Genomic DNA, 60,948 nt, shown 5'->3' with positions numbered 1-60,948 from the left:
TATACATATTATAGTAGTAGTCATCAGTAGTCCCCCCCACCCCACCCCACCCCAATATTGTATTGAAATATTATTGTTTTTCGTATTTATTTATTGTTCTTTATTCTTTTTTATTGATGCCCTTCTATTTTTTACTGTCAAATTTCCCCATTGTGGGACTAATAAAGAAATATCTTATATTACAGCAGAGTGTGACATAGCTTTATTTAGTCAGTACCTATTCTCCTTTAAATCCAGAAGGTGGCGGAATGCACATTTAACTCCTCACCCAAATAAACCGAGAGAAGAAGAAGAAGAAGAACTCCACTAGGCTGTGAAATTCAAGGATAAGACAAACATGTATTGAACTCAAAAATGAATTAGGAACAACTCGGAGCTAATTTAGACATAAACAAACTTTAATAACTCTCAATTAAATCACACGTTCTCCATTTGATGTTATTTTAATGCGTGAGTTGCGTTAAAGTGCGTGGACCCTCGTTGCGGCTGTTGGCGTGACGTCACCGTCCTCTCCTTGTCTAACTGCTTCAGTTATTTTTTTAAATAAAGTCGGCGAAAAAATAGTCAGTGAAAAAAACAACTTAAAAAGGTAAATAATTCAATTTTAAAGACATAAGTTGTATATTTAGAAAAAGGGAAATATTGTATAAACCTATATATCTTAAACCTTTAACTACTTTGTTTAGGTCGTTTATTTAAGTGTTACGTGTACTTTTAGTTACTTTTAAGAGATGGTAAGCTAACAACAACAACAACAACAACAACAACAAATGAAGGCTTCATAACACAAGAGGAGAAAAAACACACAAATGAATTGGAGTTAAGAGGTAATATTACTACATATATATAATATAGCTGTTATGATGCGATGGACGAAGGGAGAAGATTACCCCCCCTCAGATGGAAGAGGTTTTGGAAGAGCCCCAACTTGTGTCCCTCCCTGGTCTGCTGGTAAACTTTCACACATTCACCATCATTTTCCTCACCAACAATAAACCCATCATGGTCAACTTGTTTGGCATGAATGAGGCAAAGTTTCAACCATCTAACATCCACTTTAACTTGTTGTTTCAGATACTTCAGCTGAGGTCTGGCACAGCACCCCAGTTAAAAAGGTAAGTTAGGGACTTTAACATCAGCTCTGCCAACTACACTAAAAATCACTGGGTTAACATTTTACCCAGTTTGTATGCAGTATATTTATAAACACTCCTTTATTCAAATCCCTAAGTATCCTTCCTATCTTTTTTAATTCGTTGTTTTGTTTTTCAATCTATTCACAACTTACTTCCAGCATGTTTTCCAAATTTATCTAACTTCAACTTCCAATCCAAAATTGATTTTCAATGTGCTTCTCTCTCTTATCCTTACTCTCTCTCCTCTCTACCTCAACCAGTCGAGGCAGATGTTCGCCCACTTTGAGCCTGGTTCTGCCTGAGGTTTCTTCCTGTTAAAAGGGAGTTTTTTCTTGCCACTGTCGCCAAGCGCTTGCTCATGTGGGAATGTTGGGTCTCTTTAAAATGAACTTAAAGAGTACGGTTTAGACCTGCTCTATGTGTAAAGTGCCTTGAGATGACTTTTGTTGTGATTTGGCGCTATATAAATAAAGATTGATTGATTGATACAAGGTCAGCCAATCATCTCCATCCGACCTTTACCAGGACAACTTACCATTTACCAGATCACATTAGAAATTCCACCAGTCTAAAATCATCTAAGATCAATTAAGTAATGCAACTGCATAACGGCTCTCATTATCATATTCTATGTGTTGATAAATTGTCACCTTTCTTACACACTTGTAACACTGTAGTTTTATTTGTTGCATATTTTTACTGTTTTTGTTTTTGTACAGCTTTTGTCTGTATTGCTTTATTCTTAAGTTTTTAGGTTGTATGTCTCACTATAGGAGAGCCACCTGACAAGCCCTGATGGGTTTTATTGGCTCCTGCACATTTCTCTTTTGTTAGTTATTGTTTTACTTTTTTAATCTCAACAAAATCTGCATGTATTATTTTTGTTGTATTATGTATTTTCTTTTCTTTTTTATGTGCAACTAAACCAAACTAAACATAGTCTGAATTCATGCCACATATCACAGCATGATGTGTATGTAATTCCTCTTTTAAGGAAAATGGAGGCTCCCCGCTTCTTCCGAGTCCAGCTTCTCTCCTAACCAGCTTTAAGATGGACAACTCAGCAAAGCAGTGGTCCAGAAATACCCCTCCCGTCCCCGCAGACCCTCCATGTCCTCCCATCTGTCGGGACAATGAGGTGAGATTAAGATTGGATTAGTGATGATTAGATTAACTTAATTATGGATTCCAGGATACACACTAAGTAATCCAAGGCACAGTCCAAACATGACTTACATTGTACATAATAATACGCAGAATTACCACACAGCAGCGTCCGGCAGTGCTCAGGATCTTTTTTTAAAGATTCATTGTGAGAGAAGACACGATTCAGCCCAGAAATATACACAATACTATACTTTACACTGCAGCATTAACTGTAGTACTCCTGTGAGCAATAGGAGCTTTATGTGCAAGACATAGACACCAGTGATTTGGCCTACAGCAACATACTGCTGCCATAGTGACTCAGTTTCTCATGTTTAATGAAGAAAACAACTTGTTATATTATGCAAGTTACTTCATGTGCTTCTCTGGGGTTCAAAAAGAGCTCATGAGGAAATTATTCATTATGATGTTATTGTTATTATTATTAGTCAAAACTACAACTGGACCACATGTTATGAATAATGACAGACAGGCAGAAACTGGGTGAAAAAGAGGAGCTTTTATCATAATATCCATGATGAGATGCAGTCACTACGTTTCTCTCACTGTTAATAAACTAAAAAAAAATGTAATCTAATCTTTATTGGCTCTGTGGATTAAATATAAATCTATGAAACCTTTAAGTATAAACTTGATGTTAATTCTTACATCTACTGTAAAATAATTCACATCATTTACTGAATTACTTTGCATTGACCAAGCAGTCAAAAATATCATTTAGAGCCTCTATGTTTCCAGTTAAGGGTGTAACTCATTATTTTTTTCATTATCAATTAGTCTGCTGATTACTTTCTCAAATAATTGATGCATTGTTTGGTTTGTAAAACATCAGAAAATCTCAGATCTTATCCTATCTTAGATTTTATTAGTTGATTATCAAGAAACACCAAAGAACAACAGCAAATATTCACATTGTTAGTGCTTTAACTGGAACGTTTTCGGGGATTTCAAAAATGACTTTCTTTTGATCAGCTAATTGATTAATTGACTAATACTTTCAGCTCTACTGCTGGACTCATCAATTGTCATCATTGTGGGTATATGTGATGTGTGTAGTTTTGTATTTTATGCTTTGTATTGTTTGTTTTTGTGCTGTTATATGTTTAATTGTGAACTGCTGAATGAACTGCAGATGCAAATTATCTATAAACTAACTCCACAGTACATCAAATAGTAATGTTTACGTTTAACACTGTATACAGCAAATACATAATATAGATAATAAATAAGGCTGTATCATGGATTCATTGTCATTTCATGTCCCTCTTTGTGCTTTTTTCTCACACAAAGTTTCCTGTGAGTGATGTGAGCGGCTCCACCGTCCAGAGGCAGCGGAGGGAGCTGCAGCTGCTGATGGCCGAGCTGAAGGACCGAGACCGAGAGCTGAACGTAATGGCCGCCTCTCATCACAAACACCTTCACGCCTGGGAGCAAGACCGCCAGAAGGTGCTCGCCGTGGAGCAGAGGTGTGCACGTTTACATGGTGAGGCGACAGAGGCCACAGGGAGATCCTTAGGGCTGCAGCTAACGATTCATTTTCATTATCGATTCATCTGATTACTATTTTCTTGATTGATTGATTGATTGATTGATTGATCTATTTGTCCATAAAATATCAAAAATAGTGAAAAAGTGATTATTTCTCAGAGACTTCATACCAAATGTCTTCTTTTATCCGACTAACAGTCCAAAACCTTTAATAAAACCAGCTGATTTTTGCCATTTTTTTGTTAGAAAATGACTAAAACAAATCATTCAATTATCCAAATAAATTCCAATTAATATTCTGTAGATCAATTAATTGATAATCAACCAATTATTGCAGCTGTAGTAACAGATATTGACTTCCTTGCTTTTGCATCAAAACAGCAATTTATGCTACTTAATAAATAGTAAATGAATGTTTATTTTACATATGATTGTCTGTATTAAGATTGCAGCCAATATAGATATATTGTACAATTATTCTCCTTATTGATTAATCTGTTGCTGATTAGTTTCTCGATGAATCATTTTGTTTATAAACTGCATCTTTATATTCCTGTTTTATATCCAAATAACAGTTTAAAAACACAAACATTTTCAATTTACTGTTATATGTGACAAAAAAAGCAGCAAAGCTGTGAACTGCTAATATTTGACATTTTTCTTGAGCAAAATCTGTTCATACATCAGCTCCACACTAACTCAGCCCCATCAGCTCATGTCAGTGATGTTTCTGCTGTTTGCACAGATGAGCTGCAGAAGCGTAACGAGGTGATCAGAGTCCTCACTAAACGAGCGTGTGTAGTGGAGACAAAGGAGAAGGAGGCGCAGGAGGAGCTCAGCTCAGCCCGACAGCAGCTCTGTGAGGTGGAGCAGAAACATCAAAACGCCAGCCAAAAATGTCAAGACTTTGAGGTAAAACTGGGACATGACATACACATTTATATTATTATATTATCTATAAAAAACAAACTTGTGGAAATACTGTATAACAGCAGTATCATTTATAGTACTGACACTTCAATTTCAACTGTTTTTCAACACAACACAGTTGATCCAAAGTAAATGATTGATTGATTAATTGATTGATTGATTGATTTGAAATGTCTTTTGGTGTCTTTCAGGACAAGAACCAGAGTCTGAACTCCACCGTCATGTCTCTGTCCTCTCAGGTCGGCTCTCTGCAGGTCAGAGAGGAAGAGCTGAGCTCCATGCTCAAACTCAAGGTACACCTGTACACCTGTTATTTATTATAACTTCCATAAATATATGATTGTCTTGTATCTTTGTGAGTAGCTGAGAGGATTAGCATTCAGTTACATCCACACTGAAGACAGCCATGCATAACATAAAATACATCTGTAACTATCCACAGGGGGGAAAAACTGAAATAATTACTAAAATACCCCAAAATTGTACTAACAAAAAAAAATGTATATATATAATAAATAATAATAAAAATACTCAATGTGCAGAAAAATTACCCTGCGATATCTAAAATATCTAAAACATATAAAAACACCAGTATACAACAGTTTTTATCTGTTTATGGTTTTGTGACATCTGGCTTAGATTTTTGGATTTAGACTCTTTATTTGCACACTTTTAAAACAACAGATAATATGAATAAAACAGATGTGCCAGGAGAGGCCAAGAAGCCAAATGACAGACCTAAAATAGACTTAAAGGTCAAAGACAGCTTAAAAAACATAAACTGCCACAGGCCCTCATGATCCAGTTTTATAACCGCATCTATGACTTCCTGGTTTGGGTCAACTAACAAGCTGAACCGGTCCAGACTCCAGCGAGTGATTAGGACGGCGGAGCTGGTGGTTATCTATAACAGCAGGGTCACTAGACGGGCAAATAAGATTTTAAAGGGACCCATTAAGACCAGCAGGACCAGACACACAAACAGTTTTTATCATAGAGCTGTGTCCCTTCTTAATCGCACTGAACATTTGAATGGATTGCCCTTATCTCATATACTGTAAGTTATTTTGCAGTAATTTGTCAGTATTTTTCTCACCACAGAAATGGACTTTGGCCATTTCTTCTCATACCAATGTTTCACTTTCTTTCAATTGGGACAACTCATACTTTAAGTGAAGTTGCACCTCCCCTTTCTAACAAGCCATCATATGTGTTTCTATGACAATCCATGGCAAAGCAGTTACAAACTAAATGAAAACATTCAGCATAGATATCATTTTTTTCATATCCGCCTATTTTAGGAGTGTGTTCCAAGGCCTCTATCTCCCACATACTTCATGATATTCACACCCTACTTTTTGTAGTAGGTACAGCAACATCCTGACTACATACATGTCAATTCTTAAAGCTCTCAGAGCTTGTGTTATTAATCTACATCAGTTTATGTGTGTTAACCCCCATACGGACAAGCTGTATTTTAGCTCTTTTTTAGTTTTGAGGTATATAACAATATCTATCAATTTCACCAATTTTGCAGGAAAATATTTTTGTCCAAGAACCCATATATGGGAGACCTTAGAGATGAGGAAAAACAATGTTGCATTTAGTTCTAAATTGTCAAAATTTTGGGGGCATTGTCACTAGCCTACTAACTGCACTATTATATTGCAACTGCACTTTTTTCTACTGTAGCAATATGTATTTATTGTATCTACTGTATGTCATCGTTGTATTTTTAACTTGTCTGGTCTTTTTCTGTCTTAGCCTTTTTACTTCTTCGTTATGGTATGCAACTACCAAAGCACTACATTTGACAGGAGAGGTCAAGAAGCCAAATGACAGACCTAAAATAGACCTAGGAAGAAAAAGAAAAACAAAGGGGAATTGATGATTCAGCAAAGTGCCAAAAAAACAAATAAATACATATGTGAAATAATTAATTAAACATGAATTAAATATGAGGACAGTTTCTTAATGATATTTACCTGTCTTGTGTTACATCTCTGACTGCTGGTTGGTTAATGAGATTATTTTTTCTCCCTCCAGGACAAAGACGTGACTGAAGCCTCCAGTCACGTATTCGACCTCACAGAGCGCCTTCGACAGGTGGAGACGTCGCTAACGGAGAGTCGCTCGCGGGAAAACAAGCTGCAGAGAGACTTGGAGGAAAATAAACGTCGTTACAGAGAAACGAAGCACGAGATCACAAACCTGAAAGGTGCACGAGAGAAACGAGAAGAGGACAAAGTGTTTAAGTCAAATAAATATTCTTAAAACTGTTTAACTGAATCAGGCTTAAGCTGCCCTGATGATTAGTTTAGCAATTATTTTGATAGTTGATTAATGATAAATTATTAATCGTCATTCCTCGAGTTAAAATAGTGATTAATGCCAAATATTCTCTTAGTCCAGCTTCTCATTTTCTTTATTAAGTGACAGACAATAGTAAAAAAGAAAAATCCCATTAGAATTTATGAGAACCAGAAGCAATGCCTTTAATTAAATGTCTTGTTGAGTCTCAGATAATCAGTTTATTATCACACATGACAAAGAAAAGCTGCAAAACTGAGAAATTCGAGGTAGAGGATGGAATTCTTGCCTGAAAAAGTTTGGAAACGATCAACCAATTAACAAAATATTTAATGATTACTAATTTACTCATGGAGTGAATAATTAGATCTCCAGCTGTCTGACTCTCGTGTTTCATGCTGTGTTGTTTGTAGAGGAGCTGCAGCAGCAGGTGACACAGAGCAGCACTCAGAGAGAAGAAATCATCCGACTCAAACAGGAGCTGCAGCTGCTGCGTAGAGACATCGTCCTGTCAGGTACGTTCACATTTATCCTGCAGCTGTCAGGACGTCGCAGATCTGTTAGGAAATATTATTATAGGATTTGATTTATTCATTTTGGTTATTTATCTGTCAAGAATTTTTATTAACTGCATGTTTGTTTTTATAATGTTATGGTTTATTTATTGCAGCTATTATATCAATCCTTATCCTTTCTTTTTATCTGTTTACTAATCTTCTCTTCATATTTTAAAGTATTTATAATTATTTTGTAACCTTTATGTTTCATGTAGTGTAACTCGAACAGGACACTCCTGTTTATACATAAATATATTTTTATATTTCATACTTTCCTTTTTAAATTAGTTATATTAGTAATGTGCACTGGAAAAGTCTGCATGTCACAATTTAGTGATGGCAAACGTAACATATATCATATTTCTCCAGATAAAAACAAGTTTAGGAGCTATTTATTAGTATACATAAATTACATAAACACCATAGAATACATAACATTACATAAAATTATTCTTAAAATACATAAAATATGTGAGGTATAGAAATACAAGTGCAAAACAGTTCAAAAAACAGCGTATTGATCATTTGCAAGTGTTTAAAATATTAATTGCACTTGGGATACAATTATGAGTTAATCTGTTGATTCTTTTTCCACTTTATTGATTATGTAGTCAATAAAATGTTATAAAATATTGTAAAATGCCCATTCAAATAGAGAAAAGATCATTTAAACAGAGAAAAGTAAAATATTCTCACGTACAGTATGAGAAGCTGGAAACAGAAAATGTGGCTTTATATTCTTGCTGAAAGAGTCAAATGATAACTTGAAGTCGTCCAGCACTAAACTATCATCATTTATAGGTGCAATAAAATAGTTTTCAGCGCTTTATATTTCTGCTCATCTGATTCAGAAGCAGCAAATTTGGAGATAAAGTCAGTTTTTCTTGAGGATTAAGGGTGCTCAGTGTATCTCTGCAGTCTACTTCTCTTTATTTTTAGTTTCAGCCTGACATCGTGTCGTTCCTGCTAAGATAAATGCAGCATTTGATCTTTTTTTTTGTGTCACCAGGGGAGGGAGACAGCTGGAGAGACGAGCTGCTGGAGCTGGCTCACTCCAAACAGGAGCGCACCATGTCCGAGCTCCGCTGCCTGCGACAGGTACAGAGTCTGATATAATATATATGTAAAACCTCACAGGGGGAAAGAAAACATTCATATCCAATAAAGATGTCCCCTTGTATGAATGAGCAGGTATAATAATTATAAACTATATATAACAGATCAGCTCTTCAGTCGTTCCACATTCCTGCTGCTCACACTGTTGTTGACGTCAGAGGTGATTTTCTGGTTTGGCTGCATGTTTTAGCAGCGTGTTCATGCTGTTTCTTCACCATGACTGTGAGGATCTGGGTCCAAAACTTAATTATAAAACCATAAGTGACAAGAAAATGTGTTTAAGTCACATTTTTTATTTAAATTTCAGTGATTTAAAGTGGTGGATAGTTTGTGTTTGTCCATCTGAAATGTAAATAACATTCAAGTCTCTTCTTAAAACATATTTGTACAGAGAGGCTTTTACCTTTCCTGCCCTCCAGTTACAGCCTGCAATCATTTATTTATTTTCGTCTTCATATACTGTGTGTGTGTGTGTGTGTGTGTGTGTGTGTGTGTGTGTGTGTGTGTGTGTGTGTGTGTGTGTGTGTGTGTGTGTTTTCCAGGTGTGTGAGAATCAGAGGAACGACCTGCAGCTCCTGCAGCTGAATCTGGAAAGTGCTCGAGAAACATTGAGAGAGAGGAACAGTCAGGGTTTAATCAGCAGGTAAAATACTGAGCCAGTTAAATATGTATAAAACAGTTTCTTACATTATTTTAGTCATATTTTGAGTCTGTAGATAAGTTTCTTTGTTGGGAATCACTGAACACTGCAGGGATAACAGCCAGATGTCAGAGGTTAAACTAAATGAAGCTGTAGATGCTCTGATAACAACACAGAAACACGACAAATACTCGTTCCCTCGGGCTGCACAGATGACCAGAGAAAATCACACAGTGTCTACACGATCAGCTCTCCCAGACGTTCACAGTCTTAATTAAAGTCAGCAGACGTGTTGTAACAGGAAGACAACAACCGCAGGAGTAATCAGGAAGCTGCAGGATCCAGAAATGAGATCATGTCAGTGCCAGTGTGTCTACATTTAAAGCTTCTCCATAAATCACCAGAAAACAGTCAGGAAACAGGAGATAGAAACTGACAGATTCAGCTGAGGTCAAGTTGTATTGTTTAATTAACACATATTCAAATTAGGAGAACATTAGGGTTAAAAAAGGCAACTTTTCACAGCAGGAAACAGTCAATAAACTGAATTCCTGATGTGTGATTCAGTCATTTTTGATGCAGTCACAATATATACTTACTTTTTACTGTGATATTGATAAAATATTCAGATGGGATTGTCTGAGAATAGCTGTTATTTATTCTTTGGAGATCTTTGTGGTGAAGGAACATGTCGCCCAGTGCAGCGGTGTGGCTAATTTACACATTTTTAATAGTTTTTATACAACAGCAGAGGTCTACAGCACAGAGGAATAAGATATATCAGGCTGCAGATACACACACAACACTTGTTAGTAGATCAGTTGATTGTTGGTTTGGCTCCAATCATGAGATTTGTTGACAATAAGACAGAAAAAAGGAATAATAATGATAAATAATAAGCTTTATTTATTGAGCACTTTTCTAAATCCGAGTTACAAAGTGCTTCACAAGGCAGCAAACATACACAAATCATAAAATAATTGTTGTTGTTTAAGGAGTAAAAACCATTTCAGTGTAAGAAAAAAAGCAAGAATAGACAAAGCATATTTAAAAAGGAGATAAAAAGTAATTAAAGGAGAATTAAAACTCAATTAAAATCAGGAAAGGCTCTCAGATTAAAGTGCTTTTAAGGAAGCGACTCTGAGCTTTGACTGCAGACAATCACAGCCTCCTTTAACATCTCCTCATCTCCTTTCCTTCACCCTGAATGACAAATAAAAGAAAGGGGAGAAGACGGCATCAATTATAAGTGTCATAAACTACCACAAAAAACAATATAGACTATATCTTAATGATGGCATGAATATTTATATACAATAAAAGACATTATTTCCAGATTATAAGGCATCTTTCATATTTCCCTTCACTCCTTTCACTGAAGAACAAAATATACAAGTGATTTGTTGTCCTTTGTTTGTGTCTCAGCCAGGATGAGTTGAGATGCGTCTGTGTGGATAATCGATCGCCTTCATCGATCAGAGCGAAGAACTCCAGCACAGTACCAGCAGATAGTTCTCCTCTACCAGCAGCCGTTCTGCAAAGCGCCGTAAACCTGGACCTGGACCTGTCGGCACACCTGAAGGAAGTAAGACAGAAACTCTGTTAATAAGAAGTGATTATTTTCTATGTACATCAAGATTAAGTAGGTAAAAGTGTTGGATTGGTCCATATTTTAAAGGAATAATTTGCTTTCTCCCCAAGAGTTCAGAGATGAGATAATTTCCACTCTCATGTATGTTTGTTTGTAACAGCCAGCAGCTGTTAAAATCAACCACCAGCACCTCTAAAGTTCACTAATTTGGTACAAAAACTAAAGTATAAAAACAACAAATTGTGACTTAATTGGGGTTATGTGTCCGGCCATTTCGCTGGTTTTCTTCTAATCTAACTTTAAGTATATCCCCCTCCCCAAAAAAGAAAGTGTAATTATCCCTTTAAACGACAGATTTCTTTCCTTCTCTTACAGACCGAGGATCGTCTGTCCAGCTGTTCTCTGCAGCAGCTGTTAGAGGAGTCCAGGCAGCTTTTCACCAACTCAGAGCACAACGCCCTGAGACTCCACAGCTCTGTGTACAACTGTGGGACCAACGATCACTTTCTCTGCTCCCATCGATGCCCGACTTCCCCCCACCAGCACCAACACCAACACCAGCACCTGAGCCCTCCAACACACAAGGTGGAGCATCGTTATACTGAAGCTGCCTTATTTTTCAGACCTTATTTTAATTGATAGTTTTTAACTTTACTATAATCTTTTCTGTTTTACTTTTATCCATTCATCTTTTTACTATCTTCTATTTACTTACCTGTTGTTGATGTTGTTGTTGTTTCTCCACACCGCTGTTAATAAGGATTCCTCCTTAATGGTCTTTTGAGGTAAAATAAAGAATAATATATATTAATAATGATAATAATAATCATGTTCAGCCTATGTTTTTGGGGCTTTTATTAGATGGGCAGTGAAAAGTCAGACAGACCCACTGCTACCACTATTATTATAAGTCATATTTTTATTATTATTATCATTATTAGTATTGTTGTTATTATCACTGTCTGTCAAGGCAGATAGTCATCCATCTAGAGCCTGGTTTTGTTCAAAGTTTCTTCCCGTTAAAGGGAAGTTTGTCCTTGTGCATCTCTCGTGTGGGAATGTTGGGTCTCTTTAAATTAAATTTAAAAGTACAGTCTAGACCTGCTTTATGTGAAAAGTGCACTGATATAACTTCTGTTTTGTTTTTTCTTGTTTGTTTTTTAAATTGAAGTCAGCAAAGACACAATACAAATAACCTTTTCAACATAGTTATCATTCCCTCTAGAAATTAAATTACATCAATGTGGTCTGCTCTAACTTCCATACAATCACATTGAGTCATCACAAGTTATTATATTATATCCTCACCCACCAAAGTATATACACACATTCACTTTATACATAAAACTCATAAAACCCTCAAATACGGAGAATCACAGTTACTCACATATGCTGACAAAAGCAGACACACACACAGACAGATACACACACAAAGACAGAGCTAAATAAGACGACAAACACAATAATTCCTTTGATTTTATACATTTCTTGTTGAAAATGTTTCTCTTGATATTACCTTTGTTGTGATTTGACTTGTAAAGCATGTACAGTAACCATTCAGCTCTCCATGTTGAGCCTTTTTTTAACCTCTTCTTCTTCTTCTGCTCTGTCTCTCTTTGTATTCATAGATGGGGTGTGGCATTTAGGGTGTAAAATGTGCAGTTCAACAGCTCCTTATTTTAGTTTGGGTGTGTTATTGTTGTTGTGTTTTTTCCCCCCTCCTAATAGACCGGTGAAACTCCACCCAACGCCTGCCTGAGACGCAGCTCTATCCTGCCGTGTGGACGACCCGACGCTGACTGAAGCACTGATTTTATTTTATTTTTGGTGGAAACTTCAATATTTTAAGTGCACTGTGCTAAATTTTACCTATTTTTGACTGGAGTCAGCTTCAAACACAAGTATTAATACATGAAATACACCTGGAAGCTGAAGGTTGAACTCAGGAAAATGATGAAGTGATAAAAATGCATAAAATGTCTTTAACTTTTTATTTTTATTTTTAATAACCTGGATGTCATTTTTTATCTGGTACTAATAGATTAACCTGTGTATTTTCTACATATATTCATATACATACAGTGTTATTTTTTTAAGTCCTGTTAAAGGGTTTTAAAGGCTGAATTGTGTGCAGTAGGTGAGATGTGAAACCAGTCCTACAGGGCTGTTGAGTGCTCCGTCCCTCTTATTGTCTTTCCAGTTTCACTGCCTTCAGATTCACCAGGTGACTCAGAAGAGAAGCAAATGTCTATAGCTGTTAATAGTTTAAACAATGTCTAACTTGTCTCACTGATTTTTTTGGTTGGATAAAATATTTATATTCAAAGTACACATTAGTGGTGTTTTATTGACAATCGCAGCTTTTAATGCGCATTTTTACGCAATCGGGAAGAATTTGGAGCGATTTTACGCACAAAAGAACGACTTTTTTAACTGTTTAGATCAGATTCATGTCAAAAGTCTGATGTGTTAATTGTGGAGAAAAGCGACTGTAAGGAGATATATTTTGGGGATGTGTCTGGCGCACCTTCAGTGGATTTAAGGAGCCGCAGGTGAGCAGTTGATACCTGGATCCGGACTGCTGTGGATTCATACACGTCTGAGTTTAGTGTGGAGAGAAAGGAGGCAACATGAGTAAAACGAAGAATAAAAGTGACAATAAGACGGAAAAAGCTTTGGCAGCGGAGAAGGAGCAGTTTGGTAAACAACAGGTGAGTGATTTATGTTTTATTAAGGCAGAAATGAACTGAGGTTATCGTGTTTACATCGATATATTGTCGTTTTTATAGTTTGTCAAATGCGTCAACGCTTGTTTTTTTGTGATCAGACATACACAAAGCGAATTTAATGTTTCTTTTGTTATTGTAAAAGCTGCAAGAAATATGCGAAGTTAATACCAACAAAACGTTCTCTGAATAAAAGGAAATATTGAAAATGTGCTTTCATTTTAAGTTGTCTTGAAGAAAAGCTTATATAATAATCCAACATTAGTCTTACTTAGTTTTTTATTATTATCTGGAAGTCGATCTATTTCCTTCTGATGGTGTCTTGTAGGAAGTTGAGTCCTGACTTTTTGTTGTTTTTCTCTCGCTTTTTTTCCTTCCAGCTCCACAGCATCAGTAAAACGTTGACCTCAGCTGAAACACCACCCAAAGAGAAATATGTGCGCAGTATCCTTTTTAAATATTGAACATTAGGTTGTCAAGGAAACTTTAAAAAAAATGGAGGAATTGCTTCTGAAAATGTGTTGAACTTGTTAATACACAAATCTGATATGCAAACATTGGTGGAAAGTAACTAAATAGGTTTACTTAAGTATAATGTTGAGGTATTTGTACTTTACTAGAGTATTTCCATTTGCAAAAAACCAAAGATTAGAGAAAAAGTCCCAAAAACTGAAAACAAATTTGTGTATCAGAACTTAGTTTTTTCTTCTTTCCTCTCCCATTAATCATCTCACCACCCCTCACATTTATCTGCTGACCCTTTGGAGGGGCCCCAGCCCTAGGTTGGGAACCACTGGACTAAACTAGCTAACTGTGTACAAAGTAGTGTAAACTAGCTCCACCTCCAGCAGCTACAACAGTAACATGCTGCTCTAACACTGATGCTTCACTATTAATAATCTAATGATGTCATATATAATAATATATCAGTCAGAGGGACCAAACCACTACTTTTACTGTAATACTGCATACTACATCACTCATAATACTGCAGTACTTTTACTGTAATACTGCATACTACATCACTCATAATACTGCAGTACTTTTACTGTAATACTGCATACTACATCGCTCATAATACTGCAGTACTTATACTGTAATACTGCATACTACATCGCTCATAATACTGCAGTACTTTTACTGTAATACTGCATACTACATCACTCATAATACTGCAGTACTTTTACTGTAATACTGCATACTACATCACTCATAATACTGCAGTACTTTTACTGTAATACTGCATACTACATCGCTCATAATACTGCAGTACTTATACTGTAATACTGCATACTACATCGCTCATAATACTGCAGTACTTTTACTGTAATACTGCATAATACATCACTCATAATACTGCAGTACTTTTACTGTAATACTGCATACTACATCGCTCATAATACTGCAGTACTTTTACTGTAATACTGCATACTACATCGCTCATAATACTGCAGTACTTTTACTGTAATACTGCATACTACATCGCTCATAATACTGCAGTACTTTTACTGTAATACTGCATACTACATCGCTCATAATACTGCAGTACTTTTACTGTAATACTGCATACTACATCGCTCATAATACTGCAGTACTTATACTGTAATACTGCATACTACATCGCTCATAATACTGCAGTACTTTTACTGTAATACTGCATACTACATCACTCATAATACTGCAGTACTTTTACTGTAATACTGCATACTACATCGCTCATAATACTGCAGTACTTTTACTGTAATACTGCATACTACATCGCTCATAATACTGCAGTACTTATACTGTAATACTGCATACTACATCGCTCATAATACTGCAGTACTTTTACTGTAATACTGCATACTACATCACTCATAATACTGCAGTACTTTTACTGTAATACTGCATACTACATCACTCATAATACTGCAGTACTTTTACTGTAATACTGCATACTACATCGCTCATAATACTGCAGTACTTATACTGTAATACTGCATACTACATCGCTCATAATACTGCAGTACTTTTACTGTAATACTGCATAATACATCACTCATAATACTGCAGTACTTTTACTGTAATACTGCATACTACATCACTCATAATACTGCAGTACTTTTACTGTAATACTGCATACTACATCACTCATAATACTGCAGTACTTTTACTGTAATACTGCATACTACATCGCTCATAATACTGCAGTACTTATACTGTAATACTGCATACTACATCGCTCATAATACTGCAGTACTTTTACTGTAATACTGCATAATACATCACTCATAATACTGCAGTACTTATACTGTAATACTGCATACTACATCGCTCATAATACTGCAGTACTTTTACTGTAATACTGCATACTACATCACTCATAATACTGCAGTACTTTTACTGTAATACTGCATACTACATCACTCATAATACTGCAGTACTTTTACTGTAATACTGCATACTAGTACTTTTACTGTAATACTGCAGTACTTTTACTGTAATACTGCATACTACATCACTCATAATACTGCAGTACTTTTACTGTAATACTGCATACTAGTACTTTTACTGTAATACTGCATACTACATCATTCATAATACTGCAGTACTTTTACTGTAATACTGCATACTACATCACTCATAATACTGCAGTACTTGTACTGTAATACTGCATACTACATCACTCATAATACTGCAGTACTTTTACTGTAATACAGAATACTAGTACTTTTACTGTAATACTGCATACTACATCATTCATAATACTACAGTACTTTTACTGTAATACTGCATACTACATCACTCATAATACTGCAGTACTTTTACTGTAATACTGCATACTACATCATTCATAATACTGCAATACTTTTACTGTAATACTGCATACTACATCACTCATAATACTGCAGTACCTTTACTGTAATACTGCATACTACATCACTCATAATACTGTAGTACTTTTAGTGTAATACTGCATACTACATCACTCATAATACTGCACTACTTTTACTGCAGTAGGGTTTCCATGCTGGACTTTTATTTGTATTTTTATATTGCTGTATTGATACTTAGCATCTGATTACTTCTCCTACCACATTAGTTCATTAGTATTTAAGTTTTTCCTTGACAGCAGTGAAGGCATCATCATGGGGACTTATAAGGAGGGAGGAGCTACAACGTTCTGGTCCTACACCCTGAACCTGCCTCTGTCCAGTAACTCCATGATCAGCTGGAAGTTCTGCTACCTGCTGCACAAAGTGCTCAGAGACGGATACAAAAATGTAAACTCAACTTCTACATCTCTTCAGTTCATCTTCTTCTTTATAGTTTTATCTTGGTGATGTTTAATCGTCTCTTTTCTCTCTCCAACTTTCAGGTTGTTAACGATTGTCACAGATACTGTCGTAACGTGAAAGACATGGGCATCCTCTGGGTGAGTAGCTGAGAGTTCAAACAATACTTTAGTTTAACCTTTTGTAGGTTGATCAATCTCATTGCACCTGGTCAAAGGTGATTACTGATGTGTATAAATAGAAAATAAAAAGAGGAATGTGTCTGAAAACTAAATTATTCCAACTTTATGGGCAACAGTGTATGTTTGTTTTTACAATTGCTGTTGGTAACCTTTTATGGTAACACCCCATTCAGCATTATAAGCAGAATACAGTGCTATACTCTTATGCATAATCTCATATGTTGTCATTTTATTTTTCAGGGAAACCTGCACGATCGATATGGCCACATCGTTGCTTTATCTGCCAAATTCCTCTGCCTCAAAATGGAGTTTCACAAAAAGGTAACACATTTCTATTTGTTGTATGTTTTATAATGATATATAACAAAGATAATTTGATTACAAAAACGATAACCTTCCTCTACAGCACAAGGTGATTCCAGCCAACCTGGAGGCTTCAGACGAGACTGTAGAGAAGGAAGCAGGAAATGACATGAACAAAGTGTAAGCTGCGTTTTCTACTACAACACAACTGTTTGCTCATGCTGCTGAGCTGTAAATTAAATACAGTGTTTCTCATTAAATATGCGACGTATAATTATTGTTTTATTATATTTTGCAGGTTGGATATGACACAGGAACTGTTGGATTACATGGATGCTGGACTGAAGATGGCTGAAACAGGTTTGATTTTGTTCATTCAGACAATAATAACCATCTGAAACGTTGCTTCTTAAAGGATGAGGCTGCTGATATTTTGTATTTTTATTATTCCCACCAAATCCTATGAGAAGAGGGAATTTAATGCTAAAAAAGTTAAGTGGCAGATCTCCACTTGATATAATCCTATGTCTCTCTCTCAGTAAGCTCTTTTATACAGAGATCCTGCATTATAACCATAAAGAAGATCTGTGATTAAGCCACCTTTAGTTTTTTTTAATTGATTGATTAATTTAAATGTTTATTTAAACAAAAAAATATTGATGGGAGGAGTGAGATATATCAGGCTTTAAATTCACACACACACACAATACTTGTTATCACCAAGATTTCAAGGCATTTTGTTGACAGTAAGAAAAATAAAGAATATAGCAGGTTTATTGTGATTTTGATGTTTTGTTTTTCTTCTCTAAAGTTCTGCGTCAGCTCGACGTCAACGCAGCCAAATCGTCGACTCCGGCCGGTCAGTGCCGCCTGACGCCTCTGATCCCGCTCATCCTGGACTGCAGCTACCTGTATCACTTCTCTGTGCGGCTGATGTTCAAACTTCACAGCCGTGAGTGACAGAAACATAAATTATATTATATATAAAAACATGATTGTGTTAGTTTAAGTCTTAAATCCACTGTTTCCTCTGCTTTAAAGGCATTTCTCCAGATGTTCTTCTTGGACATAGAGAACGTTTCCGTAATCTGTTCATAAGGTAGGTGATCAATATTATAATTGGAACATACAGTGTGCTATTATATCCTCACGTTTCATTTTATAACCCTTTTTTTTGTATTTTAATGTTTAAAAATTGCATTAAACAATATTTTATATAACAAAACATCTACTTTTTTTCTGCATTCTGCATTTTCAAAGTACATTTAAAAAGGTGACAAAACATCGACTTTTTCCAACATCTCTATGGGAAGAAAATAAGAAATGTATATAAATATTCTTATTTTTAATTTATTTAAGTTAACAAGGATTGAACTGAATTTTGGTCCCAACCCCCTCAGGCTAACAGCGCTTTAGTTATATACGACCAGCCAAAATTACTGTACTCTTTACAATAATACCATTAAACAATATTTTATATAAAAAAAACATCTACTTTTTTTTGCATTGTGCATTTTCCAATTATCCACGTAATAAAAGGCAACCAAAAATCAACTTTTTCCAACGTCTCTACAGGAAGAAAATAAGAAATTTGATCAATAAATAAATTATAAGTTAAAAGCAACACAACAAAATACAAATTGTTTGCAGAATAAGTAACACTGATAAGTATTCTCATTTTAAATTGATCTAAGTTAACAAAGATTTAACTGAATTTCAGTACCTAGCATTAATTTCATGAGGTTATATATTGATTTCTCCCTCAAACTCCCAGAAAAGATGAATTAAAGTTACTATACTGTTACTGTTTTTTCTCCTGCAGCCTCACAGAGTTCTTCGACAGAGCTCGAGAAATGGAGTTCTTTAAAAGTGTGATCCAGATCCCAGATCTCCCAGATGTGAGTGACCAATATCCACTAATGCTCCTATATATATATTAGTTGCATGTGTGTTTTTAGCCATTAAACAGGTAGTAGTGGAAAATAAGATGTTAATTATTCTTCTTCTGTATATGTGTATGTATCTCCTGGTACACGTTGCCTGTTTAAGGGTTTTAATATGTATTTCTATTTGTTAACAACCTGCAGGAACCTCCAAACTTCCTCCGAGCCGCTGCCCTGGCTGAGTATAAGAGGCCTGTGGTGGTGATGCCCAACGAGGAGCGCCACCATGAGGAGGAGGAGGTGGAGGTACAACCGGAGTTTAAGGAACAGCCACAGATGCCACAGGTAAGCCGACACAGAAGTCAAAAAGAATTATATGATTGTTTTCTACTTCTTTAATCTGGTTGGTATCATTTATGTCTAACTGTGTTTTTTCTTTCTTCATGTCAGTACTATTTGCTGAGTCAGATGGGTGCGCCTGATCCTGTAGTGGAGCAAAGAGAAACAGAGAATGAGAGTCTGAGGAGGGAGCTGGAGGTGCTAAAACCAGAGCTGCAGCTCATCAAGTCTGAGGTCAGTTGGGCGTTGAGGTGTCGGAGCGGTTCGTCAAAGAAATATAAATCCAACTGAGGGCCTTTTTTCTATTTCCTGTTGCTTCTCAGGGTTAAAGGATGAGTTTAAACTGTTTTAAGTCTGTATTAAATCAACGGTGAGGAGCCTAAATTAACATTTAAACCTGTCTTTCTTCCTGTAATCATTCTTCCTGTTCATACTGTCCATTAGAAAATCCCTTCATAATGCACTTACAATGAAAGTGATTATTTAAAAGTTTAATCTGAAGCTAATATGAAGCTTCAGTCGTCCAAATGAGTCAAATCTTCATCTTCTATGTTTCTACGTTACAGTGTTTTTAGTACCAAAGTCTTTTTGTTACTATACTTCCACCACAGCTCAACAGGGAAACACTAAGAGGGAATTTGATGCTAAAATGTAAATGTGTCAGATATCACTTGATATGACTAACTCAGACTGCTGAAGCTCAATAGAAGCTGATCATCTAAATGCATCACTTTACATTGAAAGCAACATTTGAAGGAGATCTTTTAATAGTCAGTATGAACAGGAGGAATGATTACAGAGAGGAAAACCTCACTGATGGTTTAAGACACAGTTGAAAATGTGTGAAGTCGTTTAAAGGGGAACTCCACCAATTTTACGCTGCTGGGTAACACACCTGAATTTGTACAGTCAAGTTAATTTAGTGAAATTGCATTGTGAGTAATGTAGCTATTAGGAATGCACAGATGAAAAAGATGACATCTCTTGTTCTGCTGCATTAGAGTTTGACCCTTTTTTAAATAAACTGTCTGCAGGCTCAGAGGTGTGTAATTGAGTTAAAATCTCAAATGAACCGTCTGGAAGCTGAAGTGGAGGAGCAGCGAACCCACAAACAGATGGCCATGGTGGAAAAAGAACACCTGAGGATGGAAGTGGAGGCGTTACGATGCGCTAATGTCGCCAACGTCGGGGCACAGATCGGATTCAAGGAAGCAGATAGTGAGTATACTTCACAGTTTTATATACAGGTGAAAAGAAAACACATTAAAATGTAGCTGAACCTAACTGAGACATCCATCATTTGTGCACAGGTAGAGCTCAGGCTGCCGAGATTCGTTTTTCTCAACTCAAAGAGAGACACGCGGAGCTCGTTACCGGTCACGCTGACCTCATGAAGAAGGTAAACTGCCCTGATATTGTTGTTTCTATCACACCTTTTAAAGGAAGAGTTTGGGATCATCTGGCTTTCTTACTGAGAACTAGACGAGAAGATTGATATCACTCACATAGCTGTATGTTTGAATATGAAGCCGGAGCCAGCAGATGGTTAGTTTAGATAAGTATAAAGACTAGAAACAGGCGTCTAAAGCTCACTAGTTAGTTCTAGACAGAATCAGACTAGATGTTTCCTCTTGTTTACAGTCTTAATGCTAAGCTAACTAGCTGCTGGCTTTAGATTCACAATTAAACAAATGATTAATTTAAGTGAGTTATAATTAAAAGATTATTTATTGTTTGTTGTTTTTTGTGGGTTTTTATGCAGAACGCAGAAACAGTGAAGCTACTGTCGATAACAAAACATGACAAGGGTGATCTGCTCAGAGCTAAACAGCAGCTGGAAAACGAGCTGGAAGCCCTGAGACGGGAGAAGAGAAACACGGTAAACGTAAACGTATTTATCATAAAAGACTAAAACAAATAAATAAAGTATTATGTTAGTATTCACATGTTAGAAGTTGTAAAATGTAAATTTTGGGACATTTTTACTTTAAAAAAACTGATTTATGTGATTAGTAGATTATTCATTATGTTATAAATTATTTATTTTCTGTTTAATCGTTTTCTTTCTCCTTTGATGGTTAAATAAGACTGTAGTTGAGTCCTGTACATGTCATATAAATCAACATTCACTTCCATCATTTCCTCCATCAAACTCTTTAAACTAGAAACACTGTGTAGGTTTTGTGTGATGAATATCGTCCGACTGTCTCCTCTCTCTCTCTCTCTCTCTCTCTCTCTCTCTCTCTCTCTCTCTCTCTCTCTCTCTCTATCTCTCTCTCTCTCTCTCTCTCTCTCTCTCTCTCTCCCTCTCTCTCTCTCTCTCTTTCTTTCTATCAGATGAATCAGCAGCAGGGGGAAGTCGACCGCCTGCATAAAGAGCTGCTGGAGCAAAGAGCGGAGCTGTCTCTCCTTCACAGTGCTCTGCAAAATAAGGAGATGGTGAGACTGAGTGAACTATACCTGAGTTTAAAACTGTCCAATAAACCCTCCAGCGCCATCAGATTAAAGTTTAAGTCACATTTTCATTGTTAAACATTATTTTCTTCCTCTACTAATTTATTTTAATCTTTGCTATTAAGGTTTAAAATTTAATGAATCATCTTGTGTAAAATCTCTACCTTCACTGACGTATTTTTTTTATCTTTCTCTTCAGGAGGGATCTCAGGCGAGCAGCAGTCTGGCGGCTCTGCAGGCGGAGCGAGACGTGCTGCTTCACTCCGCCAGAGAAAAAGACGCTGAGCTTTTCTCGCTGAGACAACAGAGTCAGCAGCAGCAGAACTCTCTGGATCTGGAGAGAGACCGGCTCAACAGAGAGCTGGAGGCTCTGAGGGCTCAGCTGCAGCAACAGGTACTTACTGGTGATGGAGGAAGGTTTTGAAGTTTTTAATGAAGGTTTTTAATCATCTGAAGCTTAATAACATGCAGTCAGAAATGTGTTGGTAGTGTTTAATCTGCATGTGAGTTTCCCAAAAGCTAAAGGCAACATCTTCAACCCTGAAATATTCAGTTTACTGTCATAAAAGACTGTAAAAGCCATAAAATAGTCACATAACATTGTTGTTTAAAGGTGTTAAATAAATAAACTTTCCTTTTTCTTCAGCTCGCCATCAACGCAGAGCAGAAGTTAGAGATCGACCGGCTGAGACGAGAGCTGGACTCCACACGAGCTGAACTGTCCCGAGCAAACAGCAGCCTGCAAAGCAAAGAAATGGTACTTTAACATTTCTTCTTCTTCAAGTGATCTGGAGACAAAAACGCTGCTTGTTTTAAAACTCTGATACATATCCTGATTTATTCTCCCTCCCTTAGAGCGGCACCCAGCTGAGCAGCTCGCTGGCAGGGCTGCAGGCGGAGAGGGAGACGCTGCTGTGCTCGGTGAGGGAGCAGGACGCCGAGCTGAAGTCGCTCAGACAGCAGGCTCAGCTCCAGCAGAGCTCTCTGGAGCAGGAGAGGCAGAGGAGCAGCATGGAGCTGGGGAGCCTGCACGCTCAGCTACAGCAGCAGGTGCAGTACTGGGATCATGACTGTGTGATGAGGCTGTTATGAGCTGTGTAGTGGGTAGTTAACCTTCGTGTTGTCCTCCCGGGTCAAATTGAGCCCGTCTGTTTTTGTTCCTTCTTTCCTCCCTTCCTTCCTTCATTCCGTCTGTCCTTCCTCCCTCCCTCCTTCTCTATTTCTTTCCTTCCTCTCTCTTTCCTCCCTCCTTATTTCCTTTCCTCCTTCCTTCCTTCCTTCCTTCCTCCCTCCTTCTTTCCTTTCCTCCTTCATTCCTTCCTTCCTTCCTTCCTCCCTCCCTCCCTTCCTCTTTTCCTTTCTCCCTCCCTCCCTCCTTCTTTCCTCCCTCCCTCCTACCTTCCTTCCTTCCTTCCTTCTTTCCTCCGTCCTTCCTTCCTTCCTTTCCTTCCTCCCTCCTTTCCTTCTTTCCTCCGTCCTTCCTTCCTTCCTTTCCTTCCAACCTCCTTTCCTTCCTTCCTTCCTTCTTTCCTCCGTCCTTCCTTTCCTTTCCTTCCTCCCTTCCTTCCTCCCTACTTTCCTTCCTCCCTCCTTTCCTTCCTCCCTCCTTTCCTTCTTCCTCCCTTCCTTCCTTCTTACTCCCTTCCTTCTTTGACTCGAGTACAACAGGAGGGTTAATGATGTGTGTGTGTGTGTGTGTGTGTAAAAACAGGGGTGCCGTGAAGTCGAGCTGACCCAGAAGCTGCAGGACGAGCAGTTCTGCCTCCTCCAGTGTGCTGTGGTGGAGGCTGAAGGCATCATACTGGACGCTGTGGCCAAGCTGGACGACCCCATACACGTCCGCTGCATCAGCTCACCTGGTTAGAGACGCTGCTATCTCTCTCCCAAATTCACCTTTATTACACTGAATTCATGCAGTAATAGAGCTTTAACTAATGACTAATTTCTATAAAATAGTTAAAACAGATTCAAGCTGTGAAGGGAAACACACAATATCTATAAAAAGTATTGATTGTAATAGTGACAATAAACAGATCAATAATCCAGTATAATAAGAAAAACTACCAGTAGAAAAATAGAAAGCCAACAGGTAATGGTAACAAACACAAATATATTCAATTTACAATTATATAAAACAGACAATCAGCAAACCTTCACATTCGAGAGACTTGATAATTGCTGTTTAATTTATATATTTAATTTATTGTCTGCCTGTTTCAGCAACAGTACATAGAAGAGTGAATAAACTTAGCTTAGCTTGTTTACAATTATATAAAACAGACAATCAGCAAAGCTCTAGTAGAACTTTATAGATTGAATAAACTTATCCCTAATTCCCTCTTTAGTCCCTAATGTGTATGTTTGTGTTTCCACATCATTTCTCTCACCTCTTCTTCTTTTTGTTTCTCAGATTATTTGGTGAATCGAGCGGAAATCACTCTCAGTTCGATCGATAAGATGCAGCAGAGTCACGTCGTCTACCTGGGAAACATGAAAGGTAAGAAAGGCGTTGTGTGTTTCAGGTTTGACTCAGAGGTGAAGAAGAAGACGTGTGTATTTGTTATGATGTGAGTACATTCAGTAAATCATCTTTCCTCTTCCAGACGCCAGCGGTTTGCTGAGATCGGTCACTCAGTTTTCTCACCTCGCTGCCGACACCATCGTTAACGGAGCCGCGACGTCTCACTCTGCTCCCACCGACCAGGCTGACCGTAAGAAACACTGACTGCCTTCCTTCCTTCCTTCCTTCCTTCCTTCCCTGCTCCCTCCCTTCCTCCCTTCCTTCCTTCCCCCCTCCCTTCTTTTCCTTCCTTCCTTCTTTACATCTTTTCCTTCCTTCCTTCCTTTACATCCTTTCCTTCCTTCCTTCCTTCCTTCCTTCCTTTACATCTTTTCCTTCCTTCCTTCTTTCTTTTCCTTGCTTCCTTTACATCCACATCTTTTCCTTCCCTCATTCCTTCCTTCTTTACATAATTTCCTTCCTTCCTTCCTTCCTTCTTTCTTTTCCTTCCTTCCTTCCATCCTTCCTTCCTTCCTTCCTTCCTTCCTTCCTTCCTTCCTTCCTTCCTTCCTTCCTTCCTTCCTTCCTTCCTTCCGTCCTTCCTTCCTTCCTTCCTTCCTTCTTTCTTTTCCTTCCTTGCTTCCTTCCTTCCTTCCTTCTTTACATCTTTTCCTTCCGTCCTTCCTTCTTTTCCTTCCATCCATCTTTTTAAATGTCTGGCCCACATCAGATCAGATTGTTCTGTATGTGACCCTTGAATGAAGATGAGTTTGACTCTCCTGCACTAAACTGTCCCGTCCTATTTTCTTCGACCTCTTGCAGGTTTGACTGACAGCTGCCGGGATTGTGCGAATCACTGCCTCCAGTTCTTGAAGGATTTGAAGATCCAGACCAGTTTACAGAGAGCCGACCCCGCCGCGATCCGCTACACGGTTCAACGAATCCTCCATCTGGGACAGGTGGGACAGATCTGATACTTTAACAGAATCAAAGTATCAGTTAAAGGCCATTTTCACAAATGATATCACTGCTAGGAGTCCTAAATGGTTAATGGTGCTATAGGATCTTAAACTCACAGGTCAAAGTCAAATTTATTTATTTAGAGTACATTTAATACAACAGTACATTTAATACAATATGCACAATACACAATATGCTTCACAAGGCAAGAGCAATTCATAAGAAAAGATAAGATAAGATAAGATATTTCTTTATTAGTCCCAAAGTGGGGAAATTTGCATTATCATAGCAGCAAAGTGGATAATAAAAAATAGAAAGAGCATCAATAGAAAGTCTAAAGAACAATAAATAATAAGTATAAGATCAATAAAAACAATACTTTAGTAGTAAAAAAATTGTAAAATTATTATTATAAGAGTAATTATTGGTGCATGTCCAATAATACAAAATAGGAGCATAATAAACATACGCATGCATACATTTGATTTGAATTTATTTCAAACATGAGAATTAAAACAAATAAAGAAAATAAACAAAACTAGAATAACATAGTAGTGTTTGAAAAAGGAGTAGGAAGACATTTTGAATAAATATGAGTCAAACATTCAACAAAAATGTGTATCAGCTGCACCAAAATGTCTAAAAAGAGGAAATATTTACATTTTTGTATATTCTGGGTCACATGAAGAAGTCATCAAACTTCTGGCTAAAAGAAAAGTTTCTAAGTTGTGTTTTCTGTCAAATTAAGACACTGAACATTATGTAAAGGTTAATTAAAACAGCTACTCTGATGTTTAACTGTGTTTATTGTGTGATTGGTCTTATAGGAGCTGCGTCCTAAAGGTCAGGATGTGCTGAAAGAAGAGCTGGGAAGCATGGTGGATAAAGAGATGATCGCTACGTCGACCGCCATCGAAGAGGCTGTGCTGCGAATGGACGTAAGGCTGCATCATCATCATCAGTATCTTCTTCATCATCATCAAACGCGATGAAGTACTTTAATGTTTTTGGTTCAATCGTCTTTTTTCTCAGGAGATACTGAGTCAGGCGAGGAAAGAAACGACTGGTATAAAGCTGGAGGTCAATCAGAGGTAAGATGATTTTTTGATATTTTTTGATATTTTTCTTTTATTTATTCCTTTTTTTAAGTGTTTCTTCTTCATTTTCTTATCTTCCATCTGTTGGATGTTTCTCCTGTTTCATGGCAGCATCTTGGGATCCTGTTCAGACCTGATGAAGGTAAGAAGTCCGTCTGCTTTCAAGTCATTTTCTGATAATTCATGATTCACTTTTTACTAAATACAGTTTTTTTTGTTCTATTTTCTTCTCTCCAGGCGGTTCACATGCTGGTGACCGCTTCTACTGATTTACAGAAAGACATCGTGGAAGGAGGCAGAGTGAGTGCAAATTAATTCATCTTATATATTTATATAGTTTTCATTTTTATTTTATACTTTTTGTGCATCCATATATGCCAATCTTGTTGTTATTGTTTATTTATATACATTATTTGGATGTGTGTAAAAAGAGAGTAAAGTAAGTGGGAATTGAAGAAGTTTTGGTTTGATTCTCACCATATTCTGATTTTTGCATCCTCTTCAAAAATATATGATAAACAATGTGTTGTTTAATGAATAAGTAAATAAATAGAATGAAAAGTGCAGGAAAGACTTAAGATCTTCTCCTTAATCTGTATTTATCAAACTTTTAAGTATTACAGTTAATAATGATCGAGACAGTTTTGGAAATAAATAAGTCCTTATTGAGTGAAGAAAAATACACATTTATAAAGTATTATCAGTAAAGTGTAAGAGTAACCTTTATGAGCAGATCTCAAGTGATCAAATGATTTATCACATGTATGCTGAGAGCCTTTCTCTGACATACATCTGCCTCTTAATATGCTCATATTTTACTTACTGATTTGTTATTGTGCAAAAACATACGTGATTTGGAAAAGTTAATTATATTTAAGTGAAATCCTAAATAACTCAAGGAGCAATTAACAGATACATACACATTAATATAAATAAACTTAGGAGTAAAAATCATTTTAGTCCATATAATCTATTAAGCAGCTTGATAAATTTCAGCCTCTAATCGACTTTCAACAAACCAAACACACACTTTTAAAAACAGCTCACAAAACTTTTCATCACTGTTGAGTTTTAACTATTTCACAGCCAATCAGACTGAAGTAGAGTTGAAAGTCTTGCTAAATTTTATCCCTATATCATACTCATATTACACCAAAATCAACATTAGTTATTATTAATATGTTGTGGTTGGGGTTTTTTAAAAGCTTACTTACTTACACCTCCATTTGAATATATAGAAGTTTAATGAAATGTATTAACTCTTCACCAAAGAGCAGAAACTTTTACATGTATTGATGCATCTGTCTCGTTCCTCTCGCAGGGAGCCGCTTCCAGTACTGAATTTTACGCCAAAAACTCTCGCTGGACAGAAGGACTCATCTCCGCCTCTAAGGCCGTCGGCTGGGGAGCCACACAGCTGCTGTAAGCATCAAAAACAACTACTACTCTCACTGAACTCTTTTTTAATCAACATGTACTGTAAATAAATGTGTGTGTTCGTCTCTTTGCTGTCAGAGAGTCAGCTGACCGTGTTGTGGGTGAAAACGGGACGTACGAGGAGCTGATCGCCTGCTCTCATGAGATCGCTGCCAGCACCGCTCAGCTGGTCGCTGCCTCGAAGGTACTAACCTTATCTAAACAGGTAAATCGTGTAGATCAAGTTTCCTGCTGCAAAAGAGACGTAAGTACAATCAAAGTCATGTTTACAGAGAGGAGACACATTATAAATATAGCCAGAGGGGTAAGAGGTAGCTACGGTCTATTTACTTTAAGTAGATTTGGAGATAATTGTACTTTAATTGAGTTTTTTGATTGTATACTACTTCATACTCATCCACATTTCAGAGGGATATGTTTTACTTTTTACTTTTCAAATGTAGATTTTTATATGTAAAAACAAAACATCTGCTTATAAAATATGATTTATTGTTAGATGGATTAGATTACCCAATATAAACCTTAATAATAACATTACAGTGTGAATGTAAAACTCCATATTTTGCATAATAAGTCTATCTTACGTTTCTAACTTCTATATTTTATCTTCTATGTGGTGCTTTTGTCTTGTTTGGGGCATTCCTGTAACAGATATTTTAAAGTATTTGTAATTATTTTGATTATAAAAACTCAAATCCAAACATCCTCTTGGTTTGTTTGACCTAAAGTTTTGCTGTGGAACCAAGAGCATGGTTACATTTGGTTTTATAATACGTCTCGGGGAGATTGGATCAAAAGAGGACAGAGTGAAATAAAATAATAATGTGCATTTGTAGTCAGATCACTCAAACCACTAGCCGGGGTAGTCTGGGACACATTTGGCAAGTGACACATTTTGTGGTGGTAAAGTCTAATGCGTCCTGATGCGTCCCCGACAAGGACCTAACAGGAAAATGTGGCATCAATACAGGATGTGCTGGCACCGCCAAATGACTTCCTGACACTCTCAGACAGACTGATGTAATAACTGTGTGTGGGGCCCTTTGCACTTCATAGCAGAAGTGACATAAGCAGTGATGAAATCTGAACACAAGTAGTGGTGATGTGAAATAGACACAGGTGTGAGTGGTGATGTGTCTCAGCTTTCCACTTGTGTTCAGATCCCTTAAAACTCTAAACAGCTTCAATGTTTTATGAGTGAGGTTAAAAAGCAGCAATATGTACAGAAATCATTTATTTAAAGTGTTGTAATGTTTCCTGCAGTGTTTTAAAGGTGGAGACACCGACTCTCACCTGAAATACGAGCACCTAAAGTAACATCAGAAGAAATTATTACACTTTTTTTTTTAAATGTAATGTTATTTTAGGTTAATTAATCTTCAGGGGAAATGTGCAGCGGTGCTACATCACACAGCAAAGACCACATATTTACCATCATCTAGTGGCTAAAACACATCATAATGTCATGGAAAAAATAGAGAAATTTCTTAGTTTGTTGTTGGGAGAAAAGAAAAGACAAATCACCAGTTATCTTCAGTAGAGGCAATTATGAGGGGAAATAGATAGATAGATCTTTATAGTCATTGTCACCAGTACAACGAAATTTAAAAGTGCTCACCAAATCTCTCTTTACAAATATTTTATTAGATAGTGAATGTTTTTTTTTTTAACGAGAATTCATATTTTACTCCACTGTAATGTATTTAGCTGTTGTCCCTGTTACTCAGAACACTCTCTTTACTTAACTTTGGGACTATTTCTTCAGTAGAAAGTAGTTCCAGCACTCATTTATAGATCATTAGAAGCGCAGTAAGTGAGTAAAAACACTTTATTCTAATTTGGGTGAACTGACCCTTTAATATTATACATTGCGCTTTGGAATGAAAAACTAAACACACACAAAATCAGCTCTAATCACTGTTTAATCTGAACCACTGCCCATTAACTAACCCGCTGCTGTAATTGACATCCAACCATTTCAGGTGAAAGCCGACCGCAGCAACAAGAAGCTGAACACCCTGCAGCATGCCTCACGCCACGTTAACGACATGGCTGCCGTGGTCGTCACCTCCACCAAACACGGCCAGCAGCAGATCTCTGACCAAGGTGAGAGATCAGAGAGGAGAGCATCAATAAACCTGCTTTAACTGATATATTTGGTCACTTTGGAGCATCAGAAACAAGCTTTTTTGCTTGTTATCACCTTATAAAGTTGATAATAGTTTTTGGTCTCTATCAACTCCTGAGGGAAATATCTGGCTCTTTAGCTGCTAAATGCTCCACTATATTCACCAGCTAGTCTATAGATAACTGTGTATTTCTGCAGTTTGGTGCTGATAATGTGTTAAAAATGAACCTGAAGAGTAAAATTAGGAGCTGTAAAGCAAAACAAATGAGCTAAAATACACTAAAACACTCTGTAGAAATGATTCTGTGTGAGGTTTATCACTACAAATGACCACTTTAACATCTCACATACTCATTTAATCCACTGTTAATATAATAAAAACAGTGTACAGCTGCTGATGTTAAACTCTCTGATGTGTTCACAGGTGTGATGGACTTCTCTGGCTTGTCTCTAATCAAGCTGAAAAAGGAGGAGATGGAAGCTCAGGTGAGTCAATCATTTATCATCCTGTTTTGTATACTGTCTTTTTATTCTTGCAGCAATGCATGAGCAGCTTGTATGTAACCTGAGAGGTGAAACCCAGGCAAGGCAAATTTATTTCTATAGCATGTTTCAACATCAAGGAAATTCAAAGTGCTTTACATAAAACATACAATGCATCAAGGCAGAATATAAAAGCAACACATGGCACAATAAAAAGACATTTAAACACAAAAAGGCCCTCTCTAGAACCAACACTGATGAGCACAAGCTAAGATTTAGAGATGATGTGTTTCCTCTCTGGTTCTCACAGGTGAAGGTGCTGCAGTTGGAGAGCCAGCTGGAGCAGGAGCGAGTCCGTCTGGGCGAGCTGAGGAAGAAGCACTACGATCTCAGCACTGGGGAAGCCACCGCCGCTACCGCTGAGGGATCGGGCGGAGCTGACAGCTTCCCTCCGCCGCCTCCTCCTACTTTATTCGAATCCGCCGCCGGGCCTCAGTCCTTCTCACAGCCGTCAACCAATCCGTTTGCAACCAATCCGTTTGCACCTGCTCAGACGCAGCCGTCGTTCTCACTGCCTCAGTCTTACACACCGACCAACACCTTCACACAGACCCAAACATACACACCTCCTCAGACTTACACCCCTCCTCAGAGTTACACCCCTCCTCAGTCATACACCCCTCCTCAGTCATACACACCTCCTCAGAGTTACACCTCCTCTCAACCCTTCCCATCCTCCCAGTCCTATCCCATCACATCCCAGTCCTACTCACTATCACAACCTTCTTCCTCTTACCCTTCCTCTTACTCCTCCTTCTCCTCCTCGAGCCTCCCTCAGCCTCAGACGAACCCGCAGAGCAACGCAGAAGCCGCCAAACCGACCTCGAGGAAACCGAGTATCTTCACCAAATCTGGAAACCTGCTGAAGAACGCGGTAAGAGCTGAAATCTGACTGATAAAGCTGTTGATTCATCATGTTAATAAGAGGATAAGTTGAGTAGAAAGTGTTTGTATGACTCCTTTTTTTATTTTTTATTACAGTTCAGACGAGGTGAAACTGGAACCGGGGAATCTTGAAGACTGAAGAAGATGATTTGACTCATATAAATTATCTTTAATATGTTGAAAAGTTTGATTTCAACCTTATTTTCTCTCTGACTCACAAGTTACAGGTGTGAAAAAGCTGCACACAACTGTTTAAATGTACAAATTAAACAGCAATAATATATTTTATAATCAAAGTGAAGTCTATATTATGTCTCTAATTGTTGTTATATACGTAATTGATTCATTAAAATCAATAAAATCAACCGAGGCAGAATTTAGCCTTCTGATTTCTGCTCTGTAAGACCTTTACTGTTTTTATATATTTGTATATATTTGTCCCGATATACACACATTAATAAATAAGTAAAAATCAATTATATGTTTGTATCCTGCTTATAAATATTAAACAGGAGCTTTAATTAAACTTCTATTCTTTATTTTAGTGTTTTTATAAAGGTGTTTATGTTCAGGATGGTAATTAAAGTGCTGCTGGTGTTTATTTTGAAGTGTTAAATGTGTTTCCAGTAATGAACCAGTAATGAACCAGTAATGAACCAGTAATGAACCAGTATATTGAATCAGTGAATCTCCCCGCATGCTCTACTGTCTCATATCCTCACAGCGACCTCATCTGTCTGTTATTTCGCACATGCGCAGAACAAACTGCTATCTCACCACAGCAGACTGCGGCAAGCTGGATCAATAGGATCAGAGCTGCTGATACCGGAAGCACTTATCCATACCTTCAGAATAAGAGCGCGATGACCTCACTGCTGCCTCATGGGAACAAATGAGGCTGACTGAACATGATTTGGTTAATTTATAATCATAATAATTAGATTAAATGTAGTCTTCTTTAGGCTGAAGTGTGACAGAGTCTAAACATAAACATTTTTTGTTTTCTTCTTTTTATTTAAAACGGATAAAAGAAAGTTTATATGAAACATTCACAAAGGAGGAAAATACATAAATAAAAGAAATGCATAATTATATTAAATCATATTAAAAACTAAAACATATATATCATGTTGCAGGACTTTTTGGCTCATATTTCAAAAGTACACTTATAAATATACAGTACTTTTATATGCATGTGTTGGTACAAATTATAGTATTATATTAGCATAATATATCTTTAGATAATCAAATGAAAAGCAAAAAAACCCTAATATAAATTAAATAATAATACATAATGTAATATATTATGAACATGTATTTATCTAATTCATTAATTGTTAAAACATCATATATTAGATTAGATTATTATTATGCATTATTTATGATTTAGATTTTTTTGTTATTTATTTATTTATGTATTTTATCTTTATAATTCTTTAAAATAATGTAGTGTTTGAGGACCTCAGCATGTTTAACAGAAAGTGCAATGAACATGACAGGAAGGGACAGTAAATAAATACATTAGACAATATTATTTGAGTATTAAATTATAATATAACACACTGCTATTACTTCTACTTCTTATATATAGAGAGACCAGTTCATACACTGCTGTTAAAATGCCCCGTGTGTCTTTACAAGCAGTCTGATGGTACTTTTTTATTTTAAATCTTATTCTAATAATTATTATCTTCATTATTTCTCTTTAATAACAAAGCATCTTTAATCACATCCTGCTTTTTATTTCACACACACAGTTTAAACCTCTCACAGATAAAAAAAAACCTTTTAATCTTGGCTAATTTTATAAATAATTACCACGCTGATGATTTCAGGTTTTTATTGTGACGTGCAGCTGGAAGTGCGTGTGTGTATTTTATTGTGGAGGATTGACAGCTGACAGGAGGACTCAGCTGATATTTACCTCAAAAAAAAAAAAAAAAATCAAACTACAGCCTGAACTCAGCTGCCAGGAATGGATCCGACACACTTACACAGTGTTAAGTTGATTTAAGGAGGATCTGTTCACAGGATTATAAAGGCCGAGAGCCACACCACAGTAACTTTTGTTCTTCCACAGAGAGCTGAGAGAGAGAGAAAGAGAGAGAGAGGGGGAGAGGAGAAAGGAAGTTTACTGCGGTGGAGGAAGCAGGGCGGCTGCAGACATGGAGGACTCCGGGTCGGCCCTGGAGAAAAATGTGGCGGACCTCACTGTGATGGATGTGTACGACATTGCAGCGGTGGTGGGCCAGGAGTTTGAACGCATCATTGATCAGTATGGCTGCGAAGCTTTGTCCAGGCTCATGCCCAAAGTGGTGCGCGTGTTGGAGATACTGGAGGTGATGGTGAGCCGCAGCTGCATCAGCCCCGAGACCGAAGAGCTGAGGCTGGAGCTGGACAAGCTGAGGCTGGAGAGGATAGACCGGCTGGAGAAGGAGAAGAAGCACAGGAAGGTACAGAAAGAGCAGCCTATAATATACTTTATTATACTTTATTATATGAGTTAATTAGCTGTGGAGTCACTTTTACTGTAGTACAAAACTGAGGTATTTCTACTTTACTTGAGTATTTCTATTTAATGTTACTTTATAAATCCACTCTACTACATTCAGAGGGAAATATTGGCGTTTTTTACATTCATATTTACCTGATATCTGTTATTAGTTACTTTTTAGACATAAAAACGTGATGAGTTTAGTATAACAGTACACAAGTACCATGAGCTTGATGGAAAGTATTGCAGTAAAAGTACATAAGTATTATGAGTAGTAGTATACTGTTAAAGTATTACTGTAAATAGTGTACTGTTTACATTTATATTTACCTGATATCTGTAGTTACTAGTTGCTTTTTAGACTTTTAGATTTAACATTAAAACATATGAGTTTACTACAAAAGTACTTAAGTATTATGAGCTCAATGTAGTTAAAGTATTACAGTAAAAGTACTGCAGTATTATGAGCTTGATGTAAAACATTAACTTTATGAGTAGTAGTATAATGTCAAAGTATTACAGTAAATTTTGTTCTTTTTAAATTTATATTTACCTGATATCTGTAGTTATTAATTACGTTTTAGACTAAGATTTAACATTAAAACATATGATGAGTTAATATAATATAAAACATTGTTTTTTGGCTCTTACAAACATGTTTTGTAGCAGTTGAGCTGCATCAAGTTTGATAAATGATTGTTTTTAGTAATTTTTTTAAAGGAAGAATTCAAGTCAATTCCAGCCTCTAAAATGAATATAATACCACCCCTCACATTTATCTGCTGACCCTTTGGAGGGGCCCCACCCCTAGGTTGGGAACCACTGGACTAAACTAGCTAACTGTATATAAAGTAGTGTAAACTAGCTCCACCTCCAGCAGCTACAACAGTAACATGCTGCTCTTCTATTATTCTGAATGAAGGACTTTTTTTTTGCTTTGCTGGTATTTTCACTCAGAAACAGGATTTGAGTACTTCTTCCACCACTGGGAGGTTATTAGTGGTTGATGTTGTTTAATCTTCTACTATATAAAGCCAGTACAATATATTTTATAGCATTTTAATAATACTGTGTGATTCTAGCAGCCTTACTGTATTTCTCTTGCTACCTTTTATCTCTTACAGCATGAATTTACTCTGTAGTGGTGGAAGAACTACTCAGATCCTTTACTAAAGTGAAAGCTGCAGTAAAGCAATGTGAAAATACTCCATTACAAGTAAAAGTGTGATTTTCTACTAGAGTCCATTTGCAGGCTTATTAGTTTGTTTTTGAAAGAGGTTTCATGCACTTTAGGTTGTGTAATCTTCAATCTTTGTCATGCTTTTGATGACTAATCTGGAAAATAGTAGACATTTGACAAGTATAACTACAGTGTGACAAAGCCCGAAGATTTTCCAACAGAGTCTGCTGCAATGTTTTCCATCGACTGTCATCACGTGCAGCTAAACAAACAGGAAATGAACATTTGTGAAGCCATGTTACACTTAGTTTATTGTTTTTCTGATACTAACAACCAGTGGTGGACCAAGTATTACAGTAGAAGTACATAAGTATTATGAGTGATGTAGTATGCAGTATTACAGTAAAAGTACTGCAGTATTATGAGTGATGTAGTATGTAGTATTACAGTAAAAGTACTGCAGTATTATGAGTGATGTAGTATGCAGTATTACAGTAAAAGTACTGCAGTATTATGAGTGATGTAGTATACAGTACTACAGTAAAAGTACTGCAGTATTACGAGTGATGTAGTATGCAGTATTACAGTAAAAGTACTGCAGTATTACGAGTGATGTAGTATGCAGTATTACAGTAAAAGTACTGCAGTATTACGAGTGATGTAGTATGCAGTATTACAGTAAAAGTAGTGGTTTGGTCCCTCTGACTGATATATTATTATATATGACATCATTAGATTATTAATAGCGAAGCATCGGTGTTAGAGCGGCATGGAGGTGGAGCTAGTTTACACTATTTTATATACAGTTAGCTAGTTTAGTCCAGTGGTTCCCAACCTAGGGGTGGGGCCCCTCCAAAGGGTCAGCACATAAATGTGAGGGGTGGTGAGATGATTAATGGGAGAGGAAAGAAGAAAAAACTAAGTTCTGATAAATGTAGTGGAGTAAAAAGTACAATATTTCCCTCTGAAATGTAGTAAAAGTAGAATATAAAGTAAATACTCAAGTAAAGTTTAGTAGTAAAGTATTTAAATGTCTTCAGTTTAAAGCTCCTGTTCAGTATCACAGTCAGTCAGAGCAGGAACATTGTGTTGGTTCAGAATGAGTCCGCCCTGCTCGGCGCTATAAAAAAGTCCGTCTGTCAGTCTCTCGTGACAGCTCAGCAGGCAGTAAACATGCTCACTGACTGATTCACGTCTCATGACTCTGATAAAGTGGATGTTTTTGTTTCTGCTGCGTCTGACAAAGCATCGTAAACCTGAACCATTTCTAAAACGACAGCAGAAACACACACCTCGTTAAAATCCAGCAGAGAGAGAAGCTCTGCAGTGAGGAGAGGAAAGTTATGAGTGGGAGGAGAGAACACAGAGTCAGTTTTGCTTCCATAAAGCTTCTTCTGTGTGGCTGCAACTAACAATTATTTACATTATTGATCAATCTGCTGATTATTGTCTTTATTAATCAGTTAATTGTTTATTTAAGGTTAAAAGAATAGTAAAAAATCCTGTTTACAAGGCCTCAATGTCTTCAATTCGCTTGTTTTGTCTGACTATGAGTTCAAAACCTTCAGATATTCAACTTAACATATTATATTATGTAATATATTATGTCTGTCAAATAAAACCAGCAAATTCAGCAAAAGTCCAGTTTTTTTGCTTCAATAATTACCTAAAACAATTCATTTTTTATCCAAATTGCTGCAAATTGACTTATTGATTGATTATTGCAGCTCTAATGCGCTGATTGATTCAAGATTCACACATTTTATTTACATTTTTAATATAATATGCGCTGTGAAATTCAAAGAAGGCATCACATCATACTAAGGCTGCACTGAAAAGCTGAGTGTGCAGTAAAATATAATAAATATAACAAAATAGAATAATCAGAATGAGAGTAAAAAGAAAAATTAGGAAAGAAAATCATAAATATAAATAATATTGTTGTGTACAAAAGTGCTAGTGTGTACATTATTCACTTAATTGATTAGTTGATCAACAGAAACTATTTTTAAAGCAAAAATGCAAAATATTCTGCAGTTGAAGCTGCTTAAATGTGAGAATTTGAAGTTAATCTTGTGTGATAAATGATATTAGACTCAATATCTTTGAATTATGGACATTAAAAGACGTTGCCTGAAGCTTTAACGAGCATTTTTACACAATTTTCTGAGCAGATAATGTATTAATGAGGGCAAACTGGAGGTATGACTGTGCACTAATTTACTCATCAATTAATCTTTTTTAGTTAAAGTTGTAAAATAATGACAATAGATCAAATTGCACATGAGAAAGTTTAGAGTCTGTTTGTGTTTGCATGGTGGGGAAAAGTTATAGAATTTATGGATTTTTCAATTTTGCAATATAGACAAAAAGAAAACAGCAAAATGTATGAAAAAAAGCACGACATTGATTATATAATGTTGTTTCTCTCCATGTTCAGGACACAGAAGCTTTAATAGAAAGATCATATTACTGTATAATAATCCAGAGAGACTATATTAGTGTTACTGACTCATGTTTTTTTTATAGATACTTTTATCTCCTTTCCTCTTCCTGCCTGGCGCTGATGGAGACATGGCGAGTAATCAGAGCTCAGCAGAGAGAGAGAGAGAGAGAGAGAGAGAGAGAGAGACAGAGAGACAGAGACAGAGACAGAGAGAGAGAGAGAGAGAGAGAGAGAGAGAGAGAGAGAGAGAGAGAGAGAGAGAGAGAGAGAGAGAGAGAGAGAGAGAGAGAGAGAGAGAGAGAGAGAGAGAGAGAGAGAGAGAGAGAGAGAGAGAGAGAGAGAGAGAGAGACTCTGCTTAACAGCCATGTGAAGATGTTGATGCAGCGTCACACATAAATTAGATTTTAAGAACACACAATCCAGCTTTTTCTCCAGCACGCAGACGGGAGACAAATTGAAGGATAAACATGAATAAATGAGAAGAGAAACATAACGAATGCAGACACTTTTATACGAGGGGTCACTAAGCGGTCAGTTTACAACCAGATCTCAGATTAGCTGAGTGTTTATCACAGATCTCAGTTATTTCATCCCTTCTAGACGCTTAATGTTGGATTCTTCTTTCATTTGTCACACGTTTAACACTCTACTGTATTTATCCTAAAGAAAAACGTATCTACATGGTTGTCTTTACTTAATATAGTGACTTAAAGAGTAACAGAGTCCACAAAACTACAGTTTCAACACTAAACTGAAGAAGATTTAAAGTCCAAACTGAGTGTTTATGTTAACTTTTCAAATACAGTAACAGTTTGACACAACAATTCAAGCTTTTTTTTTTATAGCTTTCAGTTTCTATCACTTCATCTGCAATCAATCAATTTAATACAATACAACTTAATTAATCCCTGTAGAACCTGATAATGTAATACATTCCTGATAATGTTCTCCAAGAACACGTAGACACTATAAATAGAAGGAGAAACATTGTTAACCACAAAGCTAAAAGCTAAAAAACTACAGTATACTTTGGCTCCTGCTTATTGTTATAGTATATATATGTGTTGCCTTTTCTTTGTGTCCTTTCTGTCTCGTGTTTATCGCTCCACCCAGATCATCTATACTTAATCAGTCCATAATAAGGTTCACCTGGCTCTGAGGAGGAAGAGCTTAACCCTCACATACTGTTCATATTCTGACTCATCACAGTGTTTCCTCACATAATTAATCTCTATAACAAACTCCTGAACCACAAATCATTCATAAAGACCTCATCAGTCACAAATAAACATGATCTATCCTTAATGAAGCTTTCAGAGAGCAGAGAGAGTTTATTCTTTAGTTTTTATGATAAACATTACTATGTAAAAGACACTTTACTATGGTCCAATGTTACATAAAACATGAGAACTATTTTAATGAATATGCATCAAATATATTTCCTTTAGTGTAAATCCCGGGTCACATTTGAGGAAGACATCTAATTTCAGGCTAAAAGAAAAAAGTATTTTTACAGCTCTCAGATGTAAAAATAGAGTATGTAAGGGTTAAAAAAATTAAGTTTCCTGTGTCAGGGGTTAGAGGCGTCTTGTTTGTGCTGTATTTAATGTTTCTGTTGTATTTTGATTGATTACATTCATTTAGCTTCTTGGTTGTTTTGTGTGTTTTGTTAATAAATCTCTAGTTCATGTGTTTTAAAAGATGTTAGTTTTACTTTTTGTAAATCTACGACAGAGTATTAGGGACAGGCAAAAAAAAAAGAAGAAAAAAAGCAAATAAACCAGTAATACTTCCTTCTCATTAAGACACTAGATTGTTTGCACATACCCACAAATACAGCCAGTTGTTGCTTAATCTTTTATTGTGAAAGTTTTTCCACTCTCTTATATTTCGGATCCAATTCAGGCGTGAACATGTACGGATGGATTTGAGAAGTTGACATTTGGAGTAAAAAAGGAGAAAAAGAAGTGAAATCCTGCTACTATAGTTAGTTTATGTAGGAAACTTCCTGAAGCCGACCAATCAGAGCAGAGTGGGCTCATCAGGAGGAGGAGGGGGGCCTTAAAGAGACAGGAGCTAAAACGGCCTGTTTCCGACATAGGCTGAACTGAGCGGCTGCATGAAGAGTCAATATAAGATCAATAAGGGTTTTTCTTTTACTATACATCTATAAATAAAAAAGATATTCCAGTAGAGCTCCAGAATATAAATATAGAGCTGGAAATGTGCATGATTCATCCCCTTTAATAAGTAGATATAAATATCCAAGGACTCTACAGCCATGTTAGCGGTGCTGCTTTGTGTTGTGTTATACTATAATAACATATATGTGTTTTTATTCTCTCCGTGCAGGAGTTGGAGCTGGTGGAGGACGTATGGAGGGGAGAAGCTCAGGACCTCCTCACTCAGATCGCTCAGCTGCAGGAGGAGAACAAATCTCTCCTCACCAACATGTCCATCAAAGACCCCATGAGTGAGGAAGACCTGCAGAGGCACGAAGGTGAGGACGGGAGCTCTACACACACACACACACACACACACACACACACACACACACACACACACACACACACACACACACACACACAGAGAGAGGAAGCAGCAGACAAATCAGGTGTGTCAGAACAATTAGGTTTACATTCGAGTCTGTCCACATGATGAATTTTTTAAAGCAAAAATGCCAAATAATTGCTGATTCCTGCATCTCATATGTGATAATTTGATGCTTTTCCTCACTATAGATGTTAGTATATTTAGTATCTATGAGGTTTGGACGGTTGGTCAAATAAATAAAGAAATTTGAAGATGTCATCTCGAGCTGTGGGAAATTATAGCAGACTTTTTTCATCATCATTTTCTAGACAAGGCAAATAATCAAGAAAATATTTTCATTATACAAAATTAATCAATTGTTAGTTTCAGCCTACTTTACATAATTCAATACAATGTTCTTAGAAAAAAATGTCCATTATAGTCACTTTGAGTAATACATTAAAATTGAAAGACTTAATTTGCTACCTGCTGTTTGTGTTTTGGTTATGCACACAAACACAAAACACACACACACACACACACACACACACACACACACACACACACACACACACACACACACACACACACACACACAAAGGAAGCCTTCTCCGCATCTGACGGCGAGCTAGTCTTGTCTCTGCACCAGAGGCTCTTCCGTGGTTTAACACACACAGAGGCCACAGTCATCCTGAAACACTGAAGGACAGACCAGCCTCAGTGTACAAGCACACCTGCTACACACACACACACACACACACACACACATGCACGCATACTTGCACGCATACTTGCACACAAATCAGGCTTTTCCTCTGTACAACTATGTCCAATGACTTTTCTTTGCAGATTATTAATAGAAATATCAGAGTCAGTGACTGATAAGAGTTGGCAAGATGAGCAATTCAAAAATATGTTAAAAACTAGTTTTAAAAGCAGTATCAGGTTTGTTAAAATGTACATTTTGTATTTTTGTTGGTTTTATATAATTTGAAATGACATTTGCACCATTTTTAACCAAAAGTAAGACTGAATGCTCCTGAAAATGTCAAATGGTGTAACCACAAAAGAACAGTGTATTTAAGTGGACTTATACTAATAATGACTTCATTTAAAACATGTAAATGTTTCCTGATCTCCATGATTCCCAAGATTAAATGTAATATTTAGAACAATTGTATTCCATTACCTTTATTTAATATAAAAAATTATAATGTAAGATCATGCTAAACTAGTTGATATGGTGTTTTATTGACAATTTAGTGTTTTTAAGCAAGTTGAATTATTTGGTACAAAGTTTTTATGGTTACACCACTAAGACATTTTTGCCATAATCCTCTAATCTATTCTCTCAAAATGGATTAAAAGCAGAAATTTGATTCTGGATCCACAAAAAAAGAATGTGTGCGAGTTATTCATACGTTTATTTTCACATTTTAACTCCTTTAAATTTGACTAAACCACATGGACACAGACAAACATCATTGACCCATAAACCTGTTTTTATTTTAACACTCCTTCACTGTCTTCTCTCTCTGTGTTTTTTTTACCAGGTATGACGGAGAGAGAGCGACAGGTGATGAAGAAGCTAAAAGAAGTGGTGGACAAGCAGAGGGACGAGATTCGAGCCAAGGACCGAGAGCTCACACTGAAAAACGAGGACATAGAAGCAGTAAGGAGACACACTCAAACGGGAGCAGGCTGGGTTGATTTTATACTCAAAGCTGAATAAGAAAAAATGCCTGAAACTGTGTCTGAATTTTGATATTTACACCCAGAATTATCACATCTTATAATATAAATCTTATAATCTCAGGTGAACATATCTCCAAACAAAACAGCAGATGTCTGGATGAATTAAGCCAGTGCAGATGATACAGAATGCGGCGGAGCAGGGGCCTCCCTCTCTGTCTTTAAGAAGCACTTGAAGACCCAGCTCTTCAGAGAGTACCTCCTCTCTTAACTTACAATTACTTAGCACTCTTAACTTACAACTACTTAGCACTACTTAGCACTACTTAGCAGTATTTATTTATTGTCACACTAATGTCTCTGTTGCAATGTAGCTTGAATGTTATTCTCCCTTGTAAGTCGCTTTGGATAAAAGCGTCTGCTAAATGACTAAATGTAAATGTAAACAATTAATACTCAATAAGACGCTTTACAGAATCAAAGACAAATTAAAACAATAAAACCATGCAGAATAAATGAAAACACAGTTAATAAAAAGCAATGCAGAGAAGAAGAAACAAAATAGAAAATCAAAACAAATAAAAGAAAACATCAAAACAATCAAACAGTAATTGTCTTAAATTTAGTTTTTAATATTCAAGGTCTTAAAAAAGTCTTAAAAAGTCTGTAACTGTAGGAGTAACGGTATTTAATTTTATTTGAGTTGGGGTTCAGTTTATGATATTTATCATTATTATCTGGTTATTTTACATAAACCAACCAATCAACTTATTAATTAAAGTTTTTTAAAATAATCAGCAGTTGTAACTATAATGAAACTAATCATGAGTTGCAGTCTTATATAAATGACTCGCTCCATCTCAACCCACTACAACAGTAAAATCCTGCTTTTGTATCATTATATCTCAGTAATGGTGTTAATTTTTCCTTAAAGACGTTTTAAAAAGGTCTTAAAAGTCATTAAATGCTCAGATACCCCGATTTGGTAAAGGTGTGTGTGTGAAAAATGACCTAATGCAGCTTTAAAGGCTTATTTATCCTGATTAGACTGTTGGACACATGTTTTTATCCCTTTCTCTCTTCTTATCTCCTCCTCCTCTCCTGTCTTACCCTCCGTGTCTCTGCCTGTTTCTCTCTGCAGCTCCAGCAGCAACAGTCTCGCCTCATGAAGATCAACCATGACCTGCGCCATAAGATCTCCGTGGTGGAGGCTCAGGGCAAAGCGCTGATCGAACAGAAGGTGGAACTGGAGGCCGGAGCTCAGGCGCGGGGACAGGAAGTCACTGCCCTCCGACAGGAAGTTACACGCTTAAGGGAACGTCTGCAGGGAGACGCGCCCGCCCAGAACAATGAGGAAGCCCAAGCTCAGCCTCCGTCACCTGCAGAGGTAACACCAGACAGTTAGAAGAGTTTATTATTTAACATTAGTTTAACAGTGAAATACAATCATTTTGTTAACTTACAGGAAAACTATAGTGTTATAAATTAGAGCCAGGCAATATGGGTAGAAACAAATATGATATAATATAATATTTTTGACCAAATACCTCGATATCGTTATTGCGACAATATTGTAGGGATGACTATCGATGCTTTCACAAAATAATTATTTAATTTTCGATCAATAATCATCAGTAATGTGGATATAATGACTAAGTGGATAAATGCAGATAATAGAACAGAAAATTACATTTCTACTGTAATGCAGCCTTTAAAAGCAGGAAAAGATTATTCCATATCACGATATTACGATATTCAAAATCTAAGACGATATCTATAAAATATCATGATATCGATATGATACTGATTTATTGCCCAGACCTATTATAAATCTTCTGGCAGTCTGCAGACTTTACTTCCAGACTGGATAATTGTAATTAAGTGTATTTACTCATCTGCTGGACTTAAGTGCAATTTTAGATACTTGTATTATACTTGGGTCTTCCTACGTTCTGTTCACAACATTTTAGGGCAAAATATTCTACTTTTTTTACTTAGATAGTTGAGGACATAATTTTGAATTTTGGGAGATATTGATCAACATTTTACTGACATCTTTTACCCCAAACAACCAATCAATTATTTGATAATGAAAATGCTCATAAGTAGCACCTTTAAGAAAATGTTTAAAATTAAAACTTTTGATTCAGATATCTGTACGTTGAGTAGTAACCATTGAAATTTGAGCGAATATGAAGCGTCTGTACTCTGAGGACTGAACGTGTGATTTAGTATTTTGCATTTTGTGTTTAAAGGTAATAAAATAGTGAGTCAGTTTGGCTTTTTTGCACACTGAAACTGAAACTATGGTGTTAAAACTGCGCCAAAGCAATCTAAAACACTGTAAAAACCAAAATCACCACTAAAAATGATCAGCTGAAGCCATAAAGTCACTAAAACTGCTACCCAAAAAAAAAAGGCTGATACCTCGGATGGCTTAAATAAACAGATAATAAACTGTCTTTTACTCCACCAGCTTGGTAAAGCTGCTACAGCGGTGTTGGGAGCTGAGGGCTGGTCAGACAGCTCTGACCCCCCTCAGCTGAGTCCGGGCGGGTTTGACCCCGCCCCGCGCCCCTTACCTGGTTCCCTCAGCCCCGAGGGACACGAGGATGAGGAGGCTGAGGAAGAGGCAGTGTTGCTTTGGGTAATGGAGAAATGCAAGTTGTAGCAAAACCAGAGTGGTGTGTGTGTGATTTTCCTGACTCTAACTCCAAAAACCTGCACTTCTCCCTGAAGAACAACCTCATACGTAGAAGCACAACAACAACAACAAAATAAAAGCGAGTGGACTAACATTTGTGTGGCCCATGAGAAGTGCTGGAGTGGCTTGGCATGGGTGTTTGAGAACTAACAGACAGTCAGTAGGATTTTTAGCTCCTCGGCCAACTGGGTGAGACTTTACGGACAACTGACCTCTCTAAATATAGACCCGGCTCCGACAGCTCGGCCTCTAACAGCACTTGAAGTTGTCCTTTGGTGCACCTTGATCCTGAAACACTGACAATAGAAATGCGAGTTTAAAGTCCAACTGAAATCAAATTGCATGTTTTTTTTTTGTTTTTTTTTACTGCAACTACAGCAACATGTCTGCTCTGTTAATCATTAATCCTGTGCTCTAAAAGAAATAAATGAAATCAAAAGGGAGAAATTTATATTTGAACCCTTTACATACTGTTCATATTCGGACTCATAATTAGTCTCTACGCTAATTCACATTCATAAATTCCCCCATCAGTCATTAATAAATGTTTGATTAATCCTTAATACAATCACTATTTTTATGGTCCATTTATTTCTTTTTTGTAAACTGGGTTACATTAGGAAAAATCCAGTTTAAAGAAATGTGTGCAGGGAGTTTTTACAGCTCTCAAATGTAAATAAAAAGGGTCAAATTTGACTCTGAACATTATGTAAGGGGTTCAATTCTTTAATTTCATAATGGGGTCACCATTATGTCACTTTATTTTTTTGCATTAAATCAAAAGAATACCTTTAGTTATCCATTCATTTATCTGGAGTTCTTATTTTAATACAGCAAATCTCATCTAAAAATAAAGTGACAATGGAGTTTTCTATCATAGAGCAGAGCAGACGGTCATTACCATGGTTACCTGTAGCAAGTAGGCGTGGTTTGATCACCTGAGTATGTTTGGTGACGCTGTGGTGAAACGCAATTTTGCCCACACTTCTTACTACACTTAATGCTTATCTTATGTTACTTTAGTTACTATTTTAAGTTTTTAATTTGATAGGAATTATGGAATCAGCTTTATTCATGTTTGGAAACTCCTCGTCTGAACATAAAGCTGTAAAAATCATAATTACAACTCAGATATGGTTTGAATTTGGCATAACTTACACACATGAACACGTCTTATCCTGCGACTTGATCTGGTGAAGGAGCCACCAAACAAACATTCACTGAGGAAAAAGCTGGCAGACTAGAGAGCTAATTAGATGCTTTAGCTGCATGTAATCACACCTGCAAATGTCTCTTTTGGTTGCTGCTCTTCAACATCGCCGTTAGTAACACACTGACGCTGCAGCAGTTAATTACCTTGTCTCTGTTCTGTATGGTGAAACCAGCCGGCTGAGACTAAAAGGAGCATTTCTGATATTTTTTACATATATTTTTGTTTTACAGCTCTCATACAACACATCTAAAAAACATCTTGACTGTATTTTTTAATTAAATGTGATTTCAGTTGGACTTTAACGTGGTGTGTAGAAAACATAGTAAGATTTCAGTCTGTTTTTTTGCTCAGTGCATGAGTGACGTCGTCTGCAAGTGTGTTTTTTAAGTATTTTGGGTGTTTTGTCTCAGGTGTGCTGAGTTTTTAAAAAAACAACAAAAACAAACAGGCAGTATTTTAGTTGATAGTTAGAAGGGAAGGGGCGAACAAATGTATTGGAACAAAGCCCGATGTCTGACTTAGAGTTCAACGTTTGCCACCAGGAGGCGATGTGCGATGAGGACATGCCTGCTGTGTTCCAATATTTTACCAAGGTATCCTCACTTCCTTCCCGCCCTCCTTCCTTGCTTCCTCCCTTCCTTTTTTGTCTGGTTTTTATTTCCTCGGCGTGACACATCTCTCTCTCTCTCTCTCTCTCTCTCTCTCTCTCTCTCTCTCTCTCTCTCTCTCTCTCTCTCTCTCTCTCTCTCTCTCTCTCTCTCCCTGGGGCAGGAGGCGTTGTGTGAGGAGGAGGCAGGAGGCCTGGACCCGAAGGATCCAAACAGACCTCGCTTCACCCTGCAGGAGCTGAGAGACGTTCTCCACGAGAGGAACGAGCTAAAGGCCAAAGTGTTCCTGCTGCAGGAAGAGCTGGCCTATTATAAAAGGTACTTAACCTCTGTGTTGTCCTCCCGGGTCAAATTGACCCCGTCTGTTTTGACTGTTCCTTCTGTCCTCCCTTCCTTCCTTCCGTCTGTCCTTCCTCCCTCCCTCCTTCTCTTTCTTTCCTTCCTCTCTCTTTCCTCCCTTCCTTCGTTCCTTCCTCCATCCCCCTTTCTTTCTTCCCTCGTTCTTTCCTTCCCTCCTTCCTTCCTCCCTCCCTCCCTCCTTCCTTTCCTCCCTCCCTCCTTCCTTTCCTTCCTCCCTTCCTTCTTTCCTTCTTTCCTTCTTTCCTTCCTCCCTTCCTCTTTTCCTTTCTCCCTCCCTCCTTCCTTTTTTCCTCCCTCCCTCCTACCTTCCTTCCTTCTTTCCTCAGTCCTTCCCTCCTCCCTCCCTCCTTCCCTTCCTTCTTCCTCCCTTCCTCCCTACCTTCCTTCCTTCTTCCTCCCTTCCTTCTTCCTCCCTTCCTTCCTTAACTCGAAGACAACAGGAGGGTTAAACACACATATAATTCAATCTAATGATGATGATGATGATGATGTAACATTACAGCAGAGTCAAGATAACAAAAACTTTTATATTTATTGAGTTAAAATAGATTTATTTCTGTATGTTGGAGCCATGAAATTGAATAAGATACTTCCTTTAATTAAAGAAGAGTGAACATTTTCTGCTTTTAATGCAAATTCTTAACAATGGCGTCTGTAATAGGAGCTTTATTGTCATTATATTAAAGGTCAGACAACAATAAAACCAAATTTAGATAGTGCTCCCCGAGGCATAAAAACATTTAAGACAATTAAAACCAAGTAACTAGTTACTCCTCAACACTGATTATATTATAAGAAATGATTGTTGTATATAGCTGGGAACAAACAGACATTTGATTTAAATATCAATAAATTAATGTAATTGAAGGTTTTATTGTCAGTACTAGTTTTCCATTAAAAAGGCGTTACATTTAATTTGACAATGATGATGATGATGATGCTGATGATGACGATGATGCTCTGTCTTCACAGTGAGGAGACAGAAGATGAGATGGTGACTCCGTCTCCGTCTCCCTCGCCTGAGCTGAGGACTCGCGCCCGCTCGTCTGCTCAGCCGGAGTCGGGAATCAAACGCCTGTACGTAGTTCTCACCTGTCTGCAAACACACACACACACTCACCTGCTCGCCTGTGTAAAAGAAATCACACACACACACACACACACACACACACACACACACACACACACACACACACACACACACACACACACACACACACACACACCTCCTCCTGCACTCTGTGATGAGTTAAAAAGTCAAAATCAGTCAGTCAGACGGCTTTGCACGGGCGGAGTGAGGCTGGTTCATTTGGTCCCTGCATGCTTTAAATGTTTAAATATCACTCCTCAAGAAATATGCAAATGAAAGCTTGTTCCACCTTTAGAGCTTCACTGCAGTAACGCACATCTTTAGCTGTGTGTCGGGTTTAAATACCTTTTATTTATACAGGTAGTTAAACATGCTGAGAGACTGTGGATATTATACAAGATGACTTCATATTGGAGTTGCTAAACACGTGAAAGCAGCTCAAACATAAGAGAAATCCTTTTGCACCTAAATTGAAATTATAACCTTTATAATTGTTGTTTTTACAGCTCTATCTGATATAATTTCCTTCAGCCTCAGTTGGCTTCTTTAAATGAAGTGTGTAGTTACTTTTTAACTATAATAATATACCTTAAATAAACCACTGAGGTGCAAACAAGCTTAAAAATAAACCAATGTCCAGTGTGCTGTGTATCTTTATGCATAGTTTAGGAAACACATGCTCACTTTAACGTTGGTAGATAACAACATTGTGCATATTTAATCATGTTTCTATGCAGTAAATTCAGATTGAAACTGTCACCGATGCTGAAACGCTGCCACACTGACACAGTTTGCTTCCCCTTCAACACACCAGCAGCTTAGCTAAACTGAAACTCCTGCATTACTGCGCCACACTGTGTTTATTGTCAGAACTGCATGCATGTGTATATGTGTGTAATAACATATTGGGTTAGAGAAGGAGTCAGAAAGCCAGAGATGTTCAATTTATGAAAGATATGAAGCAGCAAATCCTCACAGTTTTAAAATTAGGAAACTTTCTGTAAAAAAGCAACCTTAATTATTTGATCAATTATCTAAATAGTTGATGGTTATTATGTCTATTTTTCAATGACAGGTGTAGTGCTGCACAATTATACTCACACATATTATGAAATTTAGATATTTTTTGTTCCAATTTTCTTTCAATAGTGCACAAATTTCTTACTTAAGAAAATATAATGCAATACTTTATGTGCAGGAGCAAATAGGGCGTGATTTTTCTGACCTTGTCTCAACTCAACTTTTTAGATTATTTTTTAGAACTGGGATTTATTAACCCTTAAATACTGTTCGGGGTCAAATTTGACCCATTTTTACATTTGAGAGCAGTAAAAACATTTCTATTAGCCAGACTTTTCCCCAAATATAGAAAAATTGAAATAAAATGCATCATTTTTTCGTTTTGTGCAGCCGATGCAGTTTTATATGTGCAAATATGTCTTTTTTATCTATAAGATTAATCAATTAAACATTTATTAATGACTGATGGGGAATTTATTAATGTAAATTAGTGTAGAGACTAATTATGAGTCAGAATATAAACAGTATGTAAAGGGTTAATATATATTCAGCAATTTACAATGACATAGATAGATATACTCAATGAAAAAGGCCCCAAAATAAGTTAATTAAAAATAGAAATAAAGCGAATAAGAGTGACATTTTTCACCATTTTCCGATATTTTGTGGACCAAACAACTAATCTATTAGTATTATTATTCTATTACAGATGAATCAATAATAAAAAAAGATAATTAGTTGCATGTATAGATTGTATTGTAGCTTTATTTCTGACATTTTCCTTCTGTATTCATGTGTGTGAATAGTGAAATTATATTTTTTTTTACAACCTTTAACTTGTTCTATTATAATATTTTCAGTGATTATACTTAAAGATTTATACATTTTTATAGCTGAGTTTGTGTTAAAATAACAAACAGCATACATGTGAGTGAGAAAAGCTTAAAAGGTGCTAAACAAAGTCAAACATTCATCCATAAAATGTCAGTAAAAGTGAAGTAAAATGAACTGCAGAGGGTTAACACGCAGTATTTTATATGTATTGTATTTATTTGTATTTGACCATTTGTACACAAAGATGTGAGTATGCATGATGAGTGGCACACTTCACTCTCCTTCCAGGCATGTTCACCACTGTTTTATGCATGTTTAACACCATGAGCACCGTTTATATTGGTCATGGCTGCAGGTACAGTACATGCTACACACATGTCAAAAAAACACAGCAAATGAAGAAGAAGAGTGTTTTCATGTGCAAGCACTCATTTATTTTATTTCATATCTACACTTAAAGTAGCAAAAGCATGCCTTCTTCATTTGGGTTTAATAGGAATATTTTTACATTGGGTCCAATAGAGGTTTTTAAAGGTTGATGTGGTCCCTGTTTGTCCCCCTCCCTCCTCTCTATATCTTTCTTCCTGTGTGTGTGTGTGTGTATATACAAATGTGTGTGTGTGTGTGTGTGTGAGACAGGATCTTCACAGCCATTATGCCGATGGTGGCGGCTGGTTTGATCCCAGATGACCCCACTTTACAGCCAATCAGACGTCTCATATCGATAGTATGACCCCCCCTTAATATATATATATATATATTTGATTGGCTTCAGAGTTTTGTCATTTTCTCAGCTAACAGCATCCCTCCGTCCCTCCATCCCTCCATCCCTCAGCTGCATCCTGCATGTGCCGGGGCCGCTCTTTCTCTCTCTAACCTTATTTTTCTCCCCCCTCCTTACACCTTTTGTAGTATTCTGATTGGCTGATTGTGGGGATGTCTTTATTTTAATTGTGGATCATTAAAATAAAAAATAAATAAATAATATCAGCCAGTCAGAATCAGAATAGACACACAGTTTGTGTTTTTGTCGCCTTCTCCTTCTTCTTCTTCCTCGCTGACCACAGTAACTTCTCGTTCACTTCTGCAAGCTCATCAATAATAATAATAATAATAATAATAATAATAATAATAAATTAATTTTGTGGGATTTACAAACTAAAAAGCACTTTTAGCTCTTTTTGGTGTAGTTAGCAATCAAACCGTTTAACGATGGAAAGTCGATTTTAACTCAACTTTAACAGTTTTATTAAATTTAAAAAGAAAATTATTATAATTTGACTTATGTTAATATAAATGTGTTCTGTGTAACATTTAGTATTTCATTTTGACTTGGTGAATAAGTAGTAGGTTTGGCTTAGAAAGTCAGCAGAGTTTTGATTTAGTATCTTATAGTTTTGACGTAGTATTCTATACATTTTATTTACTATCTTGTAAAAACATTTTTGTTTTGACGTAATATTTTATCATTTTGACTAAGTATCTCATAATTGTGACATGGTACATCATCGTAGTTCTGACTTAGTATTTCATAATTATTACTTAGAGTCTAATTGGTAAAAAAAAACCAACAATATTACAACTACAAATACAGTATCTACACATATATTATAGTAAAGGTGCTCTGTAAATTAGAGACATTAGTATAATAAATGAATAATGAGACTATAATAAATGTATAGTTCTGACCATTTGACTGTGAGCTCTGATTTTAAGGGAAATCTTTGCATTGCTTTATGGAAGAAGGTTATTTGCTTTGCAGTGCAGGGTTGCTCTTTCTCTACAAGCTTTTTCAGTTTAAGACACATGATGTTGAAACTATTTTCAACACATTTACAATCATCACCAACAAGACCTGCAAGTAAATATTTACTGCAGGGAGTAAACGTGGTTTTAAACCCTTTAAAGTTCAACAAATAAAACCCACTGACACTGACACCAGAACTTTATTTCTCAACTGCAGCTTGTTTACAGTAATTATACCAGTGTCATAACTTTAATGGATAGGTTTAAGTTTATATTAATACAGTAATCATATGCTTAGTGAAGGAGCTATAGGTCGCTGGATTTATTCCTCCTGTTCATACTGGCAGTGAAGTGATCCTTTCTTCCTCCAGCAGAGATAAAGTTACATCACTTCTTTCTGTCTACACACACATTGTTTACATTTCCAAACTTGTAGTCGTCAATCTCAAGTTTCTCCCATGTGACAAAACTAGTCCAAATGATCAGATTTTACAGCAGCTCCCTCGAGAGCAGGGGTGTCAAACTCATTTTCATTCGGGGGGCTGCATACAGCCCAATCTGATCTCATGTGGGCCAGATCATTAAAAAGATGGATGAGAGGATGTAAGGAAGCAAAACAAGACAGGAAGGAAAGATGAAAGAAAGGAAGGAAGGAAGGAGGGAAGGAAGGAAGGAAGGAAGGAAGGAAGGAAGGAAGGAAGGAAGGAAGGAAGGAAGGAAGGAAGGAAGGAAGAGAAGAGAAGACATGAAGGAAGGAAGAGAAGACATGAAGGAAGGAGAAGAAGACATGAAGGAAGGAAGGGAGGAAAGAAGGAATGAAGGAAGGAAAAGAAGACATGAAGGAAGGAAGGAAGGAATGAAAGAAGGAAGGAAGGACGGACAGAAGGAGGGAAGGAAGGAAGGAAGGACAGATGGAAAGAAGGAAAAGAAGACAGGAAGGAAAGTGGGCCGGATTAGATCCCTCGGCAGACCGGTTCTGGCTTGCAGGCCTCATGTTTGACCCCCCTGCTCTAGACACACAGCAGTCTTTTTCACTACTTATTTCACATATGCAGTAGTACCAGGTGCACCGGCAGGGATTTTAGGCCCCATGTAAATATATCACACTGTTGCCCCACCATCACACACATTTACCACCCCAAATATGCACAATCCCTGTAACTACACCTCTACCTGAGCAGGCTGGTAAACTATTGTTGTGGTTTTAGCAGCAATGATTGCGTTTTTTTTTTTTTTTTTTTGCCGTTTTTTTTCGGCATAGACACCTTTATTCAGCAGTAGACAGATAGGAAACATGGGAGCCCTGATTGTATTTTATGAAGCTGCTAAGACGCTTTGATCATGGTACATGCAGGACTGAACCATTTCATGTAAATAGAGGGGGGTGTTTGGGCAGTACAGAGGCTTTGGATGGTTAACTGTTGACAGAAATACAATGTTAGTTTAATGAGTACGTTATAAATAATAGGTATAGGGCAGAAAATGATAATTAAAAGACAAAAGTTCTATTAAAATATATATATATATATATATTTGTATTTTTGTCATGTGTTTTTTGTAGTTTTTTGTTTTATTTTGTATTTTTAAATGTATTTTTCCATGCAGTCATGCTGGGAAAGGATCACTGCACAGAAAGTGTCGACAGGAAAAACTATTACAGCAGCTACTTCACTTTTTCAGTGTTGAATAGACTAAAAACTTTATAAATGTGCCTAAACGATAGATCATTTTAATAAAGTGATTAATCTTAACACAAATATCAATATAACTGATACTCACTGCACACGCTAAACGTACATGTGACTATCTGCTGATACTTACTTTGCATATCTGTAGGTATTAATATCACATTTAAATAATACACTGAATGCCTTTGTCTTTCTTTCTTTCTCTTTTCTTTCTTGTTTCAGGTTTAGTTTCTTCTCACGTGACAAGCAGCGGGCGTCGCAGAGTAGCGCTCAGTTTGACGGCAGCCTGGGCTCGTGGACGGGGAAAGACGACGTGTACACAGAACAAGCCCAGGAGGCGTTACAGCACATGTAGTCATATGTGTAGGACTTGACGAGGTTTACGCAAACCCCCCCCCCAAAAAAAACCTCTTAACACTCCATGTCTATCACTTTAAGGCCAGCTTGTGAAGCATCAAACCACCACTAGTGACTCACACTGCAACTGAAAACAAATGTGTGCTTGAAGTGAGAAGACTTGACACAGAGAGAGAGAGAGAAGAGTGAAAAATCGCCCAAAAAAAGAGGTTTATTTAAACATATAAGAAGCATATAGCTCAGTATTGATGGCACATACAGACTGTACAATTTTAAAAAAAACAAGAAGAAATGCCAGAGAATATTTTTTTGGTGTTTGAAGATTGTGTTTGGTTTTTTTTTTAAAGAATGTGACGCAGCAGAAGAGAGAAAGAGAGAGAGAAAGAGAGAGAAGGTAAAACTCAAGTTGTTGGAAAGGAAAAGTGGAAAGTTGATCCAGGTGGTTAATGATATGTTAAAAGACTGACAAAGAGCGAGATAGGGAAGGAAAAATGGCTCGTTATACTGCACAAATTATGGCGTGGGACACAAAGTGTACATTTTAAGTTAATTAAATTGATTGAAAATGAAGGATTTGCTTTTTAATTGAAGGATGAGGATTTTATATTATAACTACTGCAGAAGTAAGAGACAAATTTGTTTTCATTTCAAATAAGAGAAACACTTTTGTGCCCCATTAAGTTGTTTTTTTTAACTTTCTGTCCCGTTTTATGAGGGCAGCTTGTAGGTCCATCACCAGCATTTAGCAAATTCAAACTATGCAGCTCTACACATCTAAAAAAAAAAAAAGAGAGAACGGGCCTTATGTTTATAATGTTGCATAGAATCACAATTTAAAAGCTGTGTACTAAAGGAGATTAAAAAATAGATAATATACAATAATAAACATGCAAAAAATACAGTACATGAAGTATGAAAAGCCCATTTCTAACAAGAGGAGAGAAAAATACGTCAAGGTTTATGTTTAAATTACTCATGGATTATCAAAATAATGATACTGAAGTTTTCATAATAATAGTAAGTTAAAATTTAAAGATACTAAGCAAAGGTTTTGACATAGTTTCAACTTAGTATCTTATGATTGGGTTGAGTAAATCATCATAATTTTGATGTAGTTTATTAGAATTTGGCTTATAATTTTAAATTAGTGTCTTATAGTTTAGATTTAGTAAGTCATAATTTTGATTTAGCGTCTCAAAATCTCATTATTTTGACTCAATATCTTATGACTGTACTTAGTAAATAATTTTATTCTTGAGTTTTTTAGAATTTGGACTTTACTAATTTGTAATTTTGACTTAGTATCTTATAACTTTGGTTTAGTATCTTTATAATTGGGTTGAGTAAATCATTGTAATTTTGACTTAGTTTATTATAAGTTTGACTTAGTATCTTAAAGTTTAGAGTTAGTAAGTCATAATTTTGATTTAGCATCTCAAAATCTTGACTTCTCATTATTTTTGACTTGGTTTCTTATAATTTGGCTTTGTAAATCATTGTAATTTTGACTTAGTTTATTAGAATTTGGACTTAGTATCTTGTCATTTGGACTTAGTGTCTTATAGTTTAGATTTAGTCAATTATACATTTTTATTAAGCGTCTCACAATCTTGATTTACAATCTCATAATTTTGATTTAGCAGTTTATAATTGGGCGTAGTAAATAATTGTAATTTTTTACTTAAAATCTCAGAACTCAGATATTGTACAAACATTTTGATTTAGTAGCTTATAATTTTGATGTACATCTTTTTTTTTTAAATGATCATAATTTTGACTTAGTATGTCATCATCATGGCCTAGTACCGACATCATAGTTATGACTTATTATCTAATACGTTTGACTCAGTATATATTAATCATGACTTAGTATTGTATAATGGTGATTACTATATCATCAGAAATCTGACTTTTAATTTAGCATCCCACAATTGGGCTTTGAAATAATTGTAATTTTGGCTTAATATCTTGTAAATGTGACTTAACATGTCAACATATTGACTTGCTAAATCATCATAGTTATGACTTAGTTTGTAATACTCTGACTTAATAAGTAATCATTATTTTGACCCCTTTCTCATCAATTTAACCATGAGTATTTGTGTTTTTTCATTCAGTAACTTTTCATTACTTCTTTATCTTCCTGTCAGAAATGGGCCTCCAGATGTAAGTTTATGCTTCTCCCAGCAATAGAAACCAACACTCACCATCTAAAGTCACTAAAAAAAGCACTCCAACTTACTGATTTTATAAAAGCAGCACTGTCTACACATAATAACTTGAAATAAATGTGCACAAATGTTACAGACTAGAATTTTGCAGATGTCAGAGCTTTCTTTGCAGCATTTAAAACCTCCCAACCAGCGTTTTATAGTCTAAAGAACCAGGCTGAGGTCCATGAATGACGACACAAAAGCAGACATCAAGGTGACCATCTTTAAGGCGGATTCTCAGAAGAGTATCTGCTGCCAGGCTAAACTAGGGAACAGCTCTTAAGAGATCAGCTGACATCGACCACATCAAGATCTCAAGCAGAGTCTTTGACTGAATAAAGAGCACACAAACTCTACATTATACACATAAACATGACATTTAACAGTTAACATTGAATTGAATTGAACTGACTTCATTGTCCACCTTAAGGGAAATGTGTCTTCGGCTTCCTTCAATACATTAAAAACATACACCAGCTTTACACAACATAAAAAAACAAACAAAATTAGAATAATTATATTGGAATAATAAATAAATACTAGTGAGTATTTATCACTGCTACATAGTGCACTCACTTTACATTCAGTGCCTGTATGGCTTAAGGCATAGAGAGGAATTAACATCATCCCCCCTCCTTTTTTAGAAGATTCAAACTTTAAAGTTTTGCAGCGTCACTTGATACAGAAAAGCTTCAAATTCAACCAGTTAGTCCTCCTGTTTCATACTATGGAATTACATAGCTAGTGACTGGCATTTCTAGTTATTCATAGGTGACATCTGAGCTTCCCCCCTCTTGGATTTTCCTTGGAGGAAGAACCTCTAAGCCCCTCAGTATGTCCTCCACGTTGGGAAAGTGACCCTTCACCTCCTCTACAAGCGTGTCCAGGAGCAGCATTATGATCTAAGAAAACAAGCAATGAAACAATAAGCTAAGAGTCATCAGCTCAATCAATGTTTTAAATCTTTTGAGAGCTTCAGAAACAGACATTGCATTGCAGGAGAATCTATTAAAAGTAGACGAGCACCTCATTGTTTAAAGGCTGCAGGTCAAGTTCTTGAGTATCTCAGTGAGATTAATCACCTGAAAAACACTTAAACACTCATCTTATTCATAATTATATGCTATGAGTGCTGTACTACTCTACTTGTTCCTCACCTCCTGCTCAACAGGAAGAACAGGTTCCTCCTCTTAAACACTTACATTAGGCAGAGGGTCGGTGGAATAAAGCTGTTTGTGGAGGAGAGTTTGATTGTTAAGAGGTTGTTTTGTAGTGTAAAGCTCCACAAGCCGACTGATTGAAAGGAAAAGATGCATGCTCACACTGTTTTCTATGAGCAACTTGACTCTCCAAAGAGAATATTAAGGGGGGGTTGTGACGCTCGTATAAAAATAAGTTATTTACTGTCTTAAAGCCGCTCCTTTTCCCATGCCTGTGTGCATCCCGTGACGGATCCGGAGGTTGTTATTACACGGTTCAGACACTATGTCAAATTGGTTTCACAGCCCAAAGTAGGTCTATCTGCAAACCCACTTTGTTCGATTTAAGGATGAAGAGTGATATGTTTAGGGTAAGAATCTCAGGGCGGATGTATCATGTTGTACACAGTAATAATAAATCCACAAGACTGCAATTAGACCTTTTTCTAACAGCCTGACGCTCCTCCTGGAGGCTTCAAAACAATAGATGATGTCACATCTCACTACGTCCATACATGGGTCAGTGACTAATAAGGGTTGGCAAGATGAGCAATTCAAAAATATCTTAAAAATTAGTTTTAAAAGCCGCATCAGGTTTGTTAAAATGTACATTTGCAGTAGTAAGACTGAATGCTCCTGAAAATGTCAAATGGTGTAACCACAAAAGAATGATGAATATTACATATTTTATCCACCTACAGTGTATTTAAGTGGACTTATACTAATAATTACTTTAAAAGAAAAGTAAACGTTTCCTGATCTCCATGATTCCCCAGATTAAATATAATATTTAGAACAATTGTATTCCGTTACCTTTATTTAATATAAAAAGTTATAATGTAAGATCATGCCAAACTAGTTGATATGGTGTTTTATTGAGAATTGAGTGTTTTTAAGCAAGTTGAATTATTTGGTACAAAGTTTTTATGGTTACACCACTTAGACATTTTTGCCATAATCCTCTAATATATTCTCTCAAAATGGATTAAAAGCAGAATTTGATGCTGAGTCCACAAAAAAGGATGTGTGCTTAAGTTATTCATACGTTTATTTTCACATTCTAACCTCTTTAAATTTGACTAAACCACATGGACACAAAAAAACGTCACTGACTCTTATACGGTCTACACCAAGTCGTCTCTGCATAAAAATCCAATTTTACACTACTCCAAATAAACAATACTCTCATTCACGTTTCAAGTTTCAATGTGAAAACTGTACATAACACACAAAATGAAATAGATACTCAGATAAATACTGTACCAACCTTGTGTACACGTTGCGTTGTGCTTTTATGCATCATTTATATATTTATATATATATATATAAGGCCTCAAATATAATAAGTATTTTGTCAAATTGCACTGCAGAAGAAAAACAGCACATTGTATTAAACACAGTGTAAAATCTTGAAGTTACATTTTAAAAAGTAACATTTAAAATATTCCTCTCAGATTGTGATGAGAAAGACAAAGGGTTTAAAACAGAGTTAATAAAAGCTTAAAGAGTGCAAAGTGTTTGATTTTACATTTATTTTTTTAAAATGCTAAAATGCGATTGGTTTTGCTGCGTCTTGCTTTTTACAGCTTGCCTTCACACGTTTAACATTGGCTGATGTTTTCAGCCCTTTGAGAAAGAAGCAGTGATTATAGCTGCAGTGTGACCGTGTGTATTTTATTTTTAGTAACCTTCGTGTCGTCTTCCCGGGTCAAATTGACCCCGTCTGTTTTGACTGTTCCTTCTTTCCTTTCCTTCCTTCCGTCTGTCCTTCCTCCCTCCCTCCTTCTCTCTTTCTTTCCTTCCTCTCTCTTTCCTCCCTTCTGTCATTCCTTCCTCCCTCCTTCCTTCTTTCCTTCCCTCCTTCCTTCCTTCCTTTCCTTCCTCCTCTCTTTCTTTCCTCCTCCCTTCCTTCTTTCCTCTGTCCTTCTTTCCTTCCTTCCTTCCTTCCTCTTTTCCTTTCTCCGTCCCTCCCTCCTTCCCTCCCTTCCTTTTTTCTTTCCTCCCTCCTTTCATTCCTTTTTCCTTCCTCACTCCCTCCTTTCCTTCCTTCTTCCTCCCTTCCTTCTTTTCTTTCCTCCCTCCTTTCCTTCCTTCTTCCTCCCTTCCATCCTTCCTTCCTTGACTCAAGGACAACAGGAGGGTTAAATAGTAGCAGCACTTTATCTTCATTTACACTCAGCCCTGCGAGGTGGAATAAATGAATGTAAAATGACAAGAACATTATAAAAAACAAGCAGCTTCTCCTGTTTTTATATATATATATTCACAGAAATAAGGACGCTTGTTTTAAATTATACTTGAGGGGTTAAAGGGACAATTTTACGCATGAAGCATTTAAAGGGAAATACCGTAAAAATCTGTTCAAAGTGCAGATGTTGGCTGAAATGTTAGCTCATGGTTTTAAAGTCAGTGTTCATCACCATCGCTCGTGTTTCCCTGATCCTTCCTTCAACCCGATTAAAAGTGGATATTTAAAATAAAACATATATATATATATATACTGGATGGAGAAGTGCTTTATAAAAAATGAGCTGGATTTTACTCAGACGTGTCTCCGTAATAAATCTCTAATGTTTCAGGTGTTTGTCTGTTTTTCTTTTTACCTGCTTTACTCATCATATATAATGCAGAGGTCAGTTTTTTCCCCCAACTATTTTCTTTTATTTAAATGTAGATTTGTATATTTTCTTTTGATTTATAGCAAAGTTTAGGATTGTTAACAGATGGTAAATGTCATAAGTGAGTTATTTTAACACTAGTTTGGCTAAAAAGTGTCATTAAAATTAAAAGTCCAAATAGAAAATGAATGTCGATATAATTCAAAAGATTATTATGGACCCTTCGCTTCATTTGTGGTTAATTTATGTAACCCTGATTTTAATGTTTCACCTGGTTTGGGGGTTAGTATTAAATGTAACACAGTTATATTACAATAATTATGATTTACACTCTGTGTTTATTTTAGATTTAAGTAGATTTATGAAACATTATGCACAGTTTAAAAAAACTTCAGCTTTCATCTGGCGGCCAAATATTTTTGCTGGAGGGGCCCAGATTTGGCCCGCAAGCCTCCATTTGTCCACCATTGATATAATGTAAGATATGTTATAATAGGCAACTGATTTATGTTAAAGTTACAGTGTGAAACTTGTTAAAACAGCACTGATTGTGTTCTTTAAAGTCTACTAAAAACATCTTTTATTCAACAAACTCTTTTAAAGTAAACCATAAATTACCTCAATAACTAATAACTTGGATTAAAAACAAGAAAAATGACAATTGAATGATGCTTGAGTTGCATTGTGGATTTAAAGTGAGAAAAAGGGGAAAAATAATGTGGGGGAGGAAGGAAGGAAGGGAGGAAGGAAGAAGGAAGGAAGGAAGGGAGGAAAGGAAAGAAGGGAGGGAGGCAGGAAAGGAAGGAAGGAAGGACGGAGGAAATAAGGAAGGAAGGAAGGTAGGAGGGAGGGAAGGAGAAAGGAAAAGAGGAAGGAAGGAAAGAAGGACAAAGGAAAGAAGGTAGGGGGGAGGAAAGAAAGGGAGAAGGAGGGAGGGAGGAAGGAAAGGAAAGAGGGAAGGAAAGGAGGAGGGAGGGAGGAAGGAAGGACAGAAGGAAGGAAGAAAGGGGGATGGAGGAAGGAAAGAAGGAAGGGAGGAAAGAGAAAGGAAGGAAAGAAATAGAGAAGGAGGGAGGGAGGAAGGACAGACAGAAGGAAGGGAGGAAAGAAGAAACAGTCAAAACAGACGGGGTCAATTTGACCCGGGAGGACGACACAAAGGGTTAAGGTGAGAAAGGGTCTTTAAAATAAGAACAAATGAGACACACAGTCATGTTACTTGCATATTACATCTTTATTCGTCGATGCCTAAACCCCAGCATTAAGATTTATTCAACGCTACAACAGCAAAGATCTAGTTTTTTTT

The 60,948-nt window shown here is 36.6% G+C and overlaps 3 protein-coding genes across 5 annotated transcripts; all 3 read left to right on the top strand.

The window, feature by feature from the left end:
• The first annotated feature begins 575 nt into the window (after positions 1 to 575).
• ccdc62 (coiled-coil domain containing 62) lies at positions 576 to 12,934 on the top strand. Its single transcript, XM_062435210.1, has 13 exons — positions 576 to 951; positions 1,075 to 1,115; positions 2,131 to 2,274; positions 3,594 to 3,786; positions 4,537 to 4,703; positions 4,913 to 5,014; positions 6,768 to 6,939; positions 7,445 to 7,546; positions 8,598 to 8,686; positions 9,247 to 9,347; positions 10,770 to 10,929; positions 11,311 to 11,520; positions 12,664 to 12,934. Exons 1-13 carry the CDS (start codon positions 861 to 863, stop codon positions 12,736 to 12,738), a joined length of 1,647 nt encoding a protein of 548 aa, XP_062291194.1. The 5' UTR covers positions 576 to 860; the 3' UTR covers positions 12,739 to 12,934.
• Positions 12,935 to 13,565: 631 nt separating this feature from the next.
• LOC133995182 (huntingtin-interacting protein 1-related protein-like) lies at positions 13,566 to 31,779 on the top strand. Its single transcript, XM_062434500.1, has 33 exons — positions 13,566 to 13,646; positions 14,042 to 14,105; positions 16,782 to 16,924; positions 17,020 to 17,076; positions 17,359 to 17,439; positions 17,525 to 17,601; positions 17,720 to 17,781; positions 18,233 to 18,373; positions 18,463 to 18,520; positions 19,244 to 19,319; positions 19,509 to 19,649; positions 19,755 to 19,877; positions 20,678 to 20,861; positions 20,954 to 21,042; positions 21,406 to 21,522; positions 21,981 to 22,082; positions 22,297 to 22,491; positions 22,744 to 22,854; positions 22,953 to 23,147; positions 23,809 to 23,956; positions 24,508 to 24,594; positions 24,701 to 24,808; positions 25,420 to 25,556; positions 26,385 to 26,495; positions 26,590 to 26,648; positions 26,766 to 26,796; positions 26,892 to 26,954; positions 27,976 to 28,076; positions 28,170 to 28,275; positions 30,074 to 30,197; positions 30,644 to 30,705; positions 31,013 to 31,636; positions 31,744 to 31,779. Exons 1-33 carry the CDS (start codon positions 13,566 to 13,568, stop codon positions 31,777 to 31,779), a joined length of 3,894 nt encoding a protein of 1,297 aa, XP_062290484.1.
• Positions 31,780 to 33,566: 1,787 nt separating this feature from the next.
• On the top strand, positions 33,567 to 54,826 carry rilpl1 (Rab interacting lysosomal protein-like 1). 3 transcript variants are annotated; one of them, XM_062434539.1, is made up of 8 exons: positions 33,567 to 34,100; positions 40,121 to 40,268; positions 41,854 to 41,972; positions 43,134 to 43,379; positions 46,681 to 46,835; positions 47,850 to 47,954; positions 50,461 to 50,548; positions 53,478 to 53,527. In XM_062434539.1, exons 1-8 carry the CDS (start codon positions 33,813 to 33,815, stop codon positions 53,481 to 53,483), a joined length of 1,155 nt encoding a protein of 384 aa, XP_062290523.1. In that variant the 5' UTR covers positions 33,567 to 33,812; the 3' UTR covers positions 53,484 to 53,527. The 3 variants fall into 3 exon arrangements, with proteins under 3 accessions (XP_062290523.1, XP_062290521.1, XP_062290522.1); XM_062434537.1 differs by lacking the exon at positions 50,461 to 50,548 and having other exon boundaries at positions 53,478 to 54,826; XM_062434538.1 differs by lacking the exon at positions 53,478 to 53,527 and having other exon boundaries at positions 50,461 to 50,554.
• Positions 54,827 to 60,948: the final 6,122 nt, after the last annotated feature.

This window comes from Scomber scombrus, chromosome 15, assembly GCF_963691925.1.
Source record: "Scomber scombrus chromosome 15, fScoSco1.1, whole genome shotgun sequence".
NCBI lineage: Eukaryota > Metazoa > Chordata > Actinopteri > Scombriformes > Scombridae > Scomber > Scomber scombrus.
This window is presented reverse-complemented; position numbering and strand designations above follow the sequence as displayed.

Bases quoted from the DNA above. Each gene is read 5' to 3' on its own strand.
- LOC133995182 (XM_062434500.1), top strand. From the start codon at position 13,566: ATGAGTAAAACGAAGAATAAAAGTGACAATAAGACGGAAAAAGCTTTG. The intron at 14,106-16,781 runs GTATCCTTTTTA...ACAGCAGTGAAG, and splicing joins CAAAGAGAAATATGTGCGCA to GCATCATCATGGGGACTTAT. The intron at 26,649-26,765 runs GTAAGATGATTT...GTTTCATGGCAG, and splicing joins AAGCTGGAGGTCAATCAGAG to CATCTTGGGATCCTGTTCAG.
- rilpl1 (XM_062434537.1), top strand. From the start codon at position 33,813: ATGGAGGACTCCGGGTCGGCCCTGGAGAAAAATGTGGCGGACCTCACT. The intron at 40,269-41,853 runs GTGAGGACGGGA...TTTTTTTACCAG, and splicing joins AGACCTGCAGAGGCACGAAG to GTATGACGGAGAGAGAGCGA. The intron at 43,380-46,680 runs GTAACACCAGAC...TCCCTGGGGCAG, and splicing joins AGCCTCCGTCACCTGCAGAG to GAGGCGTTGTGTGAGGAGGA.
- ccdc62 (XM_062435210.1), top strand. From the start codon at position 861: ATGATGCGATGGACGAAGGGAGAAGATTACCCCCCCTCAGATGGAAGA. The intron at 952-1,074 runs GTAAACTTTCAC...TTGTTGTTTCAG, and splicing joins TGTCCCTCCCTGGTCTGCTG to ATACTTCAGCTGAGGTCTGG. The intron at 4,704-4,912 runs GTAAAACTGGGA...GGTGTCTTTCAG, and splicing joins AAAAATGTCAAGACTTTGAG to GACAAGAACCAGAGTCTGAA.